We start from the raw sequence: 70,657 nt of genomic DNA, 5'->3' as shown, positions 1-70,657 counted from the left end.
TGGGCACAGGCTGCGGTTCAGCAAGTTCAGGTTAAACATCAAGGGAAAACTTCTTCCCTAGGAGAAGATTCAGCCCAGAGAGGTGGCAGACTTGCTGCCTAAAGGTTGTTCAAGACTTCTCTAGGCAAAGACCCAGGATGACCTGGGCTAGTGTTGGCAGTGGTGCTGTTTTGAATGGGAAGGTGGAGTGGAGCCTGCAGAGCCCCCTTCCAGCAGTGGAGTCATCCTGTGAGCCCCACAGCCAGGCCAGACTGACTGACAGCTTGTGTGAGTGTTTATGTGCAATGGGGCATCACTTCACTTGCTGGAAATAAACAGGAGGTGAGGGCTCTGTGGGCTTTTGGTAAGTTTCTTCCCAAGCATGGTGCAACAGGGAGGTGGATGGAGCAGAGGGCTGGGGTGAAGGACACATCTGTAATTTTGTAACATTGACCTGTTGTACTAAGAGAAAGGGCAAACAAAGAGGGAAAACATAACAGACAGGGGTTGCATCTCCTCAAAGGCAGGAGTTTTTTCTTCACCCCATACCATGTGGGACAGACAAAGTCCCTACCAGGGACCAGATAAGAGCAGAATAGAAGGACAGGAATTTCCTTGTGTCACTGAATGGTCCTTCCCAGTCTGAGACATGCTGGCATCAAGGACTTACATTTTTGTATTGCAAGGCCTCCCAAGAGGCTGGGGCAAGGCTGGAATTTCCCACAAGGCCCTGCTTTCTAAGTCATTGAACCAAGAACTGGTGCTTGCTTGGAATGTTTGTTCTTGTTAACATGACTGAGGAATAAACACATGTCCCAGCTGCTCACAAGGACATGAGGCAGAGCTCCAGGCTCCCATTAAGTCCAGAGCAAAAGATTTGGGAGTTTTTTATGAGGTAAAGTTGACTGGAATTAATAAAGGCAATTTATGGGATTTATAAAGGGTCTCTTGTAAAGACATTTTCTATTTAACATAGCATCATCTCTGTTTTGTTTTTCTACTGGGTGACAAGAAGAAAGAGAACAGAAGACAATTTTTGTGAAGAAATATGGGAAGACTGACTTACCAATGTGACCTCTTACACTGCTTTTGGAATTGAAAATGAGATTTGGCAATGTCTGAGGGTGACCTTTCACAGTGTCACTCCCTGCTTCTCTTGAATCTCTGGGCACTACACCAAAATTATTAAAATAAACACAAATTTCACATAGTATGGAGCCAAATGACCCAATCTGCAACTCTCAAACATTTTGGGCATCTGGGGGTGGGTGCAGGATGGCAGCATGGCTCAAGCCAAGGAGCCCAGCATCCTCTCCATGCCAGTGTCAAGAATAGGTGCCCAGGGATAGCTGGAGTGGTGGGAGAGGCACAATCCCCCTTCTCATACTCTCCCATACCCCAACACTTTTCAGCTTACACATTTCCTGAGCCAGAGCAGTGTCTGTATTTGAGAGGCCTCAATGTTGTTTTGTTCCTTCTGTCCCTTCTCCATCCCTGACTGTTTCCTGCTTTCAGCTGAGCTTTTAGTAACCACAGCATCCTGCAGCAGGAGATGCTGCAGCCTAATTACACCTTGTGCAAAAAAAGCTTCAGTTTTCTGGTTTTGGGTAATGCACCTACTGTCTTCATCTGAAACCTTTTTGGGAAGAGACAGTTTTCCTCTTTTCATCCTATTTAGTCTTCCAGTATTTCACAGTCTCCCATCCTCACTGGCCCATTTCCAGCCTGAGGAGTCCTGTCCTGCTCATGCACAAGCTCTGCCATGTCTCTGGACTTTCTCCTCTGCTATCACATCTTCAAGGCAAAGGGACCCAAATGGCCAAATTTCTGAGCTGGGGCTGCCATGAGTTTTTGTTATGACATGATTTTCTGGTCCAGATTTGTTTGCTTTTACTCCCTCTCTTACTAATTCCTCACATTTAATTTGAGGTTTCTTCTCTCTTCCTTGCATTAGGTAACATTTCTACAGAGCTAGAAATGCTACCTAATGCCCAGGGTCTCATTTGGCTCCCCTGACTTGTATGTAAAACAAGAATTTGTTTCCCTTTACATAATCTCCTCTGCCACTTGAACACCTGTTTGCTAAGCATCCTGAGGTCACCTTTACTGCCATGAGCCATTTGGTATCATCTGCACAGCTGTCACCTGCCTGTCCACCTTGCCCAGGTTTCTGCAGACATCCCAGCACAACCCTGCATAGGAGAGCAGCCCTCCAATATGAAAATTGCACCTCATTTCCCATCTATGCTCTGTTACTTGTTCTTGTGAGAGCCTCTCACTCACCTATTGCTCCCCAGTTTCTCTCTGAGCCTATGGCAAGAACTTTCCAAATGCCTTTTGGAAACCTCAGTAGGCCACAGCCTCTCCCCTGTGCTCCCCAGAGAACCCCTGGGGGTGGCTGAGGTGCCAAGCTGGGCTGGTTCTTCCCTGCTGAATCACCATGAGAGAGGCCAGAAAGGTGCTGGTGACACCTGACACAGGGGCCCAGGCTCTGTGGGTGTCTTCCAGGTTATTTGAAGGCATCCAAGAGCTGCCCTTGCTGCAGGGTCTGTGCCTGTCACCCTGCAAGCCCCGCTCTGCAGGGAGCTGGCTGGTCCCTGCTCCAGTGGACGACACTTCCTGGGCATGGAGCCACACTGCAATGGGGATACTGATGCTGTGTGCTCCTCCAAGGCTCACCAACAGATTTAGGCCCTTCCCACTTGAATCTGCTCCAAAAGGAGACAGATCTGCCAGGTTTCCTAAGTCTTTGACACCTGTCTGTCCAAGCATATCGCAGACCTGCTCTTTCTCCCTCCACACATTATATTTGAGTCTTGCATCTCAGGGCAGATGGTTCCCTCCTTGCCATGCCCAGTGTTTTGAATTTTGTTTCATGAGAATCACAGAGCAGCAGATGGGGACTTGCTGGTGAGGCTGCTGCCTTCCAGCAGGGATGTCCCAGATGTGGTCTGGAGGACAGCCCATGGGGACAACCCACAGCACCCATGACAATGGCATTCCTCCTTCCTTCTGATGGTTCTGGAGGTTGTTCACTCTGTTTCAAGCAGACAGGCTTTGAAGCTAAAGCTGTGAGTACAGAGAGGGCCCTCAGCTTTAGATCCTGTAGATGCTTTTTTTCAAATTCAGAAATCAATATGTGAGGGGAACATTGTGGCAGACAGTAAGCATGTCTGTGGAAATGACACACAGATGATAGCTGAGGAAAACAGATTATTTTCTGGGGTTACTTAATGGTAAGCCCAGTATTTTTTGTTGTGGTGGGGAAATGACCCATTTGTGAGTGGGAGGGAGTGCACATGTTTGGGGCTGCTGTTCATGTGACAGTCACCCTCTCTTGGTGTGTCCCATGTGGGGCTGGCCCTGCTGTTGGCTTACAGCAGTGCAAAGCCCAGGGGTTCCAGGGAGGCCTTCCAGAGTGAGGTGCAGAAAACTTTGAATACAGGAAAGTGATTTAAATTGCCAGATTCCCAGGAGCTGCCAGAAACAAAATTGTTCCGAAGCTGTAGAGTTTCTTTCTGTGGGTCCTGAGGCCCTGAGCAGGAGTGGAGGTGCCAGCTGCCCTGGGGCATGGGATGGGATTTGGGTTATTTCCTCCAGGCTGGCTTGGCTGCAATGTTCTCCTTGGCCAAGGACACAATGACCTTTCTACATCCCTTCCTTTCTGTAAGGTAGTTAAAAACTTGCTTGTTCCAGCCTGCAAAAGCTAATTTACAAATGAAGTAAAAACCTCTAGGGCTGTGATATCCAGCCTTCAGCAAGACCAACACCTTTCTGGAATACACTAAGGAGTTCCAGGAAGAAAATTCTGCCTCAAAGCATTGACTTCCCAGAGCTAACCTTCTGTAGGAAAATACAGTGATTCCAGAATAATAGCCTTCCATATCCTGGGCTTTTCCCAGCACAAATAGTTGCCCTGTATTTCCTGGCCAATTAACCTGTGTTGATTGAGATGCAGCTTGGCAGCATGAACAGACATGGTCAGGGAGAATGGAAAATTTTATGTTAAATCCTGTGGTAAGAATTCACTGACTTTATTCAAGGCTGGAAACTTTCAGATAGAAAAGTGAAACTGAAACGTGTGAAACAAGAGAAAAATTGGAATTATTCACTGAGCAACGGGGAAAGTAGGGGGGAAGTGACCTGTTGTGTCAGAGCTGTGGTCTTGCTGCACCAACAAGATATTGCAGGATCTTTACATCTTCTCTGATTCCTGTGTCCATCATTTCTGTTATTCCCTGAACATGACTGTTTTTAAAGGTGAAAACTGGCACCAGAGGCATGTGGGCCAGCAAAAGCAGAAGGCAAATATTATCTCTAGGTCCTTCTGCAAGGGTGGTGAGGTGTGTTTCATCATGCCAGAGCAGGAACAGCTCTTCCAGGTTGACTATTTTGCACACAGATCCCACCATGCACCTGGTCAGGGAGGAGAGGAGATGAACAGGGATGGGGACAGTGTATGGTAACAGCATTGTCTGGTGAGAGTCCTGGAGTGGCTGTGGTCCAGAACAACTGAAACCATCCATGAAGTGTGATTACAGTGCTTGGCACTATTCCTGAGCTGTCTGTTCCTCATTTGCACTGCTGTCCCTGCCACATCAGTTTTGCAACAGTTGAACAAAAAAGCCAACGAAACCCAGCCATTCATGGTGGTCAGGGAAGGAATGTGAGACTCAGAATTCCCGCAGGGATGCTCCCTGCCCTGTCCATGCCCCAGCAACATGCAACGCTGGGACTTTCCAAGTCACATCTTGCATCTCCTTGCTGGCACCTTTTGCATCACAGTGCCCCAGGTGTTGCACAGTAGATATCAGAAGGGAGGGTGGTGGGAGAGTTTGCTCCATTTCCAAACTTGTTGCCTTAGCCTGATTGAAAATCTGAGCTGCTCTGGTGGCCAAAGAGTGCTCAGGGCTCAAAAACCAGCAGTGAGACCATGACTGGTCCTAGGGCTGGCCACATCTGTTTCATTCCTGCTCTGTGAAATGCAGAACAGCCCCTTTTCCTAGTGCACAGACAGAATAAGCACTTGTCACTGAGCTCTGATCCTGGGCACAAGGGACCATCTAAACAGACAGCTGGTCCAAGGAGGGACAAGGGCAAGAACCTCTTCTCCCACTGAAACAGCAGTGGGGTTTGAGTTGGTGGGAGCAGAGTGTGATTTCTGCAGGGCTATTGCTGTGCATCTGGTCTAAAAAAAGTGTGGTCCACTTCTTGAAGAATTTTTTGGCTTGGCTTGATTCCATTTATATTGGCAGTTGAAGCATGTTTCAGTGGTACCAGGCAAATGCTTTGCACTGGAAATATAAAGCAAGCAGCACCTTGTAGCAAAGATTTTTAAGGCTAGTCCTATCCAGATTATCTATGTGCTAAATCCATGCAGAAAAAAATTACTCAGAATCACTTGTGTAGCTAAAACCAAGTTTAGATATAGAAATCTGGATTGTATTATATTGAGGCAACTTGCAAGTTTTAGGCTGAACTATACAGATTGTTTGCATCCGGTTTCCCCAGCCATTGTTAAGGAGACTTGAAGTTCTCTTGCCAATGTTTTCTTGAAATGAGGGATAAGTTAAAGCAAACAAACTCAAAGTAAAGCAAACACAATTCAACTGTGTGGAGAAAAGCCAATAATAATGCTTATGTCCTTATTTTTGGCTTGGTGTGGGCTGACCTATTGGACACACATTGTGATGTCAGCTGGACTGAGACATGATGATATATGTGTGTACTGCTCAGAGACACTGGACAGCTCTGCTTGGCTGGGGACCAAAGTGGCCTCTTCCCCACAGAGATACAGGCTAGAGAGTGTGTTGGGCAGGAAAGGAAAGTGAGAGAGCAGAGGAAACATGAGACCAGGGGCTGAGAGGGCATGTGCATTCCTGGGCTGATGAAATTGCCATCTGTCTTGGTTCTCTGCAGGGTAAACACAGCGCCCACAGTGCCAAGGAGGCTGAGGACAGCAATTGTGCAGCTGCTGGCCTGAGGGATGTTCAGCTGCCATGGGCTCCTCCTGTGCACCTCTGAGCTTTGTTTGTCCATTATCATCTCTCTAGGTAGATCTTAGGAGGAGTTTTATGGCCAAATGTGCAATTGCTACCTGGGCTCTGACTGCAGAGGTTTCCTCCTCTTCACAGCTGAGCAGCCATATTGGGGATTGCTAAAGGTCACACCACTGATGAATTATCTCTTTCCTCCATGTGATAAATTAGAAAGCTCAGTCTGCTTTCCAGAGCTATCAGGTCCCCTCTGGGACCAACACCGTGTGTCCCTGACACTCAAGAGGCAACTTGGTGCTCACTTCTTCTTGCAGTGAGCCCCAGACCAAAACACTCTCCAAGTGCCCCATGGCCAACCCTCCACACTGCACAAACAGTTCATTCATTCAGTATCAGGAACAGTGTGGCCAGCAGGAGCAGGGAGGTCATTCTTCCCCTGTACTCAGCACTGGTGAGGCCTCACCTGGAGTATTGCATCCAGTTCTGGGCCCCTCACTTTAGGAGGGACATTGAGGTGCTTGAGTGTGTCCAAAGGAGAGCAATGAGGCTGGTGAGGGGCTTGGAACACAAGCCGTATGAAGAACGACTGAGGGAGCTGGGGTTGTTCAGCCTGGAGAAAAGGAGACTCAGGGGTGACCTCATCACTCTCTTCAACTCCCTGAAGGGTGGCTGTGGTGAGCTGGGGGTCGGTCTCTTTCTCCGGGCAACAACAGACAGAACAAGAGGACACAGTCTCAAGCTGCGCCAAGGGAGATACAGGCTAGAATTAAGGAGGAAGCTTTTCACAGAAAGAGTGGTCAAATACTGGAATCATCTGCCCAGGGAGGTGGTAGAGTCACCATCCCTCGAAGAGTTTAAAAAAAGACTGGATGTGGCACTTGGTGCCATGATCTAGTTGAGGTGTTAGAACATGGGTTGGACTCGATAATCTTAAAGGTCTCTTCCAACCTAGAATTTCTGTGATTCCTTTATTTCCTTTTCTTCTTGGCTTTGGTGGGTTGTTGTCAAAGTAAGCAAGGTAGAAACATCCGTCAGGACCCCATGGGAATGGAGGCTGCTGATCCCCATGATCTCCAGTCCATCAGCTGATCCTGTGCCAGCAGGATCAATGCCCACTGGGAGAGGTTCCTTGGGACCCCAGCAGACACAGCTCAGCATATTTCTGACATGGTGTAAGTCAGGGACATTTCTGCCCCATCATTGTGCAGTGCACATGAACATTCTCTGGTTCTGTGGTCATCTCCTTCCTGCTCCCCCCTCAACTTCATCATGTGCAGCATTTAGACAGCTTGGTCTGGCTATAAGAGCTGATAAGTGATGCTTGATTGTTGTCACCTTATTGCAGGGTATTGGGTTATAGGGTAGATATAATTTGTGGATTTCAACAGCGGGGGTTCCATACTGTTGTCTCCTTATTGCCAAAGTTTCATACCTTCTTGGCATTTCTCGTGAGCATCTCCTCAGAGCACTGACTCTTTCTCCTTCACAAAGTAACCAACAGACTCCAATTCCCCACTCACCCAGCCAACCCACTCTTATATAACACTCTTCTTCTCATTTGCTACAGCTGTGGCCTGTTAAATTCAGGCCTGTTCCTAATCTTTAATAATTGGCCCAGCTGCAACTCCTTAGGGGTAAGATGACTTTCTACACTATCTTTATTTTCTTATATTCTATCCCCCTACACTTGATGACCTTCATTAGGGGCATTATTTTAATTCAACTGCTTGAAGGACAGATGGGAGAGCAGTCCTATGCTGAGAAACACATGCCTCTGCTTTAAGGAAAATGCTCTGATCTGGGTAGATGGCAGCTAAAATCAGGGCTAGGAAAGAGCTCTGGCCAAGCAGCTCAAGAAGGGCCTCTGTTTTCTGGATGCTGTGGCTGAAGGCAGGGCTGAGTTTAGGACAAGAGGCTGTTTGTGGAACGGATCACTTACAGATTGGTGAAGGTGTATCTGTGGTTCCTGTGGCAGAGGGGCGGTGGAGGGCTGGGTAGGGCACTCCTTGCTCCATGCTCTCCTCCTATGTAGCTCAATTTTGGCTTGTCACACACTGTTACCTGAATCTTCACCCTCAATAGAATTCTGGCCTCAGACTGGCTTCTGTGTGCAGCACAGCTGTGGCTGAAGCACAACTGAAGCTTTGCAGGTTGATGAAGAAATCCTTTTTGGCAAAAGAAACCTCTGCCTCACATTGTGGTTGCACCACACCATTTCTTGCTATGCTTGGTACAATATAGGGGAAGGGAAATAACCCATTCTCCACTTGTGTTTTTCCAAAAGAAATGAAAATGCATTAAAGAGAACAGAAACACAGGAGGGTCAGATGGTCTGAGCATTCATAGCATCTCATCTGTCACTGCTGGTGCTCATGTGAGCTCTGGCAGCCGTTGCCTTGCCTACGGTTCAAGGGAAGGAGTGAATGCTTCCAGCTGATTGCATCGCTGCCAAATATAGACCCACACGTCCTGGCTGCTCAGCATCTGACCTTGCACACTGTGTGTGCTTTCACTCACAGCTCTGATGTCCCTCTGTGCTTCTGCCTGTGCTCTCCTGGACACTTTCCCCAGCTTGTGTACTGGAGACCCACACCCAGGCCCCCAGGAGATACCTTTGCTGACCTCATGTGTCATGCCCTTGGCTAGGAGTGTCTGGGGGAGCTGGGTCTCTGTGTTACAGTGCTTCAGCCCCTGAGTGTGGTTTTGTTGTGTATTTGGAGATGGCATGCCATGGTCTGTTTGGGATGGCCCATTGCTGCCCAGTCACCTCATGCTGCAGTCACCCAAGCCAGGTGAAAGCACAAGCACAGCCAGGTGCTCATAATCTGTTCTTGCACCTGAGAGCTTCATGGCTTGTACTTATGAGAGATGGAAATTAGGGTACAAAAGGCTTGCCTGAGTCACAACCTGCATGAATGTTCTACCAGAGAGGCTTCCTCCCCCTTCCTGCTCCTATGTTGTAGTTTGTACCCATCAGGAACCTCTGACAGAGGCAGTATTTAAAGAGCTTTGCTCAGAGACCAGCTCTGGGTTCCCTTGCTGGTGCTGATGCTGATGCTAGGTCACCCTTCCCTTCCCTTCCACAGCACAGCCATCCTCCTCTGACATCTCCCAGGATATCCAGACATGTATCACCTTTCTCCTGGGAACTCTTCCAGTTCCCTCCTTAGTAAGGAGATGGAAAACCACTTTATTGCAGAGCTGGTTGTTTCCCATCTTACACACATAGGCAGAGACTTCTCTCCTGCAGCAGCTGTCTGACAAACAGCTCTGCTGATAGGAGAGGTGACATTGCCCCTGGCCCTGCTGACTTCTCAGCCTGTCCTAAAGAAGAACACCCCTTGCACCAAACCTCCCAGGCTGCCCCAACGGCACACAGGTGAAACACCTAAAAAACCAACCATGTAGCTCATCACTGGCTCAAGAGAGCAGCCACCTCAACTTCTGAGTGACTGACATCCACCTTGTCCTTTTGGACATACCCTGCAAGCATTTGTACAGCAAAAGCTTCAGAATGCAGAGAATTCAGAATTTCAGGACTGCCCATTTGACAGTCCTGAATACTGGAAATAGTGATAGTAGAGATTGGAAGATGATAGCATGTTTTCTGTTTTTTGAGTAATTTCTACATCAGGCAGGAGCTGCACATCAGGACCACTGAGGTTCTTGGTGGCTCATGGACCTGGGACAGGACAGAAAAGTCTTCTGTATGTTGTTTACATTTCTCTCATAATATGTTAAAGCTCCTACAACACTGTGAGCTGTGAGCTCTTATGGCCTGAATTTTCTGATATTTTCCTTGCAGAGAAAGTTAGCAGAAGGAATACTACCAAAACCTATGCTGGGACTCAGATATCTAAGGCCACGCTGTGGCAGAGCATGGGAACAGAAAGGGGATTTCACACATCAGCACAACCAGCTCTTGGGTCTCAGACTTCACAGTTTGAGTTGCCAAACAAAATATCCTGATTAGCCCACTTCCTGTGGAGGAAAAGTCAAATTTCCAGAAAACTGTTATTTGAAGGGCTGAAACTGGGCAAAAGGCTGGATACAGAGTGTCGGTAAAGAAAACAGTTGTATGGCAGTGGCAAGTGTGGGGGCGCTGTGTCCATGTGTGATGCACGAGCCTTTGACTAAGAAATTATCTATGTATTCATCACAACTCCAGTTTTCTGCCCTCAAAAACCTATAGATTGTATTGCCTTCATTTGTAACAGGAAAGCACCCCTACAGAGGATATTTCTGTGTATAGAGAGGTAAACAGATTGCAGAAATCTGCTGTGTGTTGATTCTCTTCATGATAATTTGCACATTACGTGGAAGCATTGCTCATGTACTACTGAAAGCAAGAATTTGCTTTTCAATTCAAGCTATATTGAAATGTATGAAAATGGGCAATTCATAATTTTGAATAATAAGCTGAAATTTGCAGTATAGAGTTGTTCATATGAGGCATTAGAAAATTACAGTGGAAAGAATAACATCATATCTGGGTAGACACAGTGTTATTTTGTACAGAAATAGGCTTTTATACAAAGATAATGTTACATGAAGAGATGGGGTTCTGCCTGTGGTCCACAGGGAACATTGATGGGAGGGTTTTGAGGGAGGTGGAAGGTAGAACTTGTCCTTTTCTTAAGAGTGATTTCCACCCAAGAAAAGTTGGCTGAAGATGTTGTTCTGGACAATGCATGAATCTGGTCTTTCTTCAAAAGCTGCTATTGATTTCATGCTGTACGTGCTGATGTGACAAAATGTTCCCCAAGTAAATGCAATCTGAGCTCTTTGAGAGAAGCTTCATAGAGAAATCAAATCAAACAAAAATGGGAGCTTGGGCAGTTCATGCATTCCACAGTAATACTTTAGTCTTAGTGATATTTTTAATGGACCTGAATGGGATGCTGAGCTGGACAGTTAAACAAAGACTTACAGAAGATTTTTGAACGTGGCCAGAGGCATGGCAGACACTTGAAGGCTGCACTCCCACCTCAGTCTCTGCTTTTGCAGCCTCCTCTGTTTCCCTTACTGACATACAGCTAAGGTTATCTGGATTACTCCTCATGCTGGGTTTTTTGCCAGCTCCAGGACTAACCTGAGGATCTCACCTGTGATATCTTCTCAAGCTGCCAAGGCTGCTCCAGCAGCAGGTCTAGCTCACACAGCATGTGCAAGAGTTTCCTCCCCTTTTCCAGTAACTCTTTTCCAGTAAATCTTAGGAGGGGTCTTTCTGCATCCTGGTGGAGGGACACAATGCTGCTCAGAGCTGCTTTCTGCAAACCACCCATGTCCAGGCAGGGCAGCAGTGACACCCCTGAATGCAGTGTGACCCCTTCAGGTGACATTCCCTGAACACCCACTTGCCTCAAAGCTGGTGTGGTCCACGATTGTGGTCTAGCACAAGGTTGTCACAAGCAGGTGGCTGCCAGGATCCTGCTGGGCTGAATGCCTCTCTTGGGGCATGGGAATACCTCTGGCAGGGGGGGTGGGTAGCTTCAGCCAAGATTTTTGGTTCTGTGTAGCACCATGCAGATTGTGAAGGGGCTGTGTCAAAATGAGTGAAGTTGGGGATGGGACCTGGGCTGACACAAGGGATCTGCTGTGTGGCAGCATGAAAATGACAGACCCTGTTCCACAGGTCAGATGGTTTTCACCACTTCTTCCAGCCTTGGTGTAAAGTAAAGGGGGCTGCAATGAAACCAAAGGGCAGAAACAGCCCTCTGTTAACTAGGACATAGCACTGTTAACTTCATCCTAAACTGTGAACTTGGTTGAGCTCTCAGCTACACTGCTCTTGCCAGTGGGACTTGGGGATTGGCCTCATGCCTTTGGGATAGAACCCAAAATCTCTTGAAGATTCCAGGACCAATATTGTTCTACCTAAGGACTTGTTATAACCTCCTCCCATTGGAGAGGAGTACTTTTGAGAGCTCAGCTTTTCTGCTAAATAATAAGATTTCCTCTTTTATTAGTCCATTATGGGAGTTATTACAGCTCAAGTACTCTGTCCTATTTGGATAAAAACTACTTGGATAAATAGCACTGAATTCCTTGACCTCAAATTATGGTTTTTCTGGGCGCTGGTACATAATTTGCCCTGGTGTGTCCCATCTGCTGGAAGGTTGAGAGAACTGGGAGAATGTGGTCCCAGGACCTCATTGGGTAGTGCTAGGAGACATCAGGAGACTTGTGGAAAGCTGAAGGAATGAGCTGAATACCTGAGGAGAAGACCCAGAGAAGAGATTAAAAATGTCTCTGTAGGGAAACCCCCAAGCTGGTCAGTTCAAGAGGGGTATTTAAAACCTGATTTCAGGAGGAGAAAGCCCCTGGTAGCAAGGAGAAATGGTGCCCAGCAGGTGTGAACATTCACTTCACAGTAACCTTACAAACTTCATACTGCTTTAAAAAAACCCAGTTAACTTTTCCTCTGTAACAGCCCCTGAACAGCCTAATGGGTGTGTCTGCTCCACTGCATTTCCTGTCTTTCCCCCTGGGAAGTGGGATTCACCTCTCTTCCCATTACTATGGATTTGTTTCTTTGCTAGGGTGGAAATCCACGTTTCCTGCATTGATGAGTAATTCTTGAAATCCCCTGACATTAGCTGCCATCTATTATTGTGGCTACAGGAAAGCTATTTGTGTTTCAGGCATATCAGTGTCGTGGTGTTGCCACATCCTCTTCTAAGTCATGCAGGAAGGCAGCAATTACTCTTGTGGATTTCCATCTACAGCATGGGAAAGCATGATTTTGCTAGAGCCATGCTCAAGCTCACTTACATCTATTCTCACCTATTCCCAAAACAACCTTCCTTCCTGGAGCTCCTGCCTGTTTAGTCCCCAGTACTGGTTTATGACCCAAGCAGGAGGCAGGTGATGGAGCAGCAAGTGAAACCTTCCTGGGAGATGCCAGACTTGCAGCCCATGTGCCCTAAATCCTGTTGGGAAAGAGCCTCTGCCATCTCACTCCTGAATGCAGCTGTGCCTTTCCTCTGGGATGCTCCATGCATTGCCAGGCTTCAGGTCTCTTCCCACTGGATTGGGGTTCCCAGGTTTTCTTCTAATAAAGTTCATATTAGCTATGCTAAAGGCAGGATTTGAAAATGGATGTTGGCAAATTGTTGCCACATCCTTGGCGAAGATGTGATTGCACATACATTTACATTTCCTGCTTTACAGCAATTAGCAGGTGAGGAATGTGTCACCAGGCACATCACTGAAGCCAGCACTGTCCACCTGGAAAAGCCCACCTACCAAACCACTTTGCTCATGTCTCTCTTAAGATCAGCACATCAGCAAATCCTGTGGCCTTTACTTCAGTGCTGTCATTCCTCAGTGGATTTTAGAGAGAGGATGCAGGCTGAAAGGGAAGGAATTGCTGGCATTCTGGCTTCTTAACCCTTTATTTCCAGGTCAGCAGTTCCCTAAGTTTCTTATCACGCCCTAACAAAACATTTCTACTGGTTTTTTTTCTCTCCATCACACTCACACTTGAGTCTGTGATCTCTCTGGAGGTTTTGGCTTCCCCTGCAGAAAGGGCAGAGGTTCCCCAGGTGTCCCTGGGGACTCACACCACAGGTGGATCCTGCAGGAGCTGAGGAGGGAGTAATGCCTCAGACCACCCCCTGCTATGCTGTGGTTTGTGTCCTTTGCACTGAAGATTGCAAGTCTTCTGTCAAACGATGGAAGTGCCAGGTGGGAGGGATGGGCAGGGAGCCAGGAGTGTTGTGAGTGGATGTCTGAGCTCAGCCTGTGCCCACTGTGGTGGCTGTTGTGCGCTGATGTGCTGGGGACACTGATGACAGCAAACAGGGAGAGCTGGTAATGCCACAGCAGCTGTGCTCAGGAACCAGCTTTCCTGACTCTTCTGTAAAATTGATCCTACTTTTTTAATCTTTGCAATCTGCTCTGCCTCCAAGGAGGGGCAGACATCAGCATCAGCAGAGGTTGCATGATAAAGAAAGTCGAGCCACGCTGACCTCAGAAAATTTTATTTACTTAGTTTTTAGAAGTGCTATTTATCATATTGAACTAACACTGTTATCAGAAGACATTTGTGCAACCTCCTGAAACTACCTGGCTGTGTGTAATATGCCACCTATAAATAAATGCCATTTGAAATGTCGAGTCATGCGGGAAGATAAATAAATTAGTTTCCTGAGCTCATTAGAGATGAAAGCTGGGGTTTTATAGCAGGATGAAGAGATTGCACAATGCAATTCCATATGGCTTATGAAATGTGTATGAAAACCATTTTCTCCTACCCATGCTAATTATGATATATAAATAGATACTGTTTCCCTTTGGGCACTTACTTAGCTGGATTTTTTTTTTTAAAGATCAGTGTAATCACTTGTATGATGCATTTCTGTAGGCTTTTAACAGATCTCTAAATCAAAATACGTATTTTTATAGCTATAAAGTGACCTTTCACTAATTGGGAAGGAAAATGTTACCCAATAGGTGACAGTTGTCATAAGTGCTCAGCACAGTCAGAAGTCATTTTGGCATTTGCCTTTAAATTGTAGTTGAGACAAGTGTTTAAATAATAATTTTTTAACCCATGTATCTATATGAGTTTTGTGTGAGTGTGCTTAAGGAAGGAGAGGGTGATTTGTGCTGCCTGTGGACAGGCTGCAGACTAAAATCAAAGCACTGTTTTTCACTCAGGGCACAATTTTGCTGCGGAACCTGCTGGCAGAAGTCTCCTCTGAGCATGTGCCACTAGCCACTGCTAGTGAGCAGCCCACCCTGCTCAGTGAATGTCTTACTGGGGCAGCAGCAATGCTTTTCCAGCCTCTCTATAGTCCAGAAACACCCCCTACTTGGAACCAGTGGGTGACAGTCACCAGAGAAGGCTGGGAGAAATGGCCCTTTGAAGGACAACATAGCAGTGGCAACACAGTAAACTGTCACTTTTCTAGCAGATTTGAATACTGTTTATTATAAACATTGCAAATTAGTATCTCTAACTGAGAAAAAATAAAATTGGATGCAAAAATACACTGGTGGTACATTGCACATACATATAAATACATTATATAGTTTGCACAGTCATCAGGCATCTTCCTTCCGGACTGACTTTCCACAGACTGACGCTAAAGTTGAAACAGGAGAACAGAAGGGAAAGGCCTCCAAATATACACAGTGCTGTTTTGGCAAGTGATTAAGTTCCTAAAAAAACTGTGCTGTAAGAAACAAAACACAGTTTCACAAGAGACCCATTTGTATTTTCACATCGTATCTATCTCACAGCACAAGGAGAAAGAGTAAGCAAGAGAATGGTGACACATACAGGGTGCTCAGTATGTATTGATGACATTTGAGACCAGTTCCACACCCCATTCAAAGCCTGCATTGTTAATGGGGTCTGGAAGTCCTCTCCTTGGTAAGGAGGACTTCAGTAATACCCAAAGTGTTTTACAGCTGCTGCTTAACCCAGACAATCCATTTCAATAGGCAGCTTGCTCCCAGCCTCTGTTTGAGGGGTCCCTCTGTGCAGATGCACTGGATGGGGTCACTGCCAGGGGCCCAGGATCTCTCACCTCACAGAGGTGGAGGAAGCACACACTCTCCAGGGCCAGTTCCCCAGTGAAAACCCCAAGGCCCTGGGCAGTGCTGCTGCCCTGGGTCAGAGCCTGCAGCTGCTCCAGGGGGGCTGGCAGGAGCCCTGCCACAGCTGAGCTGCAGCTCCTCCTCCCCAGGAACCTCATGCCTCTCCCACCAGCCTAACACATTGCCCTGCCCGGCTCTGAGGAAGGCAGATGGATTGCAAGCATGCTCACAAGGGACTTTCCCAACATCTCGAGAGTTCGTGGGACGCTACACATCTCTAAATGTTGGTTTCTGTTTTTGTTTCCCTTAATTCCCTTAGAAGATAAAAAGCTACATAGGTGGTGCCTGCTTGGTCTGTGGTGTGGCCTTTGTGGCACCCTGAGAGGTAGATGGAGTTCAGAGCTCCAGGGCAGTGTCCAGGCAGAGAATGTGGTGGCACAAGGAGACCTCAGAGGGAATCCATGACTGCTGGGAGGAGCAGCCTCAGTCTTTGTGGGCACTGCACCTCCCTGTGCCCAGCAACACATGGAGCACAATGATTCCCACAGAGATGCTGAGCACCAGACTGGACAAAGCACTTTCCATAGGAAAATGTGGCAGTGTGTGCCATGCATTGCTCCAGGAGATGGTCCCCATCCCCAGCTCACCCCACAGTCCAGCACAGGGCAGTGCCAAGGCATGCCTTGGTCTAGGACACGTTGATGCCAGAGAAGAGCAGGGCCCTGGGCTGTGTGGATGCTGTGCTGTCTGCCAAATAGCCCAGGATGCTCTTGAGTTCACTGCGTGACAGATTGGCTTTGATGTGCAGGAACGCCTCCAGGTGCCTTTTGCTGTGGAAGAGAGATGGGCAGGTGTTATTTCCTCCCACACACCTCCACAGGTCAGGGCCACTGCAGCAGGATGTGCCTCCCACCCTGTGGTGTGTGCTGACATCCCCTGTGGGTGCCAGCTCAGTACCTGGCAGTCCTGCACCAGACCCTGCACTGTCCTGGGATGTTTGGGGTAGGGAAGGGAATCTCCAAGGTAAAGGAGAAAATTAGGGCAGAACCTGGAATATATCAACATATCTTCCTTTGCTTTCTGATAGGACTTGGACTACCACAGCCTGGAAGGCAGCCCCCACCCAGGTTTGTAGGCTCAGGCTGTATGAACCTCACCTATATTCATATTTGACTGCTTTCTGACTCAATTAAAATTCCTTATGAGTAGTAGCAAATCTGTTTCGGCATCTCTTACCGGATGTCTGGGTACGTTGTGGCAAGTGTTGCAACTTCAATTTTAATAGCACCTAAATCCTGAAGTCGGATTATTTCAGCCAGTTTGGGGAGTGCTGAATTCAGCCAGGTGGCTTGAGATCCCTGCAAGAAGAAAAAGTGGTTAACAGGACATCATGGGGGTGCAAAGTGCCCCCCACCCCAGGAGCTGCCCCTGAGGCTGTTTCTTGGCAAGTGGAAAGGACACATCAGTGATTTTAGATGCCTCACTGTTTTTCAGTGCTGTTTCTGCCTCAGGCAGCCTTGGAAAAACTGGATTAGCTTTTTGATGGTTTTTAATCCTCTCACACAAGTGGTGTGTGGTTTGCCATAAGACTGAGACTTCCACATGCACCTCAGCAGATTCTATCTGCTCATTTCCTTTTCCTTGGGTTTCTGCACTGCCTGGTGTGCGTACCAAGGTCTGATGGGCCAGGTGAGTCACTGCCACGTGCTGCTCTGCCCCAGCTCCAAACACAACCCTGCCTTTGGCATCTCCAGGTATCACCAAAATCGGGTAGAAGTCCCAGCCTGAGCTTTTTCCAGACCATTGGAATTTCCAAGGTGCAGCTGCTCGACCTCCTACCCAGCCTATGTGGAACTCAGACTTGTTCCTTCTCCAGTCAAACATGCATGGGGTGATGGAGGACAGGTTTTGGCTTAGCTGTTAGCTTTTCTTGCAGGCAAGATTAGAGGCATGGAATGAGGGAGATCATCTCAAAGGACAGAGAGGGGTGTTCCAGCTTGGCTCTCGTGGAGAAATTCCTTGCATACCACAGACCCCCACAGTGCCTGCTTTATCCCTTGGCTGACCTAAAAGCTGCAGCATCAGGGAAATCAAGGGTGAGAGGAAACCCAGACTCCATGGAAGCTGTACTGAAACCAGAAAAGATTATCCAAGTCTTTGACCCTATTAGTGTAAACCTTCGAAAGTAAACTGCCTGTGGGACAAAGGAAGATGAAATCATGTCTCTCCAAGCAGGGAGGGGCAGGCTGCTTACAGTGTGGGGGACCCTTTCTGCCTACAGGCACTTAAGACCACTTTCTGCCTAAGGTCCTGCCTTCCAGGAAATTTGAGTTGAAAAGGTCAACAAAAGTCCTCAGAATTGCTTTCCTGTTTTTCAGTGTGTCTGTGCCCTGTGCTGACATGTTCAAGGCAAGCACTCACGTACATTGCTGGTGCAGAAGGCTTCCAGGTCAGCAGCATTCTTGGAGATGTGTTGGGCCAGAGTTTGCTGCTGTGCTGGAGATTTCAGGCTGACCTTCCTCTTCAGCAGCCTCACAATGTACTCTTTAACCAAACGGGCGTGGATCTTCTCAACAATAGCCTGTTGGGAAGGAGAGGAGGGAATCATCATCCATCTCTCTTTTGCTTGGGGACATAGCAAACCATGAGTGTGGATGGAGGACAAAACCACCCTGGGTGCTGTGAGCCATGCCCCACCAATGCCTGCTGCAGATTACACAGCAGGAACAGCCCTGGTTGCAGCCTCCCAAGACCAGTTACAGCACATCCTAGATGCTGAGAATTTCTTTGTGCTCTAATAAGAATGGGAATTTCCAAATGTTTGTTTCCTTCTGGGAAGAGTTTAAAGTGCAGAAAAGATCTCCATGTGGTAGAGGAGTAGCAGTATTCCAGAGAAACAGGAATTCATGCTGTTCTTCCTGTTCTTCTCTCTAACACATAAAACATCATAATTTGTCCCAGCTACTAAAAAGACAAAGACAGGAAATCAAATTTTGTCTTATATTATGATATTTCATATATAGTCCAGCACCAGGGAGGATGTGGTTCTGGCTCAGTTCTCTGGGATTTGTCCCATTTGCATCCACCTCCTCCAGCCCTTAGGGCAATCAAAGGAGCAATGAGACTGAACCATGCAACTGCATCTGTGTTTCAAGATTGCTAAACCAAATCCGTAATTAAAGCCACGTGTTAGGTGGTCTCTAAAGCACTTTCTCTGCATCAGGGGTGGTTTGCTCTGAGAACAGTGCAGCAGAGCTGCAGGAGTCTGCTTCTGTCAGAGGAGGGTGAGATTTACGTGCCTTATCTGGGTAAACTGCATGCTGATGGAAATCCTGCCTGAGAGGCTTCCTGATACCAGGCCAGCTCACCAGAGGTCAAGGCAGCTCAAGCCACAGAGGATCAGAGCTGAAAATGCAGCCCCAGTACCCCAAAATCCCTCCAATATTTCTCTTGGACTTACATGGTAAAACGGGTCTTTTAAGGTCTTGAAGTCTGAAATATGTTTGCTGGTGGTTTTAATGATCTCATTCATAATTTCACTGCTGGAATCCCACTTATTCTCTGTAAACTTCTTGTACATTGGCTGAAAAAAAGGAGAATCTGCTAAGTTACCTCAAACAAATTCTATGCACATGTATATTTGTTATTCCTACATGTTGAGTATCCCATGTAGGGAGAGCATGGTGTGTAGTCCTGTGCAGGGTGTGTGGTGATCCTTACAGGGACAGGGGAACAAGGGGCTGTATCCCCTTCTTGGCTTCTCATGGTTAAGAAGACCAAGGACTTGAAAGGTTAATATTGGAGGTGTTTTTATTATTTCTGCTTTTTTTCCCCCCCTCACCATCTGGTCTGATTAAAGAATTATGGAACCATCAGGGGGAAAAAATAAATCCTTATGAGATGCTTATAATTTTTCACAGTAAATAAATATGAAAATGAAAAAAATTGTACCCCTGTTCTCTCGTGCCTTCCCAAAGGCTCTACAGAGAAAGCAGGAGAGATTGTGGCTGAACATTCCTGACTCCTACGCTTCCTTTTCCTCCACCAAAATTGCTTAACTCGAAAAGATTGTGTTATATATATATAAACAAAACAAAAAAAAAAAAAAAAAGAAAAAAAAAGAAAGCCAGAAGTACTGAAATGCCCTTCAGGTCACCTTTATGAGGAAGCCAAAAGCTGCGTAATTGCAGTTTATGCCACCATTAGTGATGTGTTTCTACAGTGTGGAGAGCAAATAGCTACAGGTTGAGACTCTCCCTGCTGTAGCTGTTGTCTCAGATGCCATCAGCAGGTTTTATGTTCACCTGCACAGTCATGCCTATGTCACTGCACCCATTTTGCCTGCAGGCTTGAGGACCAGCTCAAGGAGAGCTTAGTGGGAGTTTTCCTGCAGCAGTGTGGGTTGGGACTGATCCTGTCCCTACTGAACTCGGCTGGTTTGAATCAGAGACTTGAACAACAGATAGCATGGCAGGAGAACATGCCCTGCCCTGGTACCAGCTGAGCCATGGGGCAGGAGGATGTGGGGCACAGATATGGTACCTTCAGCTGGGCAAAGAGCTGTTGAAGCAGCACATCAAATCCACTGTTTTCAATATCAGCAAGAGTGCTGAGGATATCGGCTCTACTGTCCTCCTTTTCTGCCACGTATTTCTCTGTGTAGTCTCTGAAAGAAAATAGCAGTCAGGTCAGAACAGTCTGTCCTCAGAGGAGAGAAAGAGAAATTCAGCAGTGTCCAAACTTTTTGTAGGCAGATAGACCTACATCCGCTCACCCCTGAGTACCTCAGAGTACCTCCCCCCTCTATACACTGCCTGCAGAGGAAGGAGCAAAACCTTCTCTTTTGGACCCTTACCTAAAATTCCAGCAGTTGTTAATATTTGCAATCAGTATAGGCTTGTAGTACGTGTGCTTCTTGCTTTTCTCCTTGAAGTCTTCAAAGGCATCCCTGTAGCTGGAGGGGAGATGGGAAGAGCAGAGGTGGGTGAGTGGCTGCCCAGGTGCTGTGCCAGCCCCAGTGCCCACAGCCCTCCCCAGCTCGCTCACCTCCTCAGGAAGGCTGGCAGCTCCTTCAGCAGCCGGCGGGACAGCTCCTCACCCACGGCCTTGCTGATGTCCTCAGCCCGCTTCTGGCTGCTGTAGATACTCTAACAAACAAGTGAGATCAATTTTAAAGGTTGTCTGCTCCAAAAATGCCAGGTTTTGGGTAAAAGAAGCTGCAGGTTTGCTGGGTAAAAGAAGCTGCAGATCCTTTACTAAGAGCTGCACCCAGCTTTCCTGCATCCCCCCTGCAACTGATCCAGGGACCACACAGAGCAGCTATACTTAGCTGAGAGTTCAAAAGGAGCATGAAGAAAATCTAGAAAACAGCTGAGAAAGTAGGCAATTTCACACTTAGTTGTGTTTCTTTTTTTGGTTTTGTTTTTTTTGTTTTTTTTTTTTTGAATGTCATTAGATTGCATTTAAATGAACCATTTAACCACAATAACCTCAACACATGAGAGGTCTATTTTTTTAAAAATAAACTCAACTAATCCTCTGCAGCCAGAGGAGGGAAAGGGGCAGCTCTGCCTGTGGCACTTTCCCTGGGAGGAAGAAACAGACTCCCCAATCAACTGAGCCAGTGTCCTCTCTCTGCTGCTGGGGATGCAGAAGAAATTGCACAGGAGAAGGAAGGCAGTTTTTCTTCTTGTTTTGCTTGTAGAGGTGTTTGCCTCTGTACCATGGCACACCAGGCCCAAGACAGACCATGGTTTTCAGCCTCCCTGTATCACCCACCTCTGCTACCACTCTACACAAGTGACTTGGCCTTTTCCTTTTCTGCATTGACCACAGTTGGTCTCAAATCCTAAGTAGGTAAAAGATGCAATTGTTTATTTTTAATATAGCTCTGTATTACCTGGATAACAAATATTCCTAGCAGTTCACTCTGAAAATGTCCATTTAGCTTCTCTGGTTCCTTGTCTTCTTTCCATCTTTGGATTTCTTTATCTAAACATCTGCTCAGTGAATTTTTGACAGTAACCTTTAGGGAAGGAAGAACAATGGCATTTACTACAACATGGATGCAACAGCTCCTGCCTTATGCAGGTTTTACCCACCCACCCACCTTTTGCCTGGCCCAGCAGAGTTTTCCCTCAGCCCTGGCTGGGATATAAAGGTTCTTTGTTAGGAGATGCCTGACCCATGACTTCACAGCAACAAGAACAACCCCCTCACAACACCTACACAATAGCGAATTGAGTATTTTAAGGTGGGAGTGAAGATCCCATCACACCTCCATATCCAGGGGATTAGGAGGGCAGGGAGGGAGCAGTGGGTAGGAAGGTTGCAGCAGCTCCATGTGCCAGAGCCCAAATTCCCCCAACCACACACTGTGTGTGTGTCACTCTCAGAGCCACCTGCTTTTGCAATCCTTTTTCATGAGCTGTTCTGACGCCACACAAGTGCTGGAGAGGGAAACAAAATGCTCTCAGGTTTTCTCTGCTCTGACCCCTCTGTGCTGCAGTGAGGCTTTGGAAATGGTCTGTGCAGTGTCTGGCACATACTGCTGATCCCCCAGTGTCCCGTTCATGCGCTTTGCAGACCTCACACCACCTCTCCCATATGCAAACCATCACAGACTACAGTTAAACTTGGAACTCATCTTCTCATTTTCTGGGAATTCCAGCCCCAAATGCCAAAAGCACTAAGCTATGGGAATACTCTAGAAGTTGCTTTTTGTTTCCATTAAGGGAAGGGTGATACAAAAACCAGAGCAAGTTTTATTTTCTGCCGAGCAGGCAGTTCTCCATCAAAGAAAGAGATTTGTCAGGACCAGAACTCCATGCTTTGCACTCCTCCAAGGTCTGGCACCTCTGCAGATACCAGGAGTAATCCAAGATCCTTTAGACATTCCTCTGAGAGGGACCATAAATCCCTCTGGAGATTTATCAGAATGAGAAAGTTGCCTATAAAGATCTGTTGTTGGATTTTCCCCCTGTTACCACATGACTTCCAAGAACAGAGCAGTTCTTTTCTCATGGCTCCCAGGGCTAAGCAGAAGTTTGCTCTGCAAGTCCCATCTAGCAGAAAGGTGACCTGCTCCCCAAAAACAAACAAAAGCTTTGGCTTCTCCCTGGAAGGGTGTGTGGTTCACTGGTGAAGAAGTGTGTGTGCAGGACAAGTCACAGCTTCTCTGAGGAGTCACATGGGAGCAGTGAAGGGAAGAAGAGGAGTGACTGAACCTTTCTTACCTCTTCACTGTCAAGGTATTTATTTTCAAGCTCTTTGCTCAGACTTGAAGGCAAAAGGCTTCCAAGCTTAACTTTATCCAACTCCATGGCTAAAGCATGATCTTTTCTCATGTCTCTGGAATGAAAAAAGCCAAACAATTGTATTTTCCAAAGGCAGTGTAATTCAAGACAGCTGTTGATGCAAATCACTAACACTTTTTGAGGGTATCAGTGAAAAAACAGATGGAAATGTACATTGTCCTCAGTCCAGGCAGGACTTGGAGAAGCTCAATGGATATGTGCCAGGGGTGAGATGTGTGAGGGTGGGACCACAAGCAAGCCTGTGAATGGAGTCATGAGTCCAAACTCCTGAGTACCAGCCACTGTGCTCTGGTGGGGATGGGAGACCTGAAGCAAGCAGGGGAGTCTAGCCCCTGGACATGGCCTCTCTCCATGCATACAGAGAGGTGAGCAGATGAAAAGCTGGTGTTGGATGGCTGGGAGGTGGTCCCTCAACACCTGGATGTGGCATCTGGGAACACTCCCAAAGCAGCTGCTACCCTGGCCAGCACTGTCCCCAGTGCTGGGCTGAGCCCTGCTCCTCACAGCTGCTCACTCCCAAACACAGGCTGGTCCTGGCCTGAATATCCTGATCTAGAGCACAACACAGCTGTGGAAAACTTCTGGGATCAACACTGAATCATTACACTCATCAGTGGAGCACGAAAAGGAAAAAGTGGAGCTGAATGACTTTGGAACAGAAGAAACATTGCTGATGTCTTTACTGGTTTCCACCTGAGAAGTGAAAGCCCTCAATTCTCCACTCAGTACTATTTAGCCACAACAAGCAATGTTTTCAGTTCAATAACATCCAGAGTTTATGGGGACCCTTGGATTGTGTCCTCTCACAGGGGCACACCCCTGGCTCTCCTAAAGGAGAAGAAAACATAGACTGTAACACCTAAGCAACATCCTCCATGCCCTGGATAATTGCATCTCAGGTTGTTCTATTTATTGTCTGCCCTCTGGTACAAAGGGCTGAAATTTCCAAATGTTCCAAGAGTGAGCCCAGGTCTGCAACTGGAATTGATATCAAGGCAATGAACCTGATCAATTTACCCCATAGATGAAGACCTAAACATTTGTGTGTAGGCTGCCCAGAAGCCAGAAAGGTGAAAGAGCCCTTCATTTACAGACTAGCAGCCTTGAGTGTCCCTTCTGGCTGTTCTGGCCAGGACTGTAAATCAGCACATCATCAGTAACACTACTAACTTAGCCAGGTACTGGACTGCACCACAGTAATACTAACTCATAAATCAAGCAAATGCCTGGGTTTGCAGCCAGTGAGCCTGTTTTGATTTCCAGGGGTAAACATGTATAAAAGCCCACTTACTTTGGATAAAAGTTGTGCACCCACGAGAGAAGAAGATAAATATCCTTGTCTTCCAGATGAGACTCAGCATTTTTCTTTGCCTGGGAGGCAAAATAATTGTGGTAGAGTTCTGCATATATGCTGAACACATTAAACTCAGGAGGATAAAGCTTATTAATACACTTGGCAACCACTGTCAAATCTTCTTTCATTGTCTTTCCCATGTGCAGGAGGTTCTGGCCAACTGCAGAGAGGTTCTCAGTTCTAGGAGTACGGCTTGTGTCTTTCATTCGAGCCTCTACTGACTCCTTTACTGTAGCCATCCAGAGCTCTTTCCATTTTCTAGGTCTAAATTGCATATTTTGGTCAGGTAGGTTCTCTGACATGTAGTTCTGATCTTCTTTCTCCTGTTCTTTCAGAGCCTCCACTGCCTGCTGTAGCAGGTCTGGGTTTGTTTTTGCAAGCAGCACAGAATCCTTCAAGGTGCTGAAGACTTTGTGCTTCAGAACTTCATAGACAGACTCGATGTCTTTCTGACTGGTGTTCAGTCCCTCCTCACTTTTGCTAGACAGGCTCCTCTCCAGGGCAAACAGATGTTGAATGGCATCACAAAGCTTTTGTTCTCCAAGGAGATCCATGACTTGTTTGACTGGTGAAAACAGAACAGCTTTTCTTTAACCAAGAGTGAAGATTTAGACTTATGTTTTACAAAAAATGATGGCTCTGGAATCTTTTTAAAAAATGCTCATACTTCCAAAATGCTAGCTCTTGGGCTCCTACACCATATAGAAAGTCTGTTTAATTAAAGATCAGATTATTTCCAGCTTGCCTTTAACGGGGGCAATGAAAACTTTAATACCCACCACCAGTGTGTTGCATATGGACAGCTATTCACGAGCCACCTATAATTGTTTCCAAAATTTAGCCCTGTGGAGTTAGTTAGTTATTGCTCATCCCCTTCCCATTAATTTGACCTCAAGTCAGAAGCATGGCACTAGAAATAATGTAGATAGAAAGATGTAACTAAAGATGTGCTGAAGGAAATACTACATGGGTTTTCCAGAAATAGATTTGGCACAACCTGACCTGTGAAATTGTTTGGGAGGCCACATTTAGCAAGCAAGACAAATACAATTCAGCTATCTTATCTGAACTACAGCCAGTTACTTGAGACAGGGAGACCTGGGAAATCATTAGTTAAAATGGCAAAGTTATATCCCAAAATAAGATTTGTTAGGTATGTAATGGAGGACCCCGGGTGGAGAAAGCTTACATTATTCATGAAACTCATCTTACTTCATTTATCCTTAAAGATTGTGGCACAAAAGCTGGGAGTGCCCTTTTGGCATCTGCTGATTGCACAAAGTTCAGAGATATTATCGAAACTGAGGGCCTGGTGTATTTTACAGGAACAATGGGATAAGCTGAATGGTAAATGGGCTGAAATTTAATGGCACAAAACATCAGATACAAATCCAATAGAACAAAAGTTACTTAGCAACAAACAGGATTTTCTGCTGCAAGCTGGATGTGAATCAGCTTGAGAGGGAGGAAGAAGAGAGACACCTGGAGAATAAGTAAATCCTTACTGGGAGGTGGTGGTGAACATGTCAGTTACGACCCTAGGATGTACTCAGTGAGAAATATCCAGCTGAGATGTGAAAATAGGAATATATTGTGCCACACATTGGTGGTGTCTTATCTGGAATATTTTCTGCAATTCTGGTTGCTTTAAAAAATTTAAAAAAAAAATAAAAAAAAATAAAAAAAAAGAAGAAGACGACATTGGGGATGGGGCAATGCAGTGGTAAGAACAAAAGTACAAAAGGCCTGTTTTCAGCAGCAAATTCAAGGCCAAGAAGGAAAACCACCAGTTAGGGAGATCATTTCACACATGGAGAGAGAGATGCCAATTAGACATGTAAAGGCTTGTCTGGAAAGGAAATAATTTATACTAAAACAAGACTTTGTAGGAGGGGATGGAGGAACAGAACTGGGAGTTACACCTGGGTTTCTCACCCACCCACAGTTCTCTGTGCCCCCATGGAAAACAGAAATAAGTTTGTTTTGGACAGAAAACCTGCAAATGGACAGCTCCTCAAGGACTGTACCCTTGGTACTAAAAGACTAGGACTTGAGGTCATGTCTCCCTCAGCCCAATTTTCCCCAGGCTTCTTGGAAAAGTCACTTCAATCTATCAGGACCTTTGTTTCCCTAGGGGACAATTCCCTGCCTCATACAGCCCCTCTAGAGGAAACTATGGCCCATGAAGTGGTGCAAGGAGGATGGAGCAGCACTTACCACTGGGTGGCTTGGTCTTTTTAACAATTTTAAATGCACTTTTAAGCATTCCCTTTATTCCTTTGTTCCCCTTCTCAGGGCTGTCCCCAGCAGAGATGCAGCTCTCATTGCTCGTGATGGAAGAGGCACGTGAAGCTCTGCAGGCTGCCTCTGGCCTTTCTCTCATCTTCTCCTGGTCCCTGGACCAGATCTCATCTGCAGAAGGTTCAGGACAGGCAGGGACTTGCTCAGCTGATGGTGAAGTGTTTTCAAATGGCCTGTTTGCATCAATGCAGCCCTCTGATCCACTGCGTATTCCAAAAGGACTTTGGAAAAAAGGTAACATTTTCATCATTTTCCTTCTAGCCTGTAAATTTCAGGGGGAAAAGAATCAGATTAGAACAGTTAGGAAGAAAAATACCAAGGAGAAAGTGTGGCAAGGCATATGTGTGGGCAACATGGAGAATGTTACACATCTGGTGTGAGCACAGGAGAATTCCTGAGCAACATCATCCCTGCTAATGTCCAGTCTAAATTAGAGAAAAATCCAAGAGCCATTTTGAGGGTGATTCAGATGTCCTGATTTGAGACCTTGAGCTTGTCAGGCTCTCCCATGGGATACTGTGTGTTTATGGACATGAGCATGGGTGGGCACACGAATGATGTGGGTGGGATAAGTGTCCTGTGCCTTCAAAGCAACCACAAAGCTCTCATACTCTTACATGGCATCAAAATCAATTCCCACCTTACTCAGGGCCTTTTTTGCCTGATCTGTGCTCAAGGTGAGTGGGAACAAGGCACAAGGATCAGGGTAGTTTAGCCTTGTTTAAACAAACACGATCCTGCCAGAGTCCTGCATTACCACCAACACTCTTACACTGCAAATAATTAACAACAGAAATTTGTTATTGTTACAACTTCTTCTCAGAATTCATGTTTAGAATTATGTTCCTCTATAATTCAATAGATTGCAAAATATTTATTTGCATAACTATAACCATTTGTATAATGATTATAATTATGCAATTATTGTAAATAAATAAAATTACTCATAGTTTCCAATCCTTATTCTAATAATGCTTAATTTGAAGTGACTTTCTAGGAGACTGAAGCACATCTGTATGAAGAACTCTCAGGCAAGTTTTGGTTTGCTTGTACTGAGTAATGGCAGAAAAATTAGACTTCAAACACACGAAGAATTTGGCTTCAGTTATACAGCCACAATGTGGTGATCTTCAAATACCTCTGTTGAGTTTATAATGTTGATATGTCTCATGCTGATACAAAATGTGATATTTATTTCTGGGAAAACGGGTTGGAAGACTGTGGCTTTTCATTCTAAGTTATACAGAGAGCAGTGAGAGCCTGGCTTTGCTGAGAGCTTTCCTTCTCCCTGCTTTCGATGCCAGGCCATGTTCAGGATTAGTAATGCTATTACCCTCTAAACACAACAAATACGAAAACTCATTTGGGAAGGAGTTCTGCTTGCATGAGCAAGCAAAGGGGGTCTGAGCACCAGAGCTCAGCTGACAGGAGTTACAGAATAGTCTGAGCTGGAAAGGACCCACAAGGATCACCAATTCCAACTCTGAAGTGAATGGCCCATACAGGGTTTGAACCCACAACCAAAGGCATTATTAGCACCATACTCTTGACTAACTGAGCTAATCCCAGGTTAGCAGCAGCTGTGCCATGGCTGAATCTGTGCACATACATCTCCCTAGCACATGTACTGAGGAGGGGAGGGGGAAGGAAACCCCCTGCAGTTCACTCCAGGGGGGAGTTTGCTAGTCAGGATGCCCCACTAGAATCCTGAAAGCAGTGGAAAAGAGTTTCTTTTTGTTACATTTCCACTACAAAAATACCCAGAAAAACAACCAACCAACCCAAAAAATTCATGGCAACAGGCATGTTCAGCAAGTGACTTGGACTTCCCTAATTTTTGTAAGGCTCTTTTCGTAACTTGCATTTCCCAACACAACACTGTGCTTAGATTAATTCTGCCAAATCCCTTCTTTCCTGTTTGTTCAAGCACAGACTCATCTGAGTCCTTTCTCTCTCTCCTATTATTTCAAACAAAGCATTATTGAGTTTTTTTTTTTTTTTTTGTTTGTCTGTTTTCTAACCAAAGAAAGTACCTCATCCCTTCCAAAAGGCTAAGGTCTTTCATTTTGATGAATGATGATGACAAAGGTGAACTTTGAAGTTTTGGTTTTTCTTCAATGCCAAGATAAATGCAATAGATCTTTGAAAAGCATCAAAGTGACACTACACAGACAAGACTCCATAAGTGAATGATTAAGCTGGTTAGAAGCTGAGTTTTTAACATCTGTCAGAACTTTGTCATGGTAGTGCACAAAAAAAGCCAGGCTCAAGCACCTAGGTAAGGCTGTCAATGCAAAAGCTGCCACACTCTCACATTTGGCCGGCTTGAACTCTTACCCAGGGATTGTCATGTGCCACTGCTGGTTGACCTGGGTTTGTATCTGCAGTAGGAAAAACCATCGAACCTCAGCTGCCACTTCTGCCTCGAAGTGCAGCCCCAGTCTTAATGTCAAGGGGTACCAAACACTCCCTGTCCATCTCTTCTCATTACTGTTAGATAACCAAGACCTTACTGTAAGAAATGCTTTTAAGGAACTTACACAAAAAAATGTCAACGCTTTCTGCAAGAAATACTCAGCTAAAAGGAGGTGTTCCTGCTTACATCTGGGGTGCACAGGCAGGAGATGCTGTGCTAGGACTGCACCTCCTGCCTCTGTCAGGACATGCTCCTGCCCAGCATTCCTTGGCTTTGGCTTTGACAGCTGCAGGCTGCTCCTCCATGCCTGTGCTCTTCTCACAAATCAAAGCCTGCTAAAACTCCAGCAGGCTTCTAATTTTTTTAGCAGGAGAAATGCTAAATAATTTCCCAGAACTCAAATTCAGGTCTTAGGAAATGTAACGATTTGAGGTCAAGAGTTAACATTGTTCCCAACTCAGTATTATTGCTAATTTACTGTTATCATCGTCATCCTCATTATTGTTATGTGGCAACATGGTTTGTGCCAGGGGAGCCTTTAGCTCCAATTATTTCTGACACAGCATATTCAGCTCCTGGTTTCAAACCAGAAGGCAGCACACCCCCTGCCACCCTGTCCAGATGCCCTGCAGCACTGGGACTGTGGTGCTGTGACTGCTGCTGTAGCTGTGGTGGGATGCAGTGAGCTCTCTGCTGATCACAGCACCTACCTCTGAGTTGGAGCTTTTCTGGGGTGGGCAGCAAGGGCAAGGGAAACACTTGGAGCACAGTCAAGACACAGAAGGACCCAGCCTGGACTCTGGGCACAGTGGCTTCCCATGTTCTCCTTTTCCTCCTCAAAGGAAACAGCCTCTATGCAGAATGATCTCATTGGTCAGGGGTAGCTCATGGTGTGCCAGAGAGCACTCAAGGGAAGAGATTTATTAATTATCCCTATTCTGAATTTTTTTTGCTGAACTTTTTCTTGACTTCTTTTTCCTGAGCTGCTGCCAGTATTAACAAGCAATTGTTTGGATTTTTGGTCCTCTCCAGCCTGCTGACATACTAGGTCATGAGGATTTATATCTCATTTTAGTGGATATCTCCCATTCTCCCACAGCCTCTGAGAAATCCAGAGTTATCTAGCAAAGTTATCTATCTTCTCACACAAGAGAACTGCACTGGGCCAAGCCATCTTTGAAGCAGTAGAGCAGTGCAGGCAGTTTGAGTTTGGTATACCTCAGACCATGTGCTGACACCTAAACAAACTGCTAATTCATCAAAGCAAAGAGTCCAAAAATATGCCAGACTCAATCTCTGCAAGCTGGGAGCCCTCCTAGGAGGTGAGGGGGTTTTCCTACCATTTTTGATATCTGGGTTAAGTACTGAAGGGAGACACCACAAATCTGGGGGGGTCTCATTTGGCTCTGCCTGGGAAATCACAGTCTATAGAAGAGTTGGGCCACCCAGAGCCCACCTTGACCCTCTACTGTGCTGCTGACATCCATAATCCCATCTGCAGACTCCTGTGAGACACCCACCACCCAATATGTGCTCCAGCAGCATCCTGATGGTGGCCAAGCTCTGCTCCTAATGGGGAGCTGAGGGAAAACAAAACTTGTCTCCAGTAAAGAAGCCAAGGCAGGAGCAGAAACTGCCCAGAGGACTCAATCCCTGTGCCTCAGCATTACCAGGCACCCCTACAGGGCTGGGGGTGATGGGGAACCCAAGGGATTCAGGGGAATCACAGTGGCAGAGCAGGGAAAGGACCCCAGGGCATCTCATCTGGCATGAGAGAGATGCTTTAAGCCAGCATAAAACCATGTGTAGATACAGCTGTGCAGTGCAGCAGTTGTTTCCAAATGAGACTGGTTTCCCTAAATTACTGACACACCTGAAAACCATCCAGTAAACCATCATCTCCTGTTGTTATTGAGAATCTTTCAAAGAGAGAAAGAGAAAATTCTATATATACACTGTTATTGGGAAAAAGCAGAGAGAATGCACTGCAATACCCTCATTTTTTCTTCTTCCTTCAAGTCTGAGCAGCATAATTTTGAACTGTTGCTGCTGAAAGAGCAACCAACTGCTGCTGTCTAGAGTTTTATTTTCATAATAAAAAAGTTTTTAGTTCCAAAGCCAAATCCTTCTTTAAGGCCTGGAGTTTGCAAAGTTCACTGCTACAGCTAACAGCGACTGAGAAGATAAATTCCTGGGAGCTTCTCTCAGCACTTTCAAATTCTTTGGCTTTTCAGGCATCTTTTATAGAGAGGGTGAATGAAGCAAACCCAAACCTGAGCTCTCTGCTCCCTTGTGATTTGCTTTATCAGAGCCTCAAAGCCTCAAAGTCCCTTGCTGAGGGGTAGGCAGCTGGCACTCTGGACAGTGTTTCTTCAGGTTTTCCATCTGAACTTGGGTGTCAAAGTGAGGCACCATGGCTTCTAGATCAGCCATATGCTCCAGTCACAGAAAGTCTCTTCACTTTTCAGCAGCCTTAAAAAGAAATTCTGCTTTGAACGCACCAAGGATCCTAACCCTGGGGCTGAATTTTTCAATTTGTGCTGAGGAGCTGATGCAACGGATATGGGGCTGGTGCACAAAGACAGAAGGGAATTTCTATAGACTTTCCAGTGCTCTGGGAAAAGGCAGGTCCTAGGAGCTGTGGGACATCCCTGACAAAGAAAAAGCAGTCACAAAAGGGCAAGCATGGCACTGCAGAAATGTGCCAGCTTGGCACAGTGACCCTGGCAGGGTGCAAGTCCCAGGGGCTGCCCAGGGCCATCCAGGGTCCAGGCTCTGAAATGGTGTTTTTCAGGGCAGCCAAACTGAGTGAATCACAGTCCAATTACTTTCCTGTGGTTTGGGGGAAAACCACTTCCTTTAAATAGAGACAAAGAAGAGAGGGCAGAAGTGCCACACTGGATCTGGAATCCAGCGCCAGATCTGGGTTTAGGACACTTTGGTGCCCAATACCTTCCTCTGGATTTTGGGAAAGGTGTTGGAAGGCAGAAGGGTAAGAAGGAGGTGAATGGTTTACAGTAGTCACTGCTTGAGTCTGTGCCCTGAAATTTAGGGGGAAAGTAGCACAAATCAGACCCAGCTGTCACAATGGAATTACCAGGCATATATCCTTGCGGTGCCCAGCCCTGGGATATGCCAGGAGCTGCTGTCCTGCCAGCAGTCCGATTTATTCCCCATTCTGATCATTACAAGGTGGGGCTGAAACCCGTCCCTGTGCCCGGCAACCCACCCTCCGTGGGTGCCCCTCGTTCCCCACTCTCGGAGCCAGCAGAGCCCCCGAGCTGCCCAGCAATGAGCCCGGAGCGGGGCAGCGCCTCGGGACAAGCGGGAGACGCCGGCCCGAGGGGAAGGGGAAGGGGAAGGGAAGGGAAAGACCCGAGGCTGACGGACTTACTCAGCGGCGGCTCCCGGGCGGCGGGGCTGGGCGCGGGCCAGCGGCACTGTCACTGTCACCGGCACTGTCACAGGCTCTGCGCCCGGGGCGGGGGCAGCCCGGCTATAAGGGGAGGAAAGCGGGGGCGGGACCGGCTGCTGGGAAACTCCAGTTGCACCTCCCCTCGAGAGAAGGGAACCGAGAAATCCCCTCCCGGGGAAGCGGCCGGCAGCCGAGCGCCTGGTGCCGGGGGTCGGTCCGTCCGAGGGGCTGAGCGCTGGATGATGCCGGGCCCTGCCCTCACTGCCCCAGGGCTTGGCTGAGGAATGTGTCCCACTGCGGACTTGGAAATGCCGTCAGGGATAGAGCAGGTGCCTCCAAAACTGCCGTGTTCTGCACCTGAGGTGGTCATCTCTGGGTGTGCAAGCAGCCCGGGGAATGAGGAAAGGGACCTGAGACGGCAAGTTGAACATGAGCCAGCAGTGCCCTGGCAGCCAGGAGGGCCAGCGTGTCCTGGGGGGGATCAGGCACAGCATCGCCAGCCGGGCAAGGGAGGGAGGGGATTGTCCTGCTCTGCTCTGCACTGGGGCCGCCTCACCTCGACTGCTGGGGGCAGTTTTGAGTGCCACAATATAAGACAGTCATAAACTATTAGTGTCCAAAGGAGAGCAACAAAGATGGTGAAGGGTCTGGAAGGGAAGCCATATGTGGAGCAGTTGAGGTCACTAGACTTGTTCAGCCTGGAGAAGACGCGACTTACGGAGACCTCACCACAGCCTACAGCCTCCTCACAAAGGGAAAGAGACGAGGCAGGCACTGATCTCTTCTCGATGGCCACGAGAGACAGGACCCAAGGGAATGGCCTGAAGCTGTGCCAGGGGAGGTTCAGGAACGGGTTCTTCACCCAGAGGGTGGTTGGACGCTGGAACAGGATCTCCAGGGAAGCAGTCATGATATCAAGAGTTCAAGAACCATTTGGGCAATGCTCTCAGACACATGGTGTGAATTTTGAGGTTGTCTGGTGCAGAAATGGGTGTTGGACTTCATATAGGTCCTCTCCAATCAGGATATTCCATGATCCTTGAAAGCTTTGCTTTCTGAGCAGGGCACTGCCACCAGCAGGCTGCTGGGGATGAGGTGCATGACTGAAAGCACAGCTGGCTGTATCTGGGTCCTGCATGGTGCCTTCCCCAGAGCAGGGCTCACAGCCCTCCCAGGAGACATGAACACCCTCCTGCACCTTCAGAGTGGGGATTGACTCCCTGCCTAGAGACTGAAAAGGACAGGCTGCCTTCCTTACCCCAAAGCCTCCGAAAATCTGTGTTCCACTTGTGGATGGGAGACCTTCTTGAGCCTTTCAGTGCTTGAAGGGGGCCTATAAGAAAGATGGAGACAAAGGTTTTTGCAGGACCTGTGGCAATAGGACAAGGGGTGATGGTTTGGAGCTGAAGAAAGGTCAATTTAGATGATAGAAAAGGAAGACATATTTTAGGATGAGGGTGATGAAACACTGGAACACGTTGCCCAGAGAGGTGAGAGTTGCTCTCTCTCCCTGGATACATTCAAGGTCAAGTTGGACGGGAATGTGAGCAACCTGATGTAGCTGAAGATGTCCCTGCTCATTGCAGGGAGGTTGGACTAGACAACCTTTAAAGATCTCTTGTAACCCAAACTATTCCATGATTCTGTGACTTGTTTTCCTTATTTCTGTTCCTGATTTCTAGCCACCAGCATCCCTGGCCATGGAGTGTGGTTCCCCTGTTACCTGGAGAAGCATGCTGCCGCAGCAGGGGATGGCTGGAGGGCCAGGGTGACAGCAATGGCTGTGGGTGCCTTTGCAGAGGGTCTGTGAAGGCTGTGAGGGGTGTGCTGTCTCTTGCTTAGGTAGCTTCAATGGGAAGCATTTTCTGCACATGTCTGGATGAGATCTGGGTTGAAGCAGTTGCCCTGCAGGCAGAAAATCAAAATGTTGTGGTCCTGCAGAGCCTGCCTCTTCCCCCTTTCCTGGGAAGCTGCTGTGGGGCAGGTAGAAAGTCCAAGTGCCTGGTTACCATGTTTGGGAGAATTTCTGTTTTACATCTGAGAGCTTTGGTCTGATGCAAAATGTAAAAAATGGTTCAGGGATTTAAAGGTGAGTGTGAACAATGAGCTTACCTGGTGCTCCTGATGTCCACATTCAGCACTTGTGTGGCCACAAAGCTTTTGGAGGGGCTACTCAGGTCCTGTGTGGGGACATCCCCAACAGCAGACATGGTCTGGAGCCATGGTTTGTGCTGGAAGGAGGTGCCCAGTTGAGCTGGCACAGTACTGGAAAGCAGATGCCTCTCCTGGTCTGTGCTTTTTGGCAAGCATCCTATCTGCTGGCACAGCCACTTTCCTCTGTGGCACTCTTTCCAAGAAGTCCATGGTAGCAGGGAAAAACCTCACCCTCAGCAATGTCTGCCAAGACAGGAAACAGAAGCAGAGGGGCCGCCCTGATGGGCAAACCCATGATCTGGAAAACACTGATTCATGTCATGCCAGCCTTTGGCTGTGCTGGGCAGGGGGTTCCCCTCTGGGATTGCCCCAGGGTTGGGTCCCCTTACTCCTTGACAACCAGTGACCAGGAATAACCATGGTCACAGGATGGAAATGTTGGGTGCCACATTAGCCTGAAAGTCATTGGAAACAGTGCAAGATTTGTCCCTGGAGTGCTGAAACTTCCTCTGTATTTCATCACCTCCTCCACTGCCAGTGAGAAAGGGAGAGGAGGCAAGATTTGAGATCTGCAGTTAGAGCTGGTTTGGGGACAGCTAGAGGTGAGCTTGATTCTGCATCCAACAACCTTTTCATGAAGGAGGTGAAAGAATATGGCTCCTGAGAGAAACCAGGGTTTCTGGTGTGGTCCAAGGGTTACACACACACACACACACACACACACACACACACACACACACAGACACACACACAGAGCTCTGGGCATGGCTGGGAAGGCAGTGTTTGTGACCGTCCGAAAGCAGAGCATGCTGTTCTGGATGCAGGGGGGAACCTGGGGCTGGTTCCTCACATCCTCAATTATGTGATCCCTGAAGGATGCAGGGATGTCTGTCACAGATGTGCTGGGAATCTGCATTGGGAAGTGGCTCAGTGACACATCTCAGACCCACTGAAACCTCTCTTTAGATATTCAGAGGGTCTTTGCGCCTGGTTCAGACAAATGTCTCATCCCCAGATTACCCACTGGGGGGCCTGACCGTAGGAAACTCTAGCAGTTAGGGATGGGAGAAGTCAAAGGAGTCTGATGCTCAGCTGGTACACACCTGCACCAAATGTAGCTGCAGATTTGTGAGCATCCTGGGTTGTTTTCTTGAATAAATGTTCATATAGAATGATTTTTGTGGGATCCAAATTAGGTTCATGTAATGGGATCTGTTGCTGGACTCATCTCCATCTGTTTTAAGTTAATTTCAGTGGGGTCAGGGCATTTCTGCCAGCAGAGAGGGGAACAAAAAGCATCTTGTAATTAGGTTTTAAATGAAAAATATAGAGTTTGGGTGTCATCCCCTGGCTGCCCTTGTTTACCCAAACCAAATGTATCACAGCACTTTGACCTCCTGCTGTTCAGCAGCATGACATTGCTTGTCTGTGTAACCTGATTCCTGACACAAGTACCTTGTACCTACTTGAACAGTATTGGGTGCTGGGTAACCAAGTTAAACCAGGCTGCACATCTTCCAGTGCTGCACAGGAACTTTTCTGTGCTCTGTAACTACTCAGTGTACTGCACAGGGCTACACTGATATCTGTTTATCAGTGTTTATAGTTCTTAGAAGTTAACTGAAGTCTGGAATCCCTGGAGAATCCTCACTTCTCCAATACACAGGATATATTTCTCACCTGCAACTTACACTTAAAAGCAAGATGTTCTTCAGAGATTTTTAACTTTATTTTGCAGCTGCTTCCTTACTTTTGAACAGTGACTTGCATAGGATTGTTTCCCCCTTCTCAGTTGAGCATCAAAGTCAATTTTACTGCCAGTCCTAATATCCAAATTTAGCTGAGCAAGAGCTTGCAAATGGGGTGTGTCTCTACTAGAAAAAGTTGCGAATTCTTTGCATTAGACAATGAAAGATCTACCTGCAAAAATGGAGATACTATCAACAAGAAGCATTTATAAGGAGATTATTTTTGAAGTGCAGTTTTAATTTCCTCTTTCAGGGTCCTGAAAGCTGTTATCCTCATTGTTAGCTAAAGGTGTGTCAAGAAGCAGATTGTCATGAGGGTAAAGATGTTCTTCCTGCAGTCCATTAATTCAATATGCTTATTCATTGAATGGTATTTGAGATTTTTGTTCAAACTTGTTTTTATTACCTTTATTACCACACAGGGAAGATAGTAACATTCCTGTGGGATTTTCTATGAGTTTAACTCATTTGCACAGAGCAATTCCAGCTGAGCACATTTCAGAGTAGAAAAGCAGCAGGTCTAGGCGCAGGTGGCTGGCAGCAGCTTTCTGACTAAGCAGGCACTCCTTGCCACCTTCTGCTGGGAATATGTGGCTATCTCCTGGAGCTGGGGGGCACACAAAGCCCAAGCAGAGGGGCCTGAGTTGGTGCTTGGAAGAGTCAGTAAATACTCTCAGTGTGGGGCTGGACTGGAAAATCAGGGTGAGGTGATGTCCAGCAGCTTTTACATGTGGGATGGGGTGTGCAGCAGCTTGGGGGAAGGATGTTCCTAGGGTGGCTGACCTTTCTGCAGTGCTGGGGGAGGCATGTGAGGCAGCGTGGGGTGAGGGTGTATGGGCTATGACACGAGCTGCTTGTAGCTCATTGCTTTTCATCCTCCTGTGCTGGGAAATAGCTCTTTTATTTCTGTGCACTGTGGGATAATTTTATAGAAGCGGGGTCATGTGCAGAAAGGGGTCCAGGGGTAGCAGAAGAGGATTTGGGGTCCTCATTAGAATGTGAGGTAAAAGACCAAGAAATCACACCTGCCACATTTCTTTGGCTCTTTTCAAAACTTTATTAAGTTTTAGGTCAGCAAAAGAATGAAAGTTTGAGTTCTGCAGGCTGGCTCAGCTCTGCAGACCAGAGCAATGTCAGCTAGGCCATGAAGAAGCCCAGTTCTTTTCTGTGAGTACCGGGACATGACAGGTCAGTAAGGCTGTGGAGGAACTTGCTGGCTCCAAAGGCACTGTCACTGCTCAGCAGCCAAAGAGTGGTTGGAGGAATGGAAGAGGTGGATCCAGCTTTCAAGACTTTGTGTGTTTAACTCTGATCACTTGGGTCAGCTTGCAACAATATTATTTCCAACTGATGTGGTGTCTTCCTCTCTCCCGTTTGTGATGACTACAAGTAATAAAAAGGATTTCTTTTTCTCCATTAGCAAACAGGCTGAGAAGAGCTATGTGTATATACCAAATGCTGGCCTTACAGCATAGGGACAGGAGCACAGCCTGGGCGATGGGGCTCTGAGTTCACCAGCAGATTGTGTCACACTGTGTTTACCACTGAGGGGAAAGTTCCCATGACAGGCCATGCTTTGTGTAAGAGACACAACCAAGGGGTGGTGGGCAAAGACTGGATACCCAGGACTTCCCAGACAATAGCAGAAATCACTAGGATGAAGTTTCACTCTCTGTTCCAGTTTCAGCATGTGTCAGTGAAGTGAGAACCTCCTAGACAGCAGCTAACTGGACTTCCTCTAGGTGCCCTAGATGAAGGCAAGTGAGTGGAGAGCACCTCCTGGGGTCCAAGTCTGAAACCTTTCAGTGTGAGGGGGCTGTTGTTTCTAGCCAGTCTGAGACACCTGTGAGACCACAGGATACAACCTCTCACTTTTCCTCTTATTTAGCGAACTACTTCCCAGCCCCAACTTTGGTTTCATTTATGCTTTGCAACCCTTGGTAATTATGCACATGCTAAGTTATATGCTTTTAAGTACAACATCCTTTGTCTTTCAAAATTATCACAGAAGCATGCCAAGGCATGGATCTCTGATGTCTTTGAAGCCTTCTCCAAAGAATTCCATGTGCAGACTATGTTTTGTGATAGGTGGGGAGCAAACTTTTCACTCACACCTATGGAAGCTCACTCTGAGGTTAAAGGGAACCATCAAGTTGGCCAATTCAAGTATTATCTTACTACTTGAAAGCAAAATGTAAACCCAAGATCTTGAAGCCAACCAATATGAAATATTTAAATACTAAGGTACTTACCTAACCTAATTTTCTCAGATCCAAAAAGATTCCTTCCTCCTGCAAAATACTTTGTTCTTTCCAACATGGACCCTATTGCCACAGGAAGAATCCTTACCTTGTGCTGAGAAGATGGATCTGCTCATGATTTTTTTGAATCCAGGTGTGAAAGCCAAGCAGAACCATGTTCAGCAGAAACATCCTTGGCAGCAGTTAATCTTCATCCTCTTGTCATAGTTCTGCCTCTGTTGTCTTCCTCTCCAAGTGATGAAAACCTGTTTTTTCCTAGGTCTGTTTGAAGGAGGTTGGTGTTGGTGTCTGACATGCAGCAAAACTGTGATTTGATAACTTCAATAGTGTGAACCCTTCTGGGGAGCTTTTCTACCAGTGGTACCAGCCTCACACCATGATAGTTTTGTCCTCTCTGGCCATATCTGGACCAAGATAACCCCAGAGAACTTTCCTGATTTTGGTTTCTTCTGGCATTAGAGATACTACATGCCTGAGTAATGAGCCAGGAGCTCAAACCTGACAGTAATGTCCTAAATCTTCATCAAAGGAAGGGCTTGCATTCAAGCATGGTCTGCATCCCCATCCTGGTATTTCTGCTTGAGGAGTGGTCGTAGCTTAGGCTGCTGACACCTTTGCTGTGATATTCTGGTGGAGGAGGCATCTGTCCCTGAGGCTGCCCTGGCACCCTCCCCTGGCATTTGAGCGAGGGAGGTGTGCATTTCTGTGGTTGCTCTGACATGGAGAGGGAGGAGGGATTCATGTCAGACATTTCTGGCAGGGGGCAGCTGTCCCTGACATGCTCACAATGGGCAGGAGACGTCACGTGCTGGAAAGGAAGTCCCCTTGACCTGGCAGCCCTGGCAGCTGTTCCCAGTTTGCTATCCCTGGACCTTCAGCCAGGCATCTTCATAGCCTGGGAAAAGTCACCCTCCCCATGGGTCAGAGGGAGTGATATTGTCCCTGTGTTTGGTGCTGCTTGCAGGCAGATAGGCAGCCTCAACATCTAGCATGTGATGACTTGGGGAGGAACAGCAGATGCTGAGGGAAGGATGTAGCTTTTTCCTTTTCACCTGAAAGAAACCAGAAGTGTTCTTCCTGTGTGGAAGTTCAATGTTCTAAGCATAATTCACCCCAGAGGAGTGGGAACTCCTTCCTTCTATCCTGTTCCTGTTGGGAAATGGAGGGCAAATTGTGGGGTCACAGCACCAGGCTTGGGGTTCAGAGCAGATCTGGAGGAGCTCTTGGCTGGGGCCATTGTGGGGGATTCTCAACTGCCTGTAGCACAGATGTTCTGAAAAATATGTCTGCTTTGGAGATGGTTCAGGGATCTCTGACTGAAAAGCAGCATTATTTTCAGCATCCCATTTTAAAGGTACTCCAGTGTCTCATAGTCCTTTCTTTATACCAGCTTACTCCCGTTTCTTTCTATTAACATTGCTTTGCTTCTCTGTTTACAGCTTCCTAATGCCTTTGAGGTTCAGCATGAAGACACAAGTAGCAGCTCTCTGTGAAGCCAGAAAAATTTGTATGTGTGCTTCCAAGATGCAAGTTGCTTTTCTTACAGTGCCCCTGCATTAAATAGGGGTCTCTAAGTTGGGGACCCTTTTCACTTGTATGTCCTCAGGGGCTAGCATAGCCATGGGCTGAGGGAAGGCAAATGGGAACGGCCTCATCAGTTAAGCTACAAGAAATGGTGCAAGGAGCCACATCCTGAGCAGCATCAGACACTTGTGCTGCAATGTGGCTCAGTGCTCCAGATGTGATAGCACAGCTGGGCTGCACACACAGGGCTGGGGTGTCCTGACAGAGCTGCTCTGTCAGCTGATCCCAGGAGCTGCCAAAACCACCCTGTGTGGTTTCCTGACACCCAGCAGCTCCCGTGGTGCGAGAGGAATGTGCTCATGCATATTTAAGAGCTGGAATGGGCCATGCCTGTCCTCGCCAGTGCTCAGCTGGTGGATCCTATCCGGTCACCCACGGCTGTATCTGGGCTGGCACAGGGCTTGTGTGCAAGGGATGAGAGGGCTAATTTTAGATCAGGGAATGCAACACTGGAAAGGTCACTGGATGGGACCAAATCCCAGCTGGTCCTCATGATGGCAGCAGCATCGTGTTTAGGCCTGGTGGAACCAATCATGACCTCTTTTCACTGCAGTTGTTTTACCCCAGCCCAGGCACCTCCCCCGGCCCAGGGCTCTCTCCTTTGGGGCCTCTCCTTTTGCCCAGCAGGAAAGGCTGTCCATTAACTCTCCATCACAGGATGGTGGAAAGTACTGGGGGAAAGCACCCAGGAAACTGCAAAAACAGTATTTCTGTTTGATTTCTTGACAGTGAAATACCAGGAAGTTCTTCTGTTTTGAACTTCCCTGTGGGTCCTTTAGGTTTTCCCCTTCCTGTTCCTGGCCTCTCTCCTGTGGCATTATGCTCATGTGCCCAGGCAAACTTGGGCTTGATAAGTGCTGCAGAGGGAAGTTTCCAGGGGAAATCCAAGTAGCCATGAGGACAGCCTGTGTTTCAAGCCCTCTGACTCAGCAAGAAGCTTATTGCTTATATTTCACTGTTGAAATCAACAGAGTTATTGCTGCCAAGTTTACTGACAGTAGAGAACAGCCCTTCATTTCTTTGTAAATAGGGACATATTTCTGAAGGAGATTTACAGTTCTCCTTATGATTGAAATTCCCACTGATCAGGCAATGAAATGTTCCTTTTCTCAAAAAACCATCTGAGGAATCTTGTTGGATCTTCAGGGTAATAACCTTTTCTTTTGCCTTTCCTGCCTTGGCACAACCTGCACCATAGGGCTGGGAAAGGTGCTTTGCTCCTAGGATTTTTCTCAATAACACAGTGCCCAGACATGGATTCTTCCTAAACCACTTCCTAAAGAGATGGGGTTGTCACAATTATTTTGAACATCACCTTCAGAGAAAAGAGGAAAATATCTAAGGTAAATAAATGTGAGTGCTGGATATGAAATCCAGTGCTGGGATGTAAACTCAATAATTTGTATGCAGTATGTAAAGATAAGCAGCCCTGTGTGTGTGTTTTTAACTCCTCCAGGCTTCTCTCTACCTGCATCAGAAAGAAGCTGCTTGACTCATCAGAGGTTGAAAGGGCAAGTTATATATATATGTATTTTAACTGAGGAAAATAATATTCCTTTGAGGGTTCTGTTTGGTACACCCCATGCAAGCATTTTCCCAGAAATACAGCTGGAACAGCAACAATGCAATTCATTTTTCTTGCTGTGACTAAAACAATGGCATCTAAGTCCACATATCAAGGCTGAAGGTCAACTGATTGTGGAGACATAACAGTTCTTGTTTTCAATGGATTGTGAATAACTTTGGGAAATGGAATAATATTGCTGTGAGTTGTTATGCCTGCCTACAGGCAATTTTTTTAACTCAAGATTTTCTTCTGCTTTGGATGTTTAATAGAACAAAATTAGACATTCATCCAAGTATTCCCACCCTGTTGCAAGGCAAAGAAATCCTCTTTTTTAAAAAATTAATTCACTTAGGAGACACAACCTTGAGCTGTCTTAGTATTTAATCACTTGCAAAAGGCATTTTGGTGGAAATGAGAAATCCCAGACCCAAGGGTCAGGGCCAAAAGCAGAGGAAATTGTGTGTTCAGGTTCAGCCTCCTCCCCGCAGGCAGTGCTGAAATGTCACATGTGGAATGCCATGTGGTGCTTCCAAATAACAGCTCCTTCCTGAGCTTGCCACAGGCAAATCCAGCCTTTGAGCTGTTTGGGCTGTTGTTTCTCTCCCTGTCTGCTCACAGACAGCGCTCCCATCATACCAGGAATGGTCTTTGTTTCAGAGGGTGACTAACAGCTGCCTAGCAAGGCACAGGGTGGATTGAGCCTTGAGATCACTGAGGGAAAGAGGCACTGTGGGCTTTTGCTGGTGCTTTGGAGGCTCAAGGCCCTTTTGTTTGAAGAGCTCGCAAGATGAAAGTGTGAGCAATTCATTCCTGAGCTCCAGCTGGGACTGTGAGGGGAAGATGACGGTCCACGAGTGCATGACGTGCTTTTGGAGACGAAAGCCACCAGACTTTTGGCCTTGTGCTGCCTCATGAATCCCTGATGATTAATTCCATGATTGCCTCTTACCCATTCAATGAGTTTCTATTCATAGCACAGTTCTTTCAGGAAATATTTTCCCCCCAAGTTTTGGAAAAAAGTATTGAGAAGTTGTGAGCTCCCTCACTCAGGAAATGATCCCCAGCACTTTGTGCCTTGCTCAAGGTGCTGAATTTGTGTGATTGGTTTGATTTTCCCTTCATTTCAGTTCTGGGATTACCCATGATGTGCTTCACCAGGAAGTACTGTTGGATAGGAGCCACCTGGTCTTGTGGAAGGTGTCCCTGTTTATGGCAGGTGGGTTGGAATGAGCTCACCTTTGGCATCCCTTCCAATTCTAACCATCCTATGATTCTGTAAAAGCCCCTGGTGGTAGGGATGGCATGCTGTCCTCAGCAGTCCAGCCCTGCCAGCAGTAGTGGTGGTTTTGCTGCTAACTTGGGTCTACTTACTTACTTCAGTAGAAGCTTCTCTATGCCTGACCCCCCACAGAAAATGGAGAGGAGCACATTCCTTCCCTTTTACAGCCATTTTTTAACCAACTGGAAGACAAATTATCACATCTGTGTTCTGTGCCTCCCTTGGAAGTACTTCCTTAGTCCATAGACAGAAAAAAGTTGAAGGCCACTGCTCTGCAGTAACCAATATTAAGCAAAGCTCTCATTCTCTATGAATGCAGCTTGTGAAATCATTCCTGTTTTCTGGGCTTTCTTCTGATTCTCAGCCTCTTTCCCACCTGCAGTTTGCCATCCCCTTCCCTGGGGCTGAGTGCAGTCCCCTTTCTGCCTTCTGGCTTGGTTTGCTTTTTCTGCACTTCTGCACCATTCACACAAAAGCAGTTCTGTCTTGCCTGGCACCAGTCTCCCCACAGTCCTGGGAACCAAGGCACAATCCTGCATCCCCTAGCAAAGCCATGGCCTGTCCCCCGTGCCATTATGGAGCTCAGGCAATGGGGCTACTCATGCTGCCAAGCACAATTTCATGCCTGGCCACACATAAACTATGTCTGGTCAAATGTCTTGGCACTTAGGTATCATTTTAAATGTCAGACTTTAATCTGCCATTCACTCTGCCTCATTTAGCAAGAGCTACAATCTCTGTGCAGCTTGCAGGGAAGCCTTACACTGACAATTCAAGACTTTCAGGTACTATGAAGATGGCAGAAATACTACAAACAGCCTTTTTCCAGAGTTTTCTGTGCCTTACATATTCTTTTCTGGGAAAATGTATTCTAATTGTGTTGTATGAATTTACAAATACAAATTGAGAGTACTACATTGGAAGAGTGTTGGAGGCTATTTGCAGTGCTCTGTGTGACAGGGATCAAGGCAGGCAGGCAAAGTTCATGTGCTCAGTGTCCTCAAGCTGGGACTAGAGAATGTTCTAGTAGCTTTTTAAAAGTTAATCTACTTTTTCTACCCATTAATGTACATCACCTTTCACCTTTTCCCAGTACGGTCTTTTTTGCTGTAACAGTGATAGCAAATAGTTTAAATCAATGCTCCAGCAACCTGACTGCTCTCTTGCTTAGGTTTTGTGGGGCAGGTGGGCCAATCCCAGTAGTGGTGTCATGGTGTCTTTAGCAGTATTACATAAAATTGTCCTCAAGGAATGAAAATGCAGTATTACATAAAAATTGTCCTCAAGAAATGCAAATGCACAGTGATGCTGAGCAGAGCATTCCTGTATCTGATCAGTACCAAAGAACCAAAATGACTGGCTTTAAGGCAGTAAATCCAACCAAAACAAGATTTCATGAAGAAAGATGCAAAATACAGAAGGTAAATGTTTGCTGACCACTGGTGCCTGGGAGAAGAGTGATATATAACTACTAAAGCAGTGAAGTCTAAAACTAATATAACTTTACTTTTCAGTCATCCCTGAGATAATAATGCCCTGGCACCTCTTGTCATCCCAGCTGTGTGTGCTGGAGTGGTGTCAGGCCACATCACCCAGCCTGTAAAGTGGATGCAATACATAATTCCTCTTCTTACTGATCATCCTTAATATTTTAAACCAACTGAGAGATAATTTCTGAAAGATACCACTTGACAGGGAGCTAAATGTTATAGTGGTGCTGCACTAAAAGGCTCTTTTCAGGAATATTTTGACTGATTGATTATGATCCCCAGCTGGGGGACAGGCTCCTGGGCATTCACTGCAGTGTCTTGGTACTCTTTCTTTCTTGCTTCAAGTAAATCTCTTTCCCATACCTTTCCTCCAGGGAAGAACAACTTCACAGAGCAAAACTGGTGAAATGGTGGCATCCAATGGCTGGTCTCAGATGGCAGATGCCAGCTCATGCACCCTGACTGCTGTCACTGACCTTTGCTTTTTACCCCAAACCAGAAAAAACAGTATTGTGAAACATCAGAGACCTCTGAAACAAAAAAAACATCTTTCACCACCCACACAGCACTGTCAGCTGTGCCAGATCTGCCAACCCCCCCCAAAATGCAACATTCACTCCTGAGAAGCTAAGTCCAGAAAGAGTTTGGCTTTTTCATTTAGTTTGATGCTTTTGAGACAGCATTATTCACCACAGATGCATCTGCACATAGTAGCTTGGGCCATTTGGGGTAAAAGTGAGAAGAGTGTCATGGAGGGAATGTAACTCTGTGCTGGGATAGGAATAGGGATGATGATGTTTTTCTTCACAGAGAAACAACAAGCAGAAGGAATTAACATGGTAATAACTGAGCTTCTTGGCACTTTCCTACAAGAGACACATATTCCACATTTAAAAGCCCTGGGAGGCCTTTATTCTTTATTTTTTTGTTGTTTGGAATGTGAAATATGGCTGTAATGAACACTGGTTCTTCCACAGAAGACAGCTGGACAGCAGCAGCTCATTTTGGAAAGCACGTCCCTTCCTTTTTCCTTGCTCAGCTGGCTCCAGGGTCTGCTCTGCAGCCCAGACCAAGCACCCCCCTGCCCAGAGGTAGCCCTGCTCCCCACCTATCCTGGAGCCCCCTCTCCACTGGCACAGCTGTTGGGGCAGGGCTGAACCATGGCCTTGCCATAATGGGGTTAACCTTAACCTGGTTTGCTCAAGAGCAAGCAGCCAGAGAGCAGCAGCTCCCAGAGGAAGCTGGCTGTGTGCCTGGCACTCACAGGATGCCAGGCTGCAGGATCTGAGTATCCCAGGAGAGGCTGTGACAAAAGGCAGACCATTGTGCCCAGCTTTCCTCCATGACTTCAGGGGAGCAACTTGCTTTTATGAGGAAACGGAAACCGAGCACCTTATCTAATCCCAGGGACAGGCAGCTGGGGCCTGAGGAAGGGCAGGTGCTTTGTGGAGGTCGGCCAGTAAAATAATGAGATTGAAAACCTCAGTATACATTTAAATAATGCCCTTGGGAAAATGCCACAGCTGACTCGTGTGAGGTGCTTGGATGAGAGATGCATATATGGTAAACAGAAATTCCTGATGCACAAAATCTCTCACTGAGGCTTTAGTGCCTCAAATCCAGCACTCCAGGAGTGCAGCTTTAGAAGTCTCAGGCCTAGCTTGAAAAATTCGAAATCCTCTTTGTATCATTCCCACTCAGTCAATCCTTCTAACAATAAGTGTAAGTCTCTCAGCACTGATGCCCCTCCCTGCTGCTGGGAGGGGGAATGTAGCTCACAGACCCATGGCGGGGTGTAATCACAGGATTCCCTGCTTGCACCATGTCCCCAGGACAGGGGAGGGGAGCTCCAAAGTGTTCATGTGCTCTGCACACCTAATGGGAGACTCAGAGGATATTTTACTTCTCCTTCTCCATAGCAAATACAGGGAGTCACCAAGCTGAGCATTTGTGGGAATTGTACAAATGAGTTGTACTGAAGAGTGATGCAGGGTAGAAATTCCACCCAGGATTTCCTGCTTCAGGCTCTCAATTTATACCTGATATTTCAAAGCCATATTTAGAAAAACACCTTATCTTGACTGTGGAGGTAACAAGCCTTCCTTAGAAAAATTTTCATATGATGATTGTGAATTAAAGATGCACTCTATGCTTCTTTATCCATCAGAACTTTTCCCTTGGCCTGTCACCAGTGCCTGCTGCTCACCCAGGCTGAAATTTATACTCATGGAACCCAAAGCAAAGAAAACAAAAGAGACTCACTGCTGATGCTGTAAGCTCTGCTGCCAGAAAAATTAGTGTTCAAGGCTATGCCATGGCCACATTTATCAGTTTAGTAGGTCATAAACACATCTCTGTAAAGTCTTAGATTAAATCCTGTGGAGGGCAACCTAAAGGATAAATTGAATTAAATAAAATCAGATTTATACAGCTTTAGGCTGCTGAATGCTTCTTTCAGTCTTTCCTGCAGATGCTGGATGTAATGCTTGGATCCTTTGTGGATTTAACCCTGTAGCGATCCATGCCCATCAATGGGATGATGCTGGTTTACACCACATGAGATCTCATCTGTAGCACTGTCTGTCCACCTCACATTTGGTTTCGTACTGCAGTCAGACTGTAACAGATTTCTTAAAATGCATTTAAACACTCAAGAAAATGGACTGGAGGCATGGTGGAGCTTTCTCCAAGTCAAGGAGAACTTGGAGCCTCTCTCCACGTGGCATATCCAATCCAGACATGTCCGTACACGCGGAGATGTGATGGCATGAACAGATCTTCAGTCCAACAGGAGATTTGCAAGGCAGTCCTTGACTGAGGAGAATCTGCTGAAAGGCCAGATGGGCCATGGGGGCCACCCTGGAGGGGAGAGCATTCCATGTGCTGCGGGTCCTGGCCATGGGGTTTGTTTACCCAGTATTTTCCTCCCCAAGCAGGTTGTGGTTTCTGGCCTCAGGTCACAGCGTCATGACCTTGTGTCATGCCAGCTCAGCCAGGTGGTTTATGGGGGAGGAAATAAAACTTGGCTCCTACCACATCCCTGCCCAAGCTCTGCCCCCTGGTTGCTCATGGGCACTAATTATAAGGGAGGCTCTTGCTCTGCTGCTGTATAATTATGCAGAGCACAGTCCAAGCCTTAATATAGGGCTGAGGCCTTAATATAGCTCTGAGTGAACTGCTTTTGATTTTCTCCTGTTCTTTGAAAATATATTTAGTCTTGTACCAAACAGTGAAGCAGCCTCCTAGCAATAGAATCCATATGGAATATGAGGTGGACACTGTGCCTGGGCTGGAGCTGCTGCCCAGGAGCTCTTACAGGAGGTTGATGTCTTGGTGCATTTGTTGTCTTTGGGTTCTGAACTCGGGGTAGTGAGTTCAGGAAACTGCTCCTTTCTCCACAGCTGTAAAAAATCTGGGTTTGCAGAGGAGCAAGGTGGGTTTGCCGATTTTGGATCCTGTGTAGAGGCAGTGTAGGAGGAGGCAAGATGCTGACTTTGTCCTGTGTTAGAAGCAGCTGCAGATTACTGGAACATCAATTTCAGCGAAGAGTGCGCTGCCCTTCCCTCTGTTGGAGCTCTTCTGTGCTTGGCACACTTGCCGCAAAATCGCCGCTCTCCTGGCGCGCCCCAGCACCCGCAGCGCCAGGATGGCCAGGATGTGCTCCTTCCTGCAGAAACCAAACAAGACCTGGCTCAGATCCGGCCAGCAAAACCAGCCCAGAGCAAGGTGGTTGCTGTGAGCAACCAGCAGCTGTGCTGGAGACAGAGCAAGGCTATAGCAAAGTGCCAGGGACCGACCCCTCACCGCACTGGAGGAGCCACCAGGAGGGGAGTCTGCAGCCTCTGCAGGTACCAAACCAGCGAGCAGCAGCTCCTGCCACACCACACTGGTGGGACAGCCTCCTGCTGCTGGTGCTGCAGGGAATTTCCTCCTCTCTCTCCACACCCGTGTTGCCCTTTGCGTGTTTTCCAGAGTGGCTGTGGACCTTTTGTGTAATGATTATTTTGAGATGAGTAATGGAAGTGCTAATATTTAGGAAGCTGATAGACACTAATTAGATTAGAGCTGGAAAGCCAGCTTGGAAACATACCCTGTTCCAGTAATCTCAGTGTATACAAATTCAGCAATGTCTCTGAGAGCTCAGGGGAAAAATTAACAGGGACCTGAACAGGAAGCAATGCAGGTCCAGCAGGTTCCGCCTCGTTTTCCAAACTTCATTGTTAAAATAACGTTACTCAATCATGGAAAAGCAGAAATTAAATAAACCAAGAGGACAAACCTTAAAACCTGGGTTGGGTCTGAGCCTAATGATGAAAAAGCAGCACAAATCACAGCCTTGTAAATTACTTTTCTGACTGGAAATTTGTTTTCAAATAACCATAGTTGATGATTAGCTGTCATTTACCTCCCCCATCCTTCCCAGAACAGGCACTGCCTGTTTCAGCTTAGTCTGTCCACTGGGATTAAACCCTTATTGGGGTTTATTTATTTGGTTGGTTTTGTTTGTTTTTTTGTTTGTACCTACCATTTTTGTAAGATTGGTATGATCACCTAGGAAATTGCTCAGGAGCAATTGTTCTTTACATGTCCATGTCTTGAATTCCCCCACACAGATAAGCCTGAAGAATACCTGAACCACCCAAGTTAAATCTAGTTATGAAAAATTTTGAGCCTCAGTTTTGGGGAGAGGTGAATATATTTAATGTGATCTTTTTTTCTCAATATTTGAGGGTCCACTACAGTCTTCTAGCAATTAGTTAAATCTTATGGATTATTTTGATTGCATAAATGTCATCCAGTGCTGAAACTTTTGGTGGTTTTTGTTCAGGTTTTTTTCTTTCTTTCTGAAATTACTCTGATGAAATGGAATTTATTGCAGTCTCTACTACTGATATTCATTCTCAGTGGTTGAAAGAAGAGCTGTAGAAGAGAAGGTAACTTCTGATTTGCAGCTGCTTAGCCATGCACAGAGCTAGTCACTTTCTTTACTTTTGCAGGAGTTTTACATTTTCCAGATGCAGCCTTGGAACAGAAAATGGAAAGTACAAAAGAAAGAATTTGTAATTTATTCCAAAATTTAATGGCTGTGTTGAGGCCATTTCAGAAATTGCAGCTGAACTGTGTCAATGGCTGCCACACTTTGAGGTCTGGGCCTGGCAACAGGAGACAAACTATTTGCTCCAAATCTGGACCCTGCAAATTGGCAAACAGGGCTGATACTGGTGATGCAGGAGAAAGCAAACTGGAGCTTCACTGTGAAATAAGGTTCATTTAGAGCAATAAGATGGAATTCAGTGATAGAATGCATGGGGGTGGTTCAAAACTGTGTCAGGGGATCTCTAGACTTGACATTTTGAAGCATTTTCTAAACGAGGTGCTGGAGCAGGTTTCCTAGAGAGAGAGGTAGTTGATGTCCCAGGCCTGGCAGTGCTCAAGAGGCATTTGGGTAATTTACATTAACAGGCCTTTAATAATTTAATACATTAACTTTTGGTCAGGCCTGAAGTGATCAGGAAAGTTGGACTGGATTATCACTGCAAGTCCCTTCCTAATAGACTGAAGTAATTCTATTCTATTCTATTCTATTCTATTCTATTCTATTCTATTCTATTCTATTCTATTCTATTCTATTCTATTCCATTCTATTCCATTCCATTCCATTCTAAAATGAAAAGGCTTTGAAGGCAAACTGTGTGCATTATATGATACAGCACACAGGGGGAAAAATTAAAAAGTATGCAGCCATAAAATATTTGGGATTCCCTCTGTTGCTGGCATCCTGATCTCCAATGTGTGGCCACCAGCAAAGAGAAGCTGAAGAGCTCAGCCCAGGCACAGGACAAGCTGGTGCTATTTGGGATGGAGCCCAACAATTCTGGCATCTGCCTCTTCACATACCTGATATCTGGATAGTCTTGGCACAGCTCCTTGACATATGCCTTGATCTTGTCTTTTTTCTTCTCCCCAATGATATTGGCAATGTGATATATGACAGGGAGGAGCCAGTCAGCTTTGGAGCCCTGTGGACAAAGAATCACATGGGGATGTCAGGAACAGCAGCACCTGCTAAATGCCTTTTTCCCTGCAGGGAGAGCACGGCAGTGGGATGCACTGGAGTGACCAGGACTGGTGCAGGCAGGACAGGCTGCCTCAGGCAGGCAGCAGGGTGCTGGGTGGCAGTGGCAGGGCACCCCTGGGGCTCTCCCAGACCTGACCCTGCACTTCCCAATGCCCATGAGCACCCAAGCAAGGCAGACCCTGAGCAGGGCATTGTGGCTGTGGGCCAGCATGGTAGTGGATGCCAGAGACTTCACCTCCTGCTGCCTGATAGTTTCATGTGCCTCATCTCTGAGATGGAATTTAGTGCCCTGGATGCCTGACTTTCCACAAAATCCAAATAATTCAACTTTGACTTCCCTGAAAATCCCAGACTGTTGCTGTGAGAGATGGAAATGTTAAAGGTTAACAACTCAACCAACTGCAATCATTGATTTTGACCAACAGACCCCTAAACTGCAACAATCAAGTCTTGTTGCTGGATCTACAGGTGGTGATACCTTCCTCTCTGCTATCTGCTTTTATCCTTTCTTTCTTTTCCTTATATGTTTTCTTAAGTGATATTTTTATACTTTTATAATGTTATATTACTATAGGTAATAACCAAAATGGCTACATACCTTCTTTCCATTGTAATCAAATTGTTTTAAAATAAACCAGCCATACATACACACACACACACACAACTATCTATCTATCTATCTATCTATCTATCTATCTATCTATCTATCTATCTATCTATCTCACACCAGTCATTCAGTATTATGCCACTCAAATCTGGCCCAAGGGATTTATTAACAGGAACCTCAGTTACCCCACCTTCATGGCTGGGTTCTAACAGTTGTCCCATCACAAAACTCTCAGACTGCCACCACTTTTTCCCCACACCCTGCTGTACAGGGACTGTGTGCCCAGATGGAACTTCTCATGGGACTCAACTCTGTGAGCTGTATCCAGGGCAGGGACACTTTGGTGACAAAGTGCATCCCATGGTCTGAGGGAACAGGCCCAGGAAGCTGCCACAGAATAAGTGTGATCCTACAACACATGAACCACCCTATGCAGAGCTCCCTGGGAACACATTAAAACACCAGGTGCTGCCATCAGAGAGCTGCTGGCTGCACAAGCTGAGAGGCTGCCAGGCTGGAAACCCACACCATGAACCTGCAGTAACCATCTTGCTCACTCTTTTCAGCACTTCTATGTTTCTTGTGGTTTGTCCTCCTCAAGAGCCTGCTGTCTGGTCTCTGTGAAGCCAAGTGGGAAAATTGCACCTCTGGGAGTGGGGCAGCCAGGGGATGCCAGGAGACAACTTCCATACCTGATCAATGAGTGCATTGTGAATGATTGCAGCTTCCTGGCTCATCTTTCTGCTCACTTGCTGACGTGTGTCCCTGTTCATTTTCCATCTGGGTTTGATGATCTGTGTGACATATTCCTTCACCACGTATTTATGAACTTCATGTAGAAGGTCCTGGTTAAAAAGAAGCAAACCTCATGGTTTTTTTTTGTCCATTCAAGACCAAGGCAGTGAGAGAGGACAGGGAAAGCCCTCAAGTCTTTGGCAGTACCAGGGAGGTACAGGAAGGCAGCACACCCTCAGCCAACACTCATATCTGCAACCCCCAGAGTTATAAAGAGCAACCACTCTTGCAGAGGAGTCTGCAGGTCTCACCACAGCCTGAAGATGATGGTGTGGCCCCTCAGCATTGCTGTGCCCAGGTGAGGGACTGGCTGCCTACCTGCCCCTGGGGCTCCCTCATGTGCTGCAGGTGCTCGGAGAACTGCGAGACTGCCGACGCCAGAGAGTCCGGCCTTTCCGTCGCCAAAATCCAGCTCTTGCTCAGGATTTTCTTAAGGAGTGGCTGAAAAAAGACCAACTCACTGATGGCACAGGTGTGTTCAGAGTAGCTGATGATGCCCTAGCTGAAGGCAGCCAGCTATCCACCTGATCTAGGCTTGAACTGAAAGCACAGGGCACCCCCTCTGCATGGAGGCACACGAGGAGCAGGCTGGGTTTCTCTCTCCACCCCAGGCAATTCACACCCGTGTCTCCCCTTCCTGGTAGGCATCCCAGTGCAGAGAGGAGAAGCACAACACCCTGAGCAGGAGATGTTTTGGCATTAAAGACTTATTTAGGATACCTCATTTCCTTGCTCTGTGCCACCTTCTGGTCCACCAACTCTATTTCTTTAGGTAAATAAATGTGTTTTTCTAATATATTGGGGAAGAAAGAGATGAGAATGTTAATCACAAGCAACTCAGGCATGACTAGAACAGGCTGTGGTGGGCAACCATGTGTGCCAGTGTTACATGGAAACAAAAATTCACTTGGTAGTGAATCTCTTGGAAATCAGCTCAGTAATCCATGACCTCTACAGCATTTTCCTTAAGGAAATCAAGCTCTTTGTGTTCACAGTCCTTCCAGGAGGCTCTCTGTACTCCTGCAGACCTGCATGAAGTCTTGCTGGGATTTTCCTTCTGCTCCTTGCTCAGATGTGGTGGTGGGGGAAATGGCAGCTGGGAGTATCTCCAGTTTTATGCCTCATGGTTAGGGATGACATGGGACTGAAGGCACTGTTTCCCATCTGTCCTGGGTACAGGGTACTCTGACCAAGTGTCCTTAACAGGTTGTTTTCTTTTGTTGGGTCCCTAGAGCTAATGTACCCTCATATAGAAACAGCAATATCTGCTAAAGACTTCTGGCACCTGGAAGACCCTTCCCTAAAGGTCAAATGCAAAATATCCTTTCTCTGGCATGTCCCCTTTTCTCTTCCTAGCTCTCACAATCTCTGTCTTTAGACTCCTGGCAGTCTCCTTCCCAATTATCTCCCCCTTGCTGTGCTCCCAGCCTGCCTGAGAGCTGTTTAGAAATGCTTTGATTCGGCCTCTCTCAGTTCTCACGACATTTCAGCTCTCTTGCTCAATGCCTTGGCTTGGGCCCTTTCCTCATCTGCTGCTTAGGCTCCAAAACAAGATCTGCAGTCACTGGAAAGTCCCCTTGGCCAGGAGGGCTTGGCTTAGGTTGGAGAAATTCCATGACTGTCCTAGTTTCTGGAAGTTATGTTTGGGGATTTAGAAAGTGAATTAGAATAAGTGAAAGGGGGTGGGACCAAAGGCTTGATTTCCCCCATCTCTTCTATATCACCAGCTGGTGCTAGCAGACCCAAGTGGCTGAGAGCAGAAAGGTTCATCTACAGCACCTGAGAAGCACAAACTTCATTGCAGCACATTGCCTTTTACACCTCTTAACACAAGTCAAATTTTATCAGTTTTATCAGTTGATACAAGACCTTTAGCATTCTCATTCTGGAACAATCAGTCTTTTGTCACCATGGGAACAGCCTGGAAAAATCACCCCTACCAGAATGAATTCTGTCCTATCTGAAGAGGTTTCTGACAGACTGAGATGGTAGATCTATGAATCAGTAAGTCAAAGTCCTGAAAAATCCAAATTATTTGATAGAAGGAAAAGTGTCCCATTGGTGGTGTTCAGTCTCCTGTGCTTCACTTCAGATAAAATTTTCCCCACTGCTTTGCCTGAGACTGAAAGCTGCTAAATATCCTTTTCTTTTGATTGCTATTAACAGCTTGAAAAATGTATAATTTCTTCTAGAAAAAAAAATCTCAGAATGCTGGAAGTGTTGCTTTTTAAGAGGGATTTCCACAGGTGTGAAATACATTTTGGAGGGACCATAATGTCATGTGCTGCAAAATGAGGTTTAGCTGGTGAGACAAGGGAAGGGCAACGACCCTCAGCTGCTGCACATAACCCTTATAATAAGGAAATAATGTGGCCAAGATCCTCTTACCTGTGTTTTTGTTCTTAATTTTGTTAAAAAAATATTTGTGAAGTTCCTTGTCAGAGCTGCCAAAATCTTCTGCAGTTCCTCAGTATTGACTTTAAACACTGTTTCCAACTCTGACCTACAGAGAGACAGAGATCACCAATGAGTTAAGGTTAAAATGTAAACTATTACATGGCCCTAATCATGTTATCTGGATTGGCATGATGGATATTATTTTAAAATAAACTTGAGTTTCTACTACTTCCTCTTGGAAACACTTACTGAGTCAAAGTAATGGCTCTTTTTGCACAATCCTGTACACTGAAAATTAATCATAGATGAGTAACTGTGGTGAAAAACCCCCTCAGATTTCCTCATCAGGTGCAGTGACAGTGCAGCCATGCAGAGCAGTTGCATAGGCCAGTTCACTTGAGCAACATCTCTGCAAAATGATTTCCAGGTACCTGGGAGAGAACTGAGGGCTGTGGGGGGAAAGTAAATAATAAAGCCAGAGAAGGGAAATCTGCTGACCCTGTGTCCCCCAGAGCCTGATTCACTCCACACAATGTCCATCAGCAGCAGCTGGGATGGTAACTACAGGGATGGAAACCTGTGGAATTTCCTAAGGACAGTGCATACTTCTGCAATGTTTCACCTTACGAGAAAGAAAATTCTGAGAGGTTAATGAAATTCCTTGTGTGTGTGTGTGCTTTAGGGGCATTGTGACCTCCTGGCTCTCCTCTCACTTTCCATCCCTGTCCCACTGTAACATGCTCAGTGTTGGTGAGGAGGGGCACTGAGGGAGCACCACCACAAAAAAAACCCCGCATCACCTGTGATGCCTGAGCATCCCTGGATGTGCCACATCCACTGCTGTAACCACAGAGAACAGCAGGTTCCTGTCACTGCCCAGATTTATGTCTGAGGCTGCCCTGGCAGGGCTGCAAGGCACCAACACCATCCCTGTCATCCCAGGCTGGAGCTCAGGACTGTAGCTCCAGTTGAACACCTGAAGTCTGGGTCCAGCATCCCAAAAAACCGTGCTGTTGGGACACCTACCTCTGCCCCACAATTCATCACTCCGGGCTGATGAATGTTTAATTGACTCAGGAATAAACCCATCACCCAAACAATTCTAGCTCCCTGCCTGGGGCTGGCGTGTGCCTTCAGCCCATCCCCATTGCCCCGCAGGGAAGGGGCAGCAATGTCCCGCAGGGGCAGCAGGAGGCAGGGAAAGCCATTTCCTCGGCGAGGTGAGCATTGCTGGAGACACCGTGCCATCTAGAGACGAGCTGGCGGTAGTGCTCGCTGCGGATGGAGCCGTCGGCTCCTGCGAGACACAGCCCGAAATCTCCTCCGTGCCCCGGGTGCACTTGGCATGTGCACCCCTGCCGGAGCGGTGCAGCAGCAGGGGCTGGAATTCGCACCCCAATCTTTCGGGTGGCCAGAGCCCACGCACTAATCCTGTGCTGTTTGGCCGAGCTGACAGACGAAAGCAGCACATCTGCATGGCAAAGATGTCCCCAGATGCTGATGAGCCCCTGGACCTCAGCACGGAGCTGATGGACCCTGGGACATGCACTCACTGCACCATCCTAGTTATGGGAGAGTGCTGGATCTTTGACAGCCAGCCTGAGGATACCTGTTCTTCAGAGGCACTTTCCAACATGTGGCTTAAAGTAACTAATTTATGCAAAGCCCTGGAAGTTCCATTTGCCAGGACTGGCAGGCATTTATTTTTGGGTTGAGTGCTTTCATGGAATCTCCTCCAGCCCAGTGCCAAAGGCAGCCTTGAGGCCATGTTTCTGAGTTTATTCTGCTAACCTCCAAAACAAAAAAAAAAAAAAAGGAAAAAAAAACTCCCCTGAGAATAAAAAGGTGCCCTGAAAATTAGCTCAAAACTCTCATGCAAGCATTGCATCCATCCATATTTCTGTCTCTTCACCCTTGTGGCTTTTATTTGCATCCCTTGGGGGGAATCCTCCTGTGAGATTAGAAGGGCTGGAGGCCGAGCAGCCACCGGGGCACCTCAGGGACAGCTTGGTCTTTCCTTTACAGATCCTGCCACCCCCCAGACCACAGAAACCCCAGTGGCTCAGGGGGAGGAGACTTACACCAGCTCATGGAAGCTGTTGATGTAGGCAACAAGGTGGGGCACAAAGCTGGGGCTGTCCTGGGCAGAGCTCCACGCCATGAACTCCTGCTCAAACCTGTAGGAAAATACAGCCAGGTATCACTAACGGTGGGGCACTGAGAATGCCTCATCTTCTGTGTACATGGTGGTGTCAGGAGACACCTGTGGCTGGCCCAACCTGTCCCCTCTGTATGCAGACAAGCTTTTTCCAGCTGTCATAACAAGTGTGTGCAGTGGAGGGAATAGATGGCAGATAATTGCGGGTTTAGGATGTGCTCGCTTGAGCAGGTACGCAGCACGTCTGGAGAGATGCCAGGGATGTTGGGAGGCCAAATCTCTGACTTTTCCTCATGCTGAGGGTTTAATTGCAGGTGTGCTACACAGGCTTATAAGTCTGAGCTTTCATTTTGCTGGCTTTTGGGGCAATATATTATGTGCCTTTTGAGAACATAGGCCTGATTTTATAACAGAAAATGTATAGGAATAGGGCAGCACACCTACCTTCCCTCCCCCCAAAACCTCACTGTGGTTTTTAGGTAGTTGTATTTTTTGTAGCCCCAATTTCATGCAGTTAACAGATGTTTCACAGCCAGATCCACACTGAAGGCAGGAGGCTGTGTGCTCAGGCAGCCTTTGCCTGATGTTCCCATTCTTTGTCAGGGTATGAGCTGGCCCCAGCCTCTTGCATCTCAGGTTTGTTTAAGTAAAAGTTTAAGTTTCAGTGTTCCCTTAATCTGAGAGCCTTGGCTGCTCCAGCTTGCATTTGATGCAGTTTTTTTGGTTTAAAAAAAATATTAAAAAATAAAGGAAAAAAATTAAGGAAAAAAAAAAGATAACAAAGAAAAGGAAAAGAAGAACAAATTAAAAATAAAGAGAAAACATTATTTCAGCAATTTGCTTTGGACACTGTGTAGATTTTAAGGGGCTTGGGAGGGAGCCCAGCTGTGTGTTTTGCCAGGGTATACAGAGAGGGTCTCATCAGCCCTTTTTTATGTCCATAGCCAGAGAAAACCACTCAGCAGGACTCATCCCAGGATACCCTTTTGGGCAAACAGGCTTTTGGTCTGAGGGGTCCATAAACACTGCTTGCTCATGACTGAAGCTGCAAGTGATCAGTATCCAATGTCACAAAAGTCCTGGGTGATGGGACTGCAGTGATCCCATCCCTTTCTAGGTAGCAGGTATTTCCCAGACCTTTGACATTAGATTTTTGGACTCACAGAGTCCCATCTGGGTCTGTTTATGACTCCCTCCAAGCTGTTTTGCAGCTTGCTTTTTACTGGGTTCACTGTGATCTCTAATTTTCCCAGGAGCAGCCTTGTACCTGCTCAGTGCCAGTGTCTGGTCCAGTGCCTGGACCTCCTCCCTGTTTTTTTACCAGTGTGGGACTCATTTAGAAAGAAAGTACTGCCCAGAGCAGTGATGACCTTGGAATGAATTCAAGCAGCTCTGCCATGCACAACTCAAGCATTTTTGTTTCCAGGCCTCCACTGATAGCTCCAGATGACTTCACGTGCTCCCCAATGATCTAGAAAAGGGAATGAAGAAACCCCAGTGAGTGGGACAAGCACTGGTGAAACATCCTTCACGAGGATCTCAGGCAGCTTTGGCTGGTTAAGAATGGCTCACCTAGCAAAGGGGCAAACAGCCAACTTGTTGCCAGGAGGTTTTCATTAACCTCTGGCAGTTTTAAAATTTGTAATGCAGAATGGGCCAAGAAGCACCAAATGATTTGTGCTGTCATCATTCACACCTAATGGCCTAATGCCCTTCTGCTGTATGAGTGTGAGTTAGAGGCAATGTTGGGGTGTCCTGGTGTCCTCCTCCTCCTTTGGGGGAAATTGCTGGAATCCTCCCAACCCTAAGCCCAAGGGGAGCTGAGCTGTCCCGTGTGTGGCTCCATGATAAGGGTGTCTATAAGCCCCATCCCTGAGGGCCCACACAAGCCCCCTTCCCAGGAGTGATACCAGGGCAGCACAGTGGGTCTGGCATCACCCTGAACTCTTGTTTGCACTGGAACTCCTCCCAGATCCCCATTCCCACAACTTCAGCTGCACTTCTGGACTGAGATGTGTTGCAGTCCTACTCTGGTACTTCCCATGGCCTTCTATCCATCTGCTAAATGATTTCAGACCTGCCTTCCCTGTGATCACATAATGTGTCATACTTCTCTATGGAAAAAGAGTCACATCAGTGGGCAAAACTCTTTGATTTTCTTTCTTTCTCTGTCCCTCTCTTTTTCTGTTAGTATTATTTAATTGAAGTGACTCAACCAATTGAGTGATGAGAATTAATCCAAACCCCTCCTGCCTTTATTACCCTGTAGTCCCTAAGCTAGTAGGGGCTTTTGTTTTTTGTACTGTTTAAATTGGAGTGGCTGTCACTGCCTACAGCCTTTCCCCAGCTTCCACAGCCCTGGGACAAAGTTGCTCTTTAAGCCAAAGGTTTTTTCAAAGAAACCTTTTCTTTCCACCTTTTTTCCAATTCTCTTTCTTCTTCCTAATCAAAGAGGTTTAGGGACTTTAAAATCAGTTGCCTATTATGTTGCTGACACAAATGACAGCAGGTTTAATTTGCAGCTAGAAGGCAAGCGGGAGAGCTAAAAGTTGTAATAAATGGCATTTTCTGCTCTAATGTATTCTGCCAGTGTGTGACTTACATAAATTATCGCAGGAGGCGGTACCTCCACCCCAGAAGGAAACGATCCAGTTTCCCTGGAGCCACAGAGACACCTCCCCCCTTCCCCCCCAGCTAATTAAATACCGTTTGAATATCAAAAGAGACTGAGGTGTGGTAGAGGTTTTCCTCCTCTTGTACATGAACTTCCTTCTCCCACTTCTCCGTGACCTCCAGTCTCAGGATGTTTCCAAAACAACTTTTGATTTTCTCCTAAATGTTAAACATAGGAAGGAAACATGCAGCTCAGGATAATGGAGCAAACACAAGTGCAGCACCTCGCTTCATTTTGCTCCATCAGCACGCACGGCATGATAAGGTGAGCAGAGTCACAGGCCTTGCTCCAGACCTCAGGGGAAACCAGGAACTGTGCTCTGTGTGTGCAAGGTACTCCCAAATCAAAGGAGAGTCATTTTCCTGGCAGGGAAACAGTGGATCAGCTGTTTGCTTGATTGCAAAGTCCTCCAGCACATGGAATGCACCAGGTCAGGATTAAAGGTCAAACCAGTCCTTTCCAGGGTACAGCCACTCAGGTAAGCAGCAGCACTGCTCAGTCCTGGCTGATAAATCAATCTTGTTGCTGGTGAAACAAAAGTGATCTTTCACCAGCATGGTGGAGCAATACTGATTTCATTCAGCTGGGTACCTTGAGCTCACCTTGAGCTGTGCCTTGATTCAGAAATGATTTGCAACAAAATGTCTGAGCCCAGCAAAGACCCAGGAAAGTCTTACACAGGGTGCCAGACAAGGACTGCAGAAAGACAAGGGGGAAGGGGCTTCATCAGAGGATACAAACATGAGTGTGTTCCCTGGTGGGAACGCCCAAAGTCTGCCAATAGCACACCTCAGCTGGGCTGGAGGAGATCCTACACGGGGACAAGCTGCTAGAATGCCTTAGCCCCTGACTTTGCAATGCAAAGTACAATCTGCTGAAGCCCAGCAATGACCTTTCAGAAAGTGTCTGCCATACTGAGTGGGTCTGGTCCAGTCCTGTTGGCTCTGCTTGGGTCCCCAAGGTGGCACTCAGGAATTTTTTGCTCTAGAGTACAGGCCACTCTGTGTGGGGCCAGTAGGATTCAGCACCTGGTGGGGCTGGAAACCACAATGTAGTCATGCAAGACCTCTGTCTGGGAGGCTGGGGCTCCTGCACCTTCCCTGGGGGGGCACATGGGGTCAAAACTCTCACCTTTGCAGAAGCAATGTAGTCGTTTTTCAGTTTATCCCAATCAGCTGGTGTTAACAGCAAGGACAGGTTTTCTGTCTTAACCTCTGGTTTGAGCTCAGGATGACCCAGAAAGAATTCACTGGAAAGAATCAAATGAAAAATTGTAATGCCTCAGAGTGTGAACAAACTGATAGAATATTCATGCAGCATGAGCTACATAATTACTAAACCATGAGAAATATACTTAAAGCTTAAATTGTGCCGCTTGTTTTCAAGGTTTAACAAGAAAATCTTTCCTTTCTATTCAAAATCCTAATTATTCAACCCCAAAATGATCTAAGGTTCCAGCCCACTTCAGAAATCATGAGACTTCTGAGTTGTTTGGACATGAAAAGTGCTATGAGAATTTACTTTTTAAAATAAACAACGTGAAGCTGACTCATTTGACTAGAAGCTTGCAAAATGCCTTTCAGGGTAATTCCTGTAGTAGTGCATTGCTCTGGAGTTAGCCCATCTCCTGCCTCCCCTGCAGTGTCACATCACAGCTCATGGCAGCCTGTGTTTGTCCCTGTGCACTGTCCTGATCCAGGGGAGGTGGCAGAGCAGGACCTCGAGGGCATTGCCATGCCTGGGACATGAGCCATGCTCCCCTGCAGATGGAAGTGGTGGGTGGACGTGCAGCTACAGATTCTGACTCCAAAAAGGGCTCCAAAGCTGATACCAGACTTTGCTGCTCACTTTCCTCTGGACTGACATGTAATCAGGCCAGCTGATTAGCACAGGAGCAGGGGAAGGGAGGGAGTGCCTGTGTTCCTCTCTCTGGGGCGGGAAAGATGTTATTAGCCTGTACAATTGAATGTGCTGCTCCTGCAACCTGCCACAGACTGTGTAGGCACTGCATCTTGCAGGGCAGTGAAGGTGGAAACGAGAAAGAAGAAAATATTCATGCCCTTGATGAAGGTGGGGCCTAAATTTTGAGCTGTCATCTTGTTAATGGAGGAACACGCCTGCAATGTCCTTCACACAGCCTGCACATTTGCTCAGCCACCAAAAAGGGTTCCCATTGCCACACCAGCACTGTGCCCACAGCTGGGTTCAGATACAAGTGAGGACTGTAGTGTACAAGTTCAGGCTGCTGCAGAGTGACTGCTCAGCATAAAATAAGTCCAGCCTGCTGGTAGTGTCCTGGAGTCAATGGTTCCATGGTCATGGTTCATATTTCCCAGAAAGGAACATCTCCACACGTGGAGCACTGCACACAACCCAGCTGCTGCCAGAGCCTGTTGTTCCTTTTAAAGGAGAACACAGATTTAAATATGGACTCTCCACCAAAACTGAAAGGACAAATGTGTACTCAAGGGGCCTATTCCACCTCTTTTTTTTTTTTTTTTTTTCCCATTTGTTTGAATTGTAACATCAAAATGAGTTTAGGTCAGTCAATCTCTTCCTTTTTGATTATTTATTCCAAGAGACAATGAAGTTTTTTTTTGAATGGGAAAATCGAATGGGAAAATCAAATTGAAATAGCCAGGTGGTTGCAGCCAGAACAGCCAGGTGATTGCAAGCAGTGCCCAAAACTACGGCAAACTCTCAACAAACCCTTTCACAGCAATTATGGCAGGGGCACTTTTCTTTGGTACAGAACCTGGCAGCTGAAGCTAATTTTTCCCCTTCTCTCCTGCAATGCCAGGGTGAGGTCATGCAGGAATTTCCCTTCAGATGAGATCTGCAGGGATTTGTGATGCTGAGGGAGTTACACACTCTAGGTGGGTTTTAAGAGCAACTGGGTTAAGCTCACAGAAGAAACCTCTTGAGGGCTGTCCAAAACCAAGACCACCTGCAATGGAAATGTTTCTTACCCAAAAGCTACCCCAGGCTAAGGGTGTTCTGGGCAACAGTGTGCTGCTGCTTGCCCTGCTCTGTCATGGCTCCTTCCTGACCATTTTGACCCACTGTTTGGCTCAGTGCTGATACTCCTGCCTTCACTCCTTCTTTGTTTTATTTGAGGGCTGCCAATGGCTTTGTGTTTCTCCCTTCCTTGAACATCTGGTTCAGGCCATACCTGGAGCCCAGCTACCAGGTCAGACACAACTTTGCTTTGACAGGGCTGTTTTCCCCTGCTTATTTTCCAGACCCCTGAACTGCAAGGATGTCTTATGTCTTAAACCCCTCCCATTCAACCAACAGATACATCTGAGACAGAGCCTTTGTTTTCATGTGTCTAATTACCTCAATGATGTCTTGACTCCTTTCAGAGGACTCTGACCCCATGCATGGGGGTTAATGTGGCCCGTTTCCAAATGTATCACAATTTTAATTAAACAGGAAGAAGATATCCCCCACAGGCCCCTGCCTGCGCCTGGAAAAGTCACTGAACAGCTGTTGGCTCTTGCAAAATACATGCAGAAAGGAGCACGTTTATCACAGCAGGTTTATCAAAGGCTGGGAGGAGCTTCCTGGCACATGGGAACAGCAAGTGGGACAGGGAGGGGAAAATGGGGTGATGTAGATCTGTAAAAAGCAGCAAGTGCTTTATCCACAGACCTTTGTCCCCACCTATTAACAGATTTGCTATCTGGCTCCACTGTAGTCACTGCATCTCGCTTGCTTGCTTGGAAAACTGAGAATAGCCTGGTGCTTTTGTAGTACCCCACAGCCCCATGGCTCCCCAGAGGACGCAGAGGCATTGTGGCAAACACAGCAGCTCACCTGTGGTAGGTGTTGGCCACCCAGTTAAGCAAGGTGTAGAGCTCATGGAAGTCCAATGGTCCCTGGGAGAGTTCTTGCAAATGTGAGGCAATGGCATTGTGAAAAGCTCCCACATATGTGTCACACACCTGGTACTCCTCTGGATAGCATTTTTTCACTGATGACTTGATTTTCAGTAAATCTTCCCTCAGGTGTTCCTGGAGGAAATGTAAGTGGAAATCAAGCCAAGTTTCTTGTTCCCTTGATGCCATGGGTGCCTTCAGGACTCTTTTTCTTGCACTCTCATTGACAGCTTCCCTCCATTGCTCCCTCCACTTTCTGGGCCTGCCCAGCAAATCTGAGCCAGGACGAGCAGCACTGTCTGTGCTGGAATGAGCTGCTTCTTCAAGGGCAATTAAAGTCACCATGGAGGTCAGCATGGTATGCTGCAAAGTGGGATCCTCCAGTGTTTCCTCCACTATGGACTTGATTGCATTTGTGATGGAGTTATAAAGCAAATCCACATCCTTGGATTTCCGTACAAGCTCCTGGGGGTTATCTCTGTATTTCTCAGAATCTCGTTCAGAGATGGTCTCATCTTCCATTAGCTTGATACTTGCAAATGCTTGCAAAAGTTGTCTTTTCTGAATGAGTTCATTGATTTCCATTACTGCAGAAACAGGGGGAAGGGGTTGGGACAAAGCAGGCATTAGGTTACTGACAGGTTGGTAACAAGATGCCTGACAGGGAGACTTCCAGGGGGCTGTTCAGAGTAGTCAGGTCCCAGCAGTGCCTCTGAGACTGCCCCCAGGCCTCCCTGATCTCCCCAGCTCCTCTTGGACACAGGAGAGGAAAAAAGTGGGAGAGCAATCTCTGCAAATTGAGCCACATCCCTAAACAGCTGGTTACAGGAACAGGAAACATCAAAAAACCTGCTGATAGCTCTGCAGGAAGGCCTCAAGCAACAGCTGGTGAGGCCGCACAGAGGGACACTGGAGGCTCAGGATGCATAGAACTCTGCCCCTCTGGCTCTGTCCTTCTGCTTGTGTGGAGATGAGGTGGAACTGGCAGCAGGAATGGTTCAGGATATGCCTTACCAGCAGGATTTCCTTTAGCATGGGTGTCCTTGTTTTCCTGCATCCCTGACAGGGACACTGGGAGGAAGCACAGCAGGACAGACCCTTTTGGGTGTCCTGAACTCTTGGGTCAGGTTTGTCTCCATGGTTATGTGTGTCCCAGCCTACCCACAAGCATGTCCTCAGAGACACCAGGGCCTGAGAGAGCCTCCTGTCTGTAAGCCCACAGTCAGGTGCCAAGCACTGCCTCACACCAGTGATGTTTTTTTCCCAAATGCTGAGAGCACTGCTGTCCCTCAGTGGTTTGGGGAGTTGTGGGCATTGCAGGGGCATATAAACCTGTGGCTCTGTGGTGCTCCTGGTACTCAGGTCTCACTTGGGCTTCTCCACCTCCTTTGCTTTTGGCACCCACTGCCACAACAGGCTGGTGTTGGCTAGGGAGAAGTCACCCAATACTGCTCCTCCCAAAGTGGCTGAGGTCTACTGAGTTTCCCACTTGTTTTGTAAAGTCCTGCTCATGCAAGAACCACTGCCTATTTGCCAGTAAGAAGTATTTGCCATGTGTTGAGGAGATCCAAGAGCACTGTTAGCTTTTGAGAGACCCCAGGAAGCTCTCACCCTCTCCACCTCCCTGACAGATGCTTTGAACAGGAGATCCCACTCTGACACTGGGCATAAGAAAAATACTAAAGAGAAGGGAAAGGGTGTCCCTTAGGCACGTGTGGCCACTGCTTCTGGGACATACACAGACAAAATGATACAGAAAAATTGGAGAGTGCTCAAAGAAGGACTGGCTCATAGCACATAATTTCTGCCCCTAGGCTTGTCTGCACACAGGTTTTATGCCATATGTACCAAGTAATCTTTGTAGCATAAGAGTATTTTTATGAAGACAGAAATATGCCAAATAACCAAACTACTGATGCATCACAGAACACATAGATCTTAGAGTGCCTACATGGTGCTACAGTTGCTTCTGCACTCACAAAGGAGGGAAATTCTACCAATTAACTTAGTCTCTTCTAGATAAATTAATATAAAACCTGTGTTTACACAAATGCTTGCAGTGAGAGACTAGAGAAATACATTCTGTTCTGTTTATCAAAGTGAGAAAACACCATTTAATCACCATCTAGGATAATTATTCAGGGAGGTGATGTTGGGTGCTAAATGGATCTTTAATTCAGCAATACAAGATCAGCCAGCTGGTGGTTGAAGGAAGACAATTGAAAGGCAATTAACTATTATGCAGCTTAATGGTGCACGTGGCGGAATCTCCATCACTTGCCATATTATCTCAGGATGGGCTGTGTTTCTGACAGAGCTGCTCTAGTCCAGGCCAAACACAAGCTATTGGGCAGAGAAAGGGCTTTATTTGTGCAATTTCTCAGCTTGTTTATTTCAGGAGATCAGGAAGCTTGTGATAACATTTTCTGCCACTCCTCATCTCTGACCCTTGGAGATCAGACTAGCCAGGTTTGTGAGATGGGCTCTGATCCAGCTTACCAAGCTCACAATGTATCAATGTACAGCAGTAAATCACTTCCCAGCACAGTAGAGCACATTACAGCAGTGAGGCAGTGTCAGCCCATCTGATTCCTGTGGCACTCTATGCAGTGCACCAAGAATTTCTTTCTAGAAATTTAGGCTCAGGAAAGGCCGAACCATGTTTCACCTCAGTCGATCTCCATGTGAATGCATTGTAGCACCTCTGCCTTGAGAAGGTGGAGGGACAGCAGTGCTCAAACCATTATCAAAGTCATTGCAGTCTGCTCACACCTGGAGAAAGGTGAGAGCTGTGCTAAAGGGAATTGTTATAATTTGTCTGAGACCTATCTATAAAATTCTGACAAAACACATGAGAGTAACCAGCCTTAGGAGGACCAAAATCAAATACTTGCAACACTGCTGTTGTGAGGACAGGTGGAAAGTCAATGCAAGAAAGCAAAATATCTGTGGAAGTCTCTTTGCAAGGCAATCTCTAAGATGAGGAACCAAAGTGGAGCTTCCAAGCCAAATCAGAGCCAAACCATCTTTCTTCCCCTCCAGGCCTTGCAGCACCCTACAGAGCACAGTTGGAGGACCATCAGTCTGAGAGCTGAAGAGCAGAAATTGTCCAGGACAGCAATGCAGGCAATAGCACACTGCACTTGTAGGCATTGTCAGACCAGCAGTTCCCAAGCTGTGCTCAGCAGCCTGGGGACTGATCTGTGTGATGGGCAATACCACACTGACAGGTTGAGAGGCTGGCTGCTGATATGGCTGAACTAATGCAGGGGAGGCCACAGAGCAGCATGTTCCGTGACAGAGCCTTGCCCAGGCTGGGCTGGGTGACACACCAACATGCAAGGGGTGCCCAGTTCTTTAGCACCTCTTTTGGGCCCAAGCCTTGCACACTGTAAATTAATGTTACATTTATCCTGCCAGGAAAATGGCACTGCTGGTTTTGTGTCTTACCTGAAAGAGGTTTGGCTTCAATGGGCTCACATATTTCACCAATCTTCTCCATGCTATTACAGATCGTGGGTTTGTTCTCCTCATAGCTCCTAAGTGTTTGCAGAAGTCTTTTTGCATTCCGAGTGCCACTATCTTCCTTCCCTTTCTCTTTCTTCAGACTCCGTCTTGATTTCCGGATGCTCAACAGGGTTTTAATGCCTCTTTCAAAGAACCCACTGTCCCTGCTCTGCCAGTCTGAGCTGCTCAGTTCAGAAATGACCTCTATCTTTTCCTCCCCTGGACTCTTGAGTGGAGAGGCTGGTTCTGAGGTCACACTCCTTGTGTCTAACTCCATATTTCTATTTATCTGGTCCTTCAACAGGAGCTTTACCAAGCAGGTTGATGGCAATCACTGAAATGCATAAAACAGCATAATTAGAGATGTCCTTAACAGGGTATTAGTGTGTCTCCAAAGTCAGTCCTGGACTGAAAATCTGGGCCATTCCTTTCCTGTGCCTAAATACAAGGACAGAGCAAGATGTTGTAGCCTGTAGCTGCTGAAACAATTTCTCTACCCACAGACAGCAGATGCTGGCCTCACCTGGTGCTCTGGAAAGCTTCACTTAACTCCATAAAACAGGCAAGTGACAACTATTTCTCCAGCACCAAGGAATCATGAGATATCAGAGATGTTGAAATTTGTGTAAACATACCATTTCAGTGAGTAACCAGATATGGTTTTACTTTCCATTCTTCTAGGTGGATTTCCAGCCATGTAGGAATAATAATCTTCCTGAATCTCACTGGGTTGTTTCCACTTTCTGATGTGAATATGGCATCTTTGGGTTTTGTTGCTACTTCTGCCCTGCTCAAACCCTGCTGCTGGAGGTGGCCCAGGGGTGAGTGGTTCCCAGCAGGTGGCTGAGCTCTGCTCTAGCCCCTTCCACCAAAGCCACAGCTGTGTCTGCACTCTGAATCGTCATGGTTATAGCACAGGAGGCAGTACAAGGCAGGAAGGGTTCACATCACTCATCTTGCCTCAGAGCACTGCATCTCAGAATGCCAAGGATGGGGATCTCCAGGGTCAGACAAACTCTGCACAGGCCACAGGGGATGCTGCAGGAGATTCCAGATTTCCTGTCAGTGTTGCTGGGCTGCAGTCACAGCCTCTGCACTTGCTCAGTTCCTGCCCTGCTGCAGACAGCCTCCCCTCTGCCCACCCTGAGGGCTGCCCAGGTGTTTGGGAAGAGGGGGGGAGAGAAGTTTTGCCTACCCTTGCTTGCAAAGTGCTCCCAGACCAGCTGATACAGCCCATTCACAGAGACATTGTACATTGCAGTGCCCTGAGAATGGAATATGTCACATTTCTCCAGAGCAGGCTTAAGGCAGCTGAGTGAACAGTTCAAATTATTAGAAATACCTATTGCTTGAGGTGACACAGGAACTGCCTGTCTTGGGTCTGTCCAGCCCACAAAAGCCAGAGACTGAAAAACAATTTTAGTCAATAGACATGTTGGGACTCTAGAAATAGATCTCATCCTTCCTCAGTTAGAGTTTTGCTCCCTTGTGCATGGGTGTTTCACAGGCTGTGAAGTGCAGGGATGACATCTTCCATGGGTTTGCTGAGCTACTCGCCCAGTGGGGCCCAGACCCTGCCTCACACACTCTCACAGGAGGGAGTGTTTAACCATTCACTGCCTTGCTCAGGAGCTCACCATCACAGCCCATACAGAGGGTGGGAGGAAGAGGAGGGCACCCCATGCCCAGGGATTGCAATGAAAGGAGGCTGAGATCCCAGCTCAGACTCTGCAGGGGGGTTCTGCAGACAGAGCAGAGCAGCAGCAATGCTCAAAGGGGTGAATGACACAGTGGAGAGAGCCAGGGGAAAAGGAATAAAAGGTGTGAGCCCACGAGAAAGGAAAGGAATACATACCCCAGGACTGACAGAAGTGATCCCCTCAGCAGCCAGCTGGGATAGCACAGGTGTGATCCACAGAACCTGGGAGCAGCTCCGTGCTGCGGGAAATCCAGTGAGCAGCGCTGCAGGACAGAGCTCCGGGCCAGCTCAGCTGACTGGGGCACCATCCCTCACACAGAGGGGGCTCCCTCTGGGAATGGTGCTGCTCTCCATCCTCCTTTACCCTCTGAAAAAGGCTGTTAAAAGTGGAAAAAAAGTCTGTCTGCTCCTGCCCAAGAGCTCCAGCACCTTCACTTGTTTGATCTCTGGAAAGGACTCAGCACTGTTTCACTTTCACTACACTGAGCATTTAAAAGAAGAGGTGGGGAAAAAAAAAATCCAGATTAATTATTACCCTACAAGGTGAGACAGGGCCTCGAGCCAGAGGTTCTACACTGGGGTGAGCTGCTGCCTTGAGATGGCCTGGGCCAATGAAGACAAGGAGGATTTCAGGATGAAGTTCTGTCCTGATGGGCTGAAGCCCCACATTATCTGGGTAGGGGGGTTCAAAGCAGCTCCAGAGCTGCTGTGTGGGATGGCTGCATTTCACCCCTTTCTGCAGGTCTGAGTTTGTGCAGGTCACGGGTGGTTTGGTCCATGGGTGGTAATGATTGCCAGAGCTGGGTGAGGGACAGGGAGTAATGTGTCCCCTGGTTAAATATTATATATTCACATCCTTCCTTTGCCCTGTGGGCACTTATTTCCAGGGGTTGCTAGCCCTGGATCTCTCCATTCTCAGAGCATTTGGGAACTTTAGAGGGAACTCAAAGCAAAAGAGCACGAAAAAAAGGGCCTTGAAGGTTTAAACAACATTAAACACAGTCACTTGGTTTGTCACTGAGTTGTGTAGAATGATTTAACCCTGGGGCTCCTTTAGTGCCAAGACAGAGGCAAGTCAGGCTGCCAGGTGTCCAAGGTCCTGGGGTAAAGCAAGAGACCTATATCAGGAGGTGCCACCATGCCATGAGCAGTGTGCACTTCTTTGCTTTAGAAGCTTGCCAGCATGCCACCTGTCCCTGTGATAAGGGACATCAAAGAGATTAGTGATGGATAGATGCAATAAATGGCATTTGGACTTTGTGCTGTGCAGAGGAAAACAGAGGGAGGGAATGGAGAATAACAGTCTCCTCTACCTCTGGGAGAGACTGGGTGCTCAGGAGATGGAAAGTGTGTGGGGTGGGAATAATTATGATCATATTAAACAGGGAAGCATGGCAGCATGGACTTGGTGTGAAATTGCCCTGATGGTGAGATGGGACTGGGCAGAGGATCGTTTGTGGCTGCCCCATGGTGCAGGGGGAGTCCTGCCTGAAGCCTCCCTCAGCCAGGGAGTGCAGTGCTGAGCTTTCTGTCCTTGGGCTCTTCAAAGTCATGTGTAAGCCAGAGACTGCCCTGTTGTACTGGGGAAAACCATTACTGATAATGCTCCTGCCACCTGGCAGGCTGACAATGTGAACAAAGGAATGAGCTGTTTATTCAGACACAGGTTGAGGGGTGGAAATCCCCTTTGGACACAAAGTCCAACCAAACCTCTTTCCATCTAGGTTTTAATTGCCTCATTCACAAAATATTTACGTGGTGTTGGTTTGTACAGACAGGCTCACTGTGACTGGTGTGCTGCTGGGCCTCTCTGGGGGCTGTCAACTACCCCAAGACACAGCTAGCACCAGAGCCTGCTGGGATGTCAGAGAGAACCCTGAGGGAGCTCTGAGTCTCACAGTCTGGGTCACCTCTTTCCCTACAAGCCTTTCTGGTGCTCTGTCCTTGCAGCAGCTCTCAAGGAATGCTCCTGTTCCTGGAAACGCCAACAGGGCAATGCTGTTTCCAGGTGTCTGTCCACAGGAGGTCATGGGAAATGAAAAATGTACTAGGTTTTGCAGTTGTTTTCCATTTTTCTTCAATTATGGCAGCGTTCTGTCAAGTTGTAGGTGCATTAAAATCTGCAGGGGTGTTGCTGTCTAACAGCTCCCTAATGCCCTGCACTCACAAAACTTGGCGAGGCTTTCAACTGCTGCTTTGCCTCCTGACCCTTTGGAATATTTGGTTTGGGGTTTATTTGATCCCTCATCTTTTCTCTGTGTATTTTGCTCATATTTATTTTCTTCTTTCTCATTTCTTTTCCTGCAGTAACACCCATGGAGCAGTGTAGGATTCCAGAGGTGCAGTGTTCCTTGGCAGAGGTGAGGGGCAGGGAGAGTGGTTTGGGGAGTCCTACAATTCCCTCCATAGCACTGAGGTTTTCATCAGCTCCAAAGACCAGGAGAAAAACAT

General features: G+C 47.0%; 2 protein-coding genes across 2 annotated transcripts; both read right to left on the bottom strand.

The window, feature by feature from the left end:
* Window positions 1–14,885: 14,885 nt before the first annotated feature.
* On the bottom strand, window positions 14,886–32,376 carry TNFAIP2 (TNF alpha induced protein 2). The gene is made up of 12 exons (XM_059475150.1): window positions 32,306–32,376; window positions 26,412–26,757; window positions 24,132–24,759; window positions 22,760–22,874; window positions 21,424–21,549; window positions 20,571–20,671; window positions 20,380–20,478; window positions 20,067–20,190; window positions 18,985–19,107; window positions 17,950–18,105; window positions 16,761–16,882; window positions 14,886–16,354 (listed from the first exon to the last, which is right to left on the bottom strand). Exons 2-12 carry the CDS (start codon window positions 26,743–26,745, stop codon window positions 16,213–16,215), a joined length of 2,070 nt encoding a protein of 689 aa, XP_059331133.1. The 5' UTR covers window positions 26,746–26,757; window positions 32,306–32,376; the 3' UTR covers window positions 14,886–16,212.
* Window positions 32,377–45,058: 12,682 nt separating this feature from the next.
* On the bottom strand, window positions 45,059–68,600 carry EXOC3L4 (exocyst complex component 3 like 4). The gene is made up of 12 exons (XM_059474421.1): window positions 68,363–68,600; window positions 66,451–66,841; window positions 62,939–63,587; window positions 60,251–60,368; window positions 59,152–59,277; window positions 57,816–57,916; window positions 56,369–56,464; window positions 54,279–54,393; window positions 52,209–52,331; window positions 51,788–51,940; window positions 50,308–50,429; window positions 45,059–48,076 (listed from the first exon to the last, which is right to left on the bottom strand). Exons 2-12 carry the CDS (start codon window positions 66,782–66,784, stop codon window positions 47,914–47,916), a joined length of 2,100 nt encoding a protein of 699 aa, XP_059330404.1. The 5' UTR covers window positions 66,785–66,841; window positions 68,363–68,600; the 3' UTR covers window positions 45,059–47,913.
* Window positions 68,601–70,657: the final 2,057 nt, after the last annotated feature.

Source organism: Ammospiza nelsoni, chromosome 6 (assembly GCF_027579445.1).
Source record: "Ammospiza nelsoni isolate bAmmNel1 chromosome 6, bAmmNel1.pri, whole genome shotgun sequence".
NCBI lineage: Eukaryota > Metazoa > Chordata > Aves > Passeriformes > Passerellidae > Ammospiza > Ammospiza nelsoni.
The sequence above is the reverse complement of the archived record's forward strand: the minus strand, read 5'-3'. Positions and strand labels throughout refer to the sequence as shown.

Coding starts and splice junctions, on each gene's coding strand:
- TNFAIP2 (XM_059475150.1), bottom strand. CDS start 26,745: ATGATGAAAATGTTACCTTTTTTCCAAAGTCCTTTTGGAATACGCAGT. Junction 21,550..22,759: donor AATACCTTGACAGTGAAGAG/GTAAGAAAGGTT, acceptor CCTTCCCTAAAG/GTTACTGTCAAAAATTCACT. Junction 20,191..20,379: donor AACAACTGCTGGAATTTTAG/GTAAGGGTCCAA, acceptor ATTTTCTTTCAG/AGACTACACAGAGAAATACG.
- EXOC3L4 (XM_059474421.1), bottom strand. CDS start 66,784: ATGGAGTTAGACACAAGGAGTGTGACCTCAGAACCAGCCTCTCCACTC. Junction 60,369..62,938: donor GTGGCCAACACCTACCACAG/GTGAGCTGCTGT, acceptor GATTCTTTCCAG/TGAATTCTTTCTGGGTCATC. Junction 50,430..51,787: donor ACAATGCACTCATTGATCAG/GTATGGAAGTTG, acceptor CTTTGTCCACAG/GGCTCCAAAGCTGACTGGCT.